Source organism: Copadichromis virginalis, linkage group LG20 (assembly GCF_057382275.1).
Source record: "Copadichromis virginalis isolate Kocher_CV1m ecotype Utaka linkage group LG20, C_Virginalis_male_GT1.1, whole genome shotgun sequence".
NCBI classification, from domain to species: domain Eukaryota; kingdom Metazoa; phylum Chordata; class Actinopteri; order Cichliformes; family Cichlidae; genus Copadichromis; species Copadichromis virginalis.
Window position 1 is genome coordinate 2,095,233 of NC_140637.1, and position 70,136 is coordinate 2,165,368.

The 70,136-nt window shown below is 42.0% G+C and overlaps 5 protein-coding genes across 8 annotated transcripts; 2 read left to right on the forward strand and 3 right to left on the reverse strand.

The window, feature by feature from the left end:
- The first annotated feature begins 555 nt into the window (after positions 1-555).
- nfe2 (nuclear factor, erythroid 2) lies at positions 556-6,371 on the forward strand. Of its 2 annotated transcripts, none has more exons than XM_085442876.1 (4): positions 556-732; positions 2,276-2,354; positions 2,474-2,611; positions 4,042-6,371. In XM_085442876.1, exons 2-4 carry the CDS (start codon positions 2,307-2,309, stop codon positions 5,320-5,322), a joined length of 1,467 nt encoding a protein of 488 aa, XP_085299002.1. In that variant the 5' UTR covers positions 556-732; positions 2,276-2,306; the 3' UTR covers positions 5,323-6,371. The 2 variants fall into 2 exon arrangements, with proteins under 2 accessions (XP_085299002.1, XP_085299003.1); XM_085442877.1 differs by lacking the exon at positions 556-732 and adding an exon at positions 2,082-2,186.
- hnrnpa1b (heterogeneous nuclear ribonucleoprotein A1b) lies at positions 5,434-13,961 on the reverse strand. 3 transcript variants are annotated; one of them, XR_014917047.1, is made up of 11 exons: positions 13,904-13,961; positions 8,350-8,466; positions 8,111-8,257; positions 7,822-8,032; positions 7,579-7,731; positions 7,451-7,504; positions 7,249-7,365; positions 7,031-7,165; positions 6,878-6,945; positions 5,683-5,749; positions 5,434-5,582 (listed from the first exon to the last, which is right to left on the reverse strand). XR_014917047.1 is itself a non-coding variant. In XM_085442878.1 (10 exons), exons 1-9 carry the CDS (start codon positions 13,949-13,951, stop codon positions 6,890-6,892), a joined length of 1,038 nt encoding a protein of 345 aa, XP_085299004.1. In that variant the 5' UTR covers positions 13,952-13,961; the 3' UTR covers positions 6,396-6,705; positions 6,878-6,889. The 3 variants fall into 3 exon arrangements, 2 of the variants coding, with proteins under 2 accessions (XP_085299004.1, XP_085299006.1); XM_085442878.1 differs by lacking the exons at positions 5,434-5,582; positions 5,683-5,749 and adding an exon at positions 6,396-6,705; XM_085442880.1 differs by lacking the exons at positions 5,434-5,582; positions 5,683-5,749; positions 13,904-13,961 and adding exons at positions 6,396-6,705; positions 8,992-9,102.
- cbx5 (chromobox homolog 5 (HP1 alpha homolog, Drosophila)) lies at positions 9,530-13,233 on the forward strand. The gene is made up of 5 exons (XM_085442881.1): positions 9,530-9,817; positions 10,351-10,527; positions 10,880-11,105; positions 11,319-11,419; positions 12,007-13,233. The coding sequence occupies exons 2-5, from the start codon at positions 10,397-10,399 to the stop codon at positions 12,146-12,148; spliced, it is 600 nt and encodes a 199-aa protein (XP_085299007.1). The 5' UTR covers positions 9,530-9,817; positions 10,351-10,396; the 3' UTR covers positions 12,149-13,233.
- A 33,761-nt stretch (positions 13,962-47,722) lies between the features above and the next one.
- hoxc1a (homeobox C1a) lies at positions 47,723-53,321 on the reverse strand. Its single transcript, XM_085444508.1, has 2 exons — positions 52,760-53,321; positions 47,723-49,180 (listed from the first exon to the last, which is right to left on the reverse strand). The coding sequence occupies exons 1-2, from the start codon at positions 53,274-53,276 to the stop codon at positions 48,810-48,812; spliced, it is 888 nt and encodes a 295-aa protein (XP_085300634.1). The 5' UTR covers positions 53,277-53,321; the 3' UTR covers positions 47,723-48,809.
- Positions 53,322-62,499: 9,178 nt separating this feature from the next.
- On the reverse strand, positions 62,500-65,302 carry LOC146683950 (uncharacterized). Its single transcript, XM_085442848.1, has 2 exons — positions 64,917-65,302; positions 62,500-63,660 (listed from the first exon to the last, which is right to left on the reverse strand). Exons 1-2 carry the CDS (start codon positions 65,251-65,253, stop codon positions 63,137-63,139), a joined length of 861 nt encoding a protein of 286 aa, XP_085298974.1. The 5' UTR covers positions 65,254-65,302; the 3' UTR covers positions 62,500-63,136.
- Between the last annotated feature and the right edge of the window lie 4,834 nt (positions 65,303-70,136).

The following is a 70,136-nucleotide window of genomic DNA, read 5'->3' on the forward strand; positions in this document are numbered from 1 at the left end:
GTTGGAGGGTGTGCATTCCATCTCTGCTAAACTAAGTCTCAATCCTGCCTTCAAGCCCACCCCTGCTTTAACAGGGCCCTCACTGCAATGCCGGCTCTGACTCCAGGTGCTCCACATCACACTCCTCATACCTTTCCTTTGGGAGGATTTGAAAGGACATTGTTCTTGTACGGTTTGGCCGGGACAGAGATAATCATACGGCTAGTTTTTCTCTCACATTTAGTTGTTTAATCGGATCCTTTTATGTGTATTGTCATTACACAATTAGAATCAGAATTGCTTACATTGTTTAGATATATATTTGTAAACATCTACCTACTCCACTGTGGACTGACAGAATGATTGCCGTGTTATGTGCCAGACTGTTGGTTTGTGGTTTGTCATGTGGGCAAAAGGGAAATTTGGAGGTTGGGGTGCAAGTGTGCTATTAAGGATACAAGAGTGCAAAAAATTGTGGTGTGGGTGCTTTACAGGAAGATTGCGTTTGTCTGCACTGAGCCATCCCATTTATGCCGGTGGCTGTATGTGTAGCTGAACAGAAAGAGAGACTCACAGTTGAATAAGAGATAGAGCGGGAGGCCTCATGTGTTTTACTTCTTGTGATCTGTTAAAAGTGAGTAACGCCGCGACAGCAGCACTCAGTACTTTTCTTGCCTGTAATTCCAGGATTCTTCTTCACATCTGATTTTTTTAAACTCATCACCAGCTGAAGTCGCAGAGAATGTTGCTCAGGTAAGTTCATTCATATCTTCCTTTTGTTGATTTTTTAGACTTTGCTTTTTTAAAGCTTTTTCAAAGCGACGTTTGGAGGCTATAATTTTCCTACTTATATTTTTTGCGATTTATAAAAAGCCTAACATAAAAAAGTGCTATGAGTGTATTGCATTAATGGTAAAACTAACATTCATTGAAGCAATAAAGAATACATTTACAGTAAAATAAAGGTTTTTCTTTATTAGATTTTATGTTTTTGACATTTTAGATAATATTTTTGCTTTTCATTTAGTTCTTAATCTTGAATTTAAACTCCTTCTGTACATGAAGGAGCCTTAAGCAACTCACCACCAACAGAGGACTGGATAAAGCAGAATACGATACTTATAATTCCATGTTGCAGGACATTTACGCAATTGCAAACAGACTTACTCAGACTCTCCAAACATTTTTTTTTTTTTTGCATGTTAAATGCATGTGGTTTGATTTTGAAGGTCAGAAACATTATATTAGATGTTTCATTCAAATAAAAAAAGGAAAATGAAGAAAAGTCCAGCAGATGAAGAAAACTATGAGATTATATCACATTTGGACTATCTAAGTAAAATTATTTAATGCAGGGAATTGCAGATCCTTTGAAGGCTATATCTAAAAGAAATAAACTGTGATCTGCGGAACCTCAGACACAGCCTAACTTTTTTCATTTTAAATTATTTAATTTTAATTAGTAGTATAATTTCCTGACCACTTTCTATAAGGATGTGAGGATGACAAATGGATCTCATGTCATTCTTTAATTGATGAAAAAACTGCTGCTTGCTCAAAAATACTTATTTTTATTCATAAAAATGACCTTTCAACCGCATGGATGAAATAAGATGATTATCATAATTTTCACCCACAAAAAAAGCCTTAAGTCATCAACCACAATGTCAAGGAATATTCCCACTATAATTTCAGTATTTGTGTTTTAAACAGGGTCAGCACAGATATAGATTGTTATATAAAAAGTCTCAGTCAACAGATAGAGACTATAGTGGTCTAACAGAAGTGATGTCCCATTCAGAACCCTAACTGGGTTTTGAATGACTGAGCAAACAGCTATGAAACATAAAAAATGACCACAATGCTGTCTATCCTAATTAAAAGAGTTGAGAGAACCATTACTGGAAGCATGTTAGCCCTGCACCAACATTTCCAAAGCTGCCACCAGGCCCCCGTTACTCTTATAGAGCACGCTGTTTTCCCGCAGATTGTCTTATCAGCAGTAGGCATAGCTGCACCCTGAGACAGCTGATGGGAGGAGTCATCTCAACTGAACTGAACCTTTTATGTAGCCCAACAGAACCTTTACAACACCCCAACAGTCGTCTGTTTAGCACATATGTGTAATGTGCTAAAGACTCATCAGGAATTTGTGTTTGAAGGAGTGGTGTGACTAAACGGTTCGCCTGTACACACGAGTCAATGGAGTAAATGCGTTGTTTGTAATTTTTTCTGAATTTCCTTCTTTTTCAGTGTAATATTTCTTTCATGACATGCTCTTGTCTTTCTCTGCCAGGTTGAATTTTTGCAACAAAAGCGTCTCCTGAATGTGTTCCACAGCCAACTATGTTCTCCCTCTGAGGAGACCCTGTGAGGTAGGTCTGTCTACAAGGCATGAAAACACAAACCTCAACATGTAAAATAGATAGGTCCATATAAATATAATTTTTTTTAAATCCACAAAACAAATCAGAAATTCTTATTTTTCTAAAAGGTAGCAGCCACATCAGGCAAGTTGTGTGGGGGAGTGCCCATGCCAACTAATTTCCCTGGAGTGAGATCTCATGGAGCTCCTCAAGACACAGAGATGGATGTGGCTTGGCAGGAGCTGATGGCCATCACAGAGCTGCAGGTAACTATAGCACCAAATACACTGGGAGCACTGCAAAAAACAATGCTAAATTTTACTTTACCCATTGCGGATGTAGATTTCATCATCACAACTCTTTATGTTACATTATCATAGAGTTTCGGGTTTAATTTTAATAAATCAGTCACTGAATAAATAAATAAATGAGAACATGATATAACAGAAACTCTCACATTATTTTGCTTTGATTATCTTCTCTTATTAATTGGTTGTTTAAAGTCAAAAGAACCTGATGAGATATCTGAACTCAAGAAAAGACCAAAATAGCTGAACAGTCAGGTTCACTTATTTGTTAAGCTGTAGCTGATACAAGCTCAAGCTGTAACCTTTAACAGTATGGGCTATTAAGTGTCTACAAGCAGATAGCTACAAAGATGTCAGAGGAAGTCAAGCCCACAGCTGTGTTTAGGGATTTACAGTAGCTGTGAAAGGTAGAGCAATAAAAAAGAAAGTGAAAACTTTCCGCTAGAACGCCTCTTCTATTGAGTACAAAATTCCCGTATGACTCTGAAGAGGGTGCAAGCTTAGCTGTTGCAGGAGTGGTGGTGCAGCATTACACTTACAGTGTTTAAAAAAGGGCCTTGGCAGAGTCATCAGGAAGGAAGCATTACCTGCAACCTCATCACAATGTCTCAACTCAGTGTCTATAATGTACAGAGCAACATCTGGAAAAGCCAGAGTTGTTCTTAAAACAAGTGCTGTGGAAAGATGAATTCAAATTGAGCTCGTTGGCCACAGTCGCCAAAGGTATATTTGGAGAAAGTGCTGCTTCAATGAAAAAAATCCTCTGCCAGCTGTTTAGCTCTGAGGAAGGAAAATATATTTTGTTGAGGCTGTGTTGTAGTCAGTGGCATAGCAAGCAATATAAGGATCCCACTGCAACTCCGTGGGTTAAGAAAATAAATAATAACCCTCTCACTACAGGAACAAGTGTGCATCTTTTCTCATTGTAACACACGGACGTTATTCTCTGTGTCTAGTTGAAAGTAGGACTAATGTGATTCATAGATGACAGAATATCTTTGTTTGAACAAATTTCATGTGACACTTGTTGAAAAACTAATATACATCCAGGTGAGATGGGCAACAATGGTCTATTTGAGTGATGGCAGGATAGGAGGATTGTGAAAGGGGGCATGCTGTGTATTGCTAGTGGCCGCCTGTACTGCACAATAGCCGTTCTGTTTCCAGGTGGAACCTGATCACATCTTTAAGAGCCCTTCATATTCTATGGGTGGTAGGTTGAAGTGGGGGCAAACTTTCTTGTATAGCAAACCAGATAAACTTTAAAAAAACAGACAATGATTGTCTCATGGGGTCTTATTTAAATTTAATTGGTTTTAGTCATTTCACTGTTGTGAGTGTGACATATCTTTGAACCTGTCAGTCATGAGTGGGTGTTTGTCTTACAGGAGTTCGAAGTCCCTACTGAAAACTCCTATGAGACAACACAGTACCAAACCATGGAGCCCATGGCTTCTGTGGGAGAGTATGGGATGGCTCAGCCCCACTCGGAGCCCCCTGCTGCTTGTGAGCTGAGAACCGCTGAGGCTTACAATGGATTTTATTCCGAAGAGGTGCCTACCTGTCATCGTCTAGGCACCTCCACAGAAACAATGTATGGAAACTCTGAACCTCAGCTCAATCAGAGAATACTCCCGATCTCCTCTCACCCACAGCAATCTTTTGTGCCCCTTAGGGAGCAAACAAATATGTCAGGTGTCAATCAAGGGCACAGGAGAACCAATGCGTGTCTCACTCAGGGACTACGTGGGCACATGCAGTGGACTGTACATGGACAAAATGCACACACTCGCTCCGGTGATGACCTGGAGTCCGACTCTGGTCTGTCACTGGGTTCCAGTCCACCTTTGGCCTCTCCAGATAATCCTGTTGGTGGCGCACCAGGTTACCAAAGCGTAGACATAGGAATGGCATATAGTGATGGCGAACCAGACAGCATGACTGAGCACACAAGAAGATCCCACCTCCATTACTCAGCGGATTACCAGAATCATACTCACTCATATTTACACTCAGGTGCACATCCATCTTATTTTTCAGCCCAACCCATTTTATCTCAGCCACAGCCGAGTACTCCAACTCCTCGATCAATGAAACACCAGGGTTCAGCTGCAGCCTTGAGTGACCTATACAATGATTCTGCAATGTCCAGCAGAGGAAGCTCACACCTTAACATGTACATAAAACCCCAAGGAAGCATCTCTACCCCTCCCCTGAGCAGAGATGAGCGGCGGGCCTTAGCTTTGAAGATCCCCTTCCCCATGGATAAGATTATCAATCTACCTGTCGATGACTTCAATGAGCTCCTGACACAGTATACTCTGACAGATGCTCAACTAGCACTGGTCAGGGACATTAGACGAAGGGGGAAGAACAAGGTCGCAGCTCAGAACTGCAGGAAGAGGAAGCTCGAAAGCATAATTCACCTTGAAAGAGAACTGAATCAGCTCCAGGCCCAAAGGGAACACCTGGCACAAGAAAGGCTCGAGTTCCAGCGCAGCTTGGCATTCGTTAAATGTCGTCTTACAGATCTTTACACCCAAGTATTTTCTCATTTGCGAGATGAAGATGGACAACCATACTCGATAGATGAATATTCTTTACAGCAGACACCAGATGGTAAAATTTATCTGGTACCTCACACAATGCAGAAGAGAGAGCCATGCTGAAGAATTGGGTAGTTTCCTTACTCTGGAGAACATTCGACCCGATTGTACCGACTTTGACCGAGTCACACAGGAAGTTGACATAAGAATGACGTTAAGCTTCACATAAATGTATTAATGGACACTGTTCATGTTCTTTTAATGAATGAAACCAGAGATTTGTTTTTATACAAACACTTTATTAAAAAAAAGGTTAAAAAAATAAAATCTGCACAGCAGCCTTCTTAAAATATTTTGAGCACCAGCATGAATTTTCAGCCAACCTGTGGGGAGAAGAGAAAACTACATTAATTCAAATGTATTATTTAAAAAAAAAAAAAAAAAAAAAAAAATAGATGTGTCTAGAAGTAGTAATGTTAGTACCTGGCAAAAACCATTGTCACAGAAATGAGGCCAGGTTTTGGGGTCCATGTCTCGTTACCTTACCTACCTACAAAATAGAAATACTGTAAGTAAAACAATACCCCAAAAATACAAAATATTTGCTCATTTCATAGCATGCAATATGTTTGGGCCTCAATGCACAATTGGAGGCCAAATTAAGTCAAATAGTAGAATGGTCATAAAACTTGATTAAATTATTACTGGGCTACATATCTCACTACCAGCTACATGACAAAATGCAAGATATACCATCAGTAGTTGAGAAGTCTGGTCTTACCTACAAACAGCACTTAAGCCTTTTGGTAGCTGCTGCCTGCTAGACTCAGGCCTCTGTTCTCACTCTCCCCTGCTTCAATGATCCTGGCGATGGTTTTGCTACTTCTCTCCCTCAGCTTGCTTCCATGGCTAGCCTCATAGACTTTGCATGTAAGCTAGCATTCTCCAGGTGATCTTTGCAGAAATCAGGGCAGAGCTTGTACCAAAGTGATGGGCTTTTTCTGATGATGGCATTTGCGCACCATTTCTTTGCCCGCCCTTTAACCAGTATTGCATATGCACTGACCTGAGCCAGCATGTAGGAGACACTGATATTGACTTTCCCCGGCCACCTTGTGATGTATATGGCTGAACCCATTTTCACCTAATAGTAAACCCTCCCTTTCCCAAAACCACTGAAAAGGCTAACGAGACTGTTAAAAAAACTGAAAGGTGTTTATTTCAGCTTGATTTGATGCAGTTACAAATAAAAACCAGACTTGAAGATCTACACAAAACCTCATTGGAATGCTTGCTTTCCATTAACACAATTGACGAAAAAAGAAAAACATAAGACAAAATGTTTAAATGAAGGCCCTCCATGATTTATCTACTGTACATCTCTTCTTGCAGCAGCTGTAACCTGCCACAACTCATAGGCTGAGCAGATTTAGGAGGTAAACCTGCAGTTGCCCTGTCACTTCGCTTGCTCTCCTCTCCTTGCTCTCCTCTCCTAAGTACTCAGTCCTGTTGAACAATACGGAACAACATTGTTAACTGTGCACTGACTTTGTGACCTGACATCCAGAGTGAATTTGTTTAAAGGTTATCTGCACTCAATGATTCCCTGCTCACCACAAGCTGTTGTTTTACATTAAAAAAAAAGAGAGACTCTTAAGGCATGCTCTCAAGCTCTTACCACTTTGTCATTTTAAAATCGTCCTGGACGTCCACCATAGCCGCTGTTGTTTGAGCCTCCGTATCCACCTGGAAGCAAAAAAAAAAAAACAAAGTCAAAACAAGAGGTCAGCATACATAAAAGCATCTACTTGTGAAGTCTGGGAACTCATACCAAAGTTCCTGCCGCCGCCGCCGCCACCACCAAAGTTGCCCTTCATGGGGCCAAAGTTAGAGGCCTGGGGGTCGTAGTGGCCCATGTTGTTGTAGTTATTGCCGCCACCGCCGCCTCCACCACCACCACAATTGCCTGTGATTACAGAGTTTGTAGGATTGGTCAACCTCAAGCAAGTTACAATTCTAGTAAAAGGCAGTGTAATGGCATTATCTTACCATAACCATTGCTGTCATAACCGTTTCCTCCATATCCACCACCCTGGTTGTAGCCCTGATTGTAACCACGGTTACCTCCATTATAGCCACCAGGACCACCAGGTCCACCTCCATAGCCTAAAAATATAAGACAGCCTTAAAATACACTGTGGAATTTAAGAAATGCAAAGAAAATAGGAAGACACGACAAAACCATGCTCACCACCATCACCCCCGTTGCAATTGTAAGGACCATCTCCATATCGCCCCCTGCCACCTAAATAAGATAATCATATGGTTTGCTATCGCACAGTATAACAATCACTCCACTATCAACAAAATAAGCCGTACCTTGATTGAAGCCCCGGTCGTAATCATAGGGCCTGCCACCAGTGTTGCGACCTCCTCTCATTCCCATACCCATTCCTGCACTCTGCATTTCCTGCTTTGTGAGGGCCTTCCTCACCTCACAGTTGTGAGAGTTGATAGTGTGGTATTTCTGGACTGTGGAGAGAATTTTTTGTAAACAAGCTAGCCAACAATCAAAAGTCTGACAAAACAGTCTGGGGGAAAAAAGTCAACTTCTGCACTTACTGACAATCCGATCAACTGAATCGTGGTCGTCAAACGTAACAAAGGCAAAGCCCCTCTTCTTCCCAGTGTTGCGGTCAGTCATGATATCAATGACCTCTATTTTGCCAAACTGCTGGAAATAATCCCTCAGGTGTGACTCCTCTGTGTCTTCTTTGATGCCTCCAACAAAGATCTTTTTCACAGTTATGTGGGCTCCTGGTCGGTTTGAGTCCTGGAATCAAAGACATTTGTTATTGTTATGCGCCTTTTGAATGCAAGAACAATTGCACCTCATCCAGTTGTTACACACCTCCCTGGAAACAGCTCGTTTCGGTTCTACCACTCTTCCATCGACCTTATGGGGACGGGCTGACATGGCAGCATCAACTTCCTGCACTGATGAATATGTTACAAAGCCAAAACCCCTGGATCTCTTGCTGTTGGGGTCCCTCATGACCTGAAAGACAAATGCTTTTGGATTAGCCAGTAACCAACGTGCTCTACATTATTGCAAAACCATGACCACATCTTTAATGAAACCCGACGTACCACGCAGTCTGTAAGAGTCCCCCATTGCTCAAAATGAGCACGCAGGCTTTCGTCTGTCGTCTCGAAGCTCAAGCCTCCGATGAACAGCTTGCGGAGCTGCTCTGGCTCACGTGGGACCTATACAATAGACAAAGCAATGCAATAACATCTGATTAGCTTCTCCAATGTCGGCTTTAATGTAATACAACCATAACTTTAATGTGATAGTAGTATTAATTAATGCTGTTCACCGTCTACATACATCCTTCCCTGCTCCCCTTATTTATATTCAGGGCGTGTGGAGGAGGGACACACCGCCGCCATTAACGTTAGCAAAGCCGCTGAAAGACCAGCGAATAGGGCAAATATTTTAAGTACTTATTTGTCAGAGTAAGCCGTGATTTAAATGAGTGTTGCATTTAAGCGTGATTTCCCATCGTAAATGTTGATTCAAAGTCCTAAATTTCCACTGCAGCTCACCCGCAGGAACAAAAGGCCACGAGGCCTGGCTGCTATAAAATGGCGGCGTTTCAATACAGCTACGACCCAAACCGGAGACTGTACTACGAATCAAAAGCATGCCGCAACTTCATATTTCCTACCTTCTCTAACATAAAACAACGCATGCAATAACAGAGCAGTAGTCCCGAGCCCAGTACTCACACTCTCTCTCGACATGTTGCAGATTTAGCCTTGAAGACGTGTTGTGTAACTTGCGAAGAGCCGAGATCTGCGTCAGACGAGCGTAGCCTGCTATTCAACAGTACAATAAATAGCAACGGTACCGCCCCTGTCGCACGGCAATTGGGCAGCTATTCCCGCTGCAGTTTGTCGTCCGCAGTGATTCAATTTTGATTGGGCCATATAGAATCAATCATTACCAACATCCAATCACCTGGTGTACAATGATGACAATGAAAAAATGGATTACGGTTGTTGTATGTGAAAAGGAAAATTTGAAGAAGGTATCGAGTCTGTCGTGTATAACGGCTTTAAGTCAGTAAGCATACAGTGGGCACAGCTCGCTAAGTTATGTTCCTGGAAAACACAAGGAAGATGGTCAGTTTTTTAGATTAAACATCATACGAACCGTAAATGATTCCTTTTTTGATTTGTGGGCGGAAGCACAGCAGCCTTGTACAGCAATAGCCCTACCTCCCACATTAACATACACACCTTCTTATCAAAGAAAAATATTTTCTATACAGAGTGCACACGTATTAAGATAAAAAAAAAATCCAAATTGTTACAGAATAAACTTAAAAACACGATAGAAGCACATTCAACCACTTTATATGAAGATCATCAGCTGACTGAGGGGCGGGTCAGTTATTGTGCGCTTTAACGCGCGCTTTTTTGCGCACAGCACCTTTGTGTGTATGTGTGTGTGTTGTGCTAGCTGCTAAAGTAGCTGAAAGGTTGGCCTCGCCGCTCCTCCACAAAGACAGGGTTTGACGGGTACAGATCGACGGTTGGGACCTCCAGAAGAGTAAGACACTATTTTTTGCAGTTTCATGCCACTGTAGATATGGGCGCATGGTTTGATAGCATAGTAGTTTAGCTCGATTTAGCGGTTGCTTGCAGGCTACCTGCTGTAGCAAGTTTTCATTTGCTTTGCTGCTAGCGCCATTCAGCTAGTAGCCGTCGTCCTTGCTATTTGTACGTTTTTGTAGTAACAGTGACCGACTTTTCACCGATTTAGCGAGTAGATTGCGATCTGGATATTTAGCTGCACTGTTTAGTTGGTCTTTTTAACGTTGCATGTTGCAATTAAACAAACTATAACGATATTAAGCCTCTCGTTGAAATATGATAACAATCTTGCTAGCTGTGGCTAATTAGCTAATGTTAAAGTGTTACCGATCTGTAATTTGTAGCTGCTTTGCGATTGGAGTGATGTGGCTGTGTAGCCATTATTCTTTTTAAAAATTGGTGCGGTTTTTTTTTATTAACTAGAGCTAGTGGGAGAGCGATCAAAACTCAAATATCTTTAACGCGAGCTTTTCCGTTCTTTCTAAACAGGGAAGTGTCACCTGCAACCGCGTTGTGTTAAGCACCAAACTTTACCATGGGCAAAAAGTCTCGCGGAGAAGAGTCTTCATCCTCTGATGAGGAAGAATATGTTGTGGAAAAAGTGCTGGACAGGAGGGTGGTGAAAGGAAGGGTTGAGTTCTTCCTAAAGTGGAAGGGATACTCGGAGTAAGTAATTAAATAAATGTACTAACAACGGTCATAGCTCCCATAGTCAAAAATCTTTTGAATCTCTATTAAAATTAAATGTTGTAAACAGTTGGTCACATTTTGGAGTAGGTAGGTTATTGGAGATTGCTATTCTAACACTCGGGTCCAAGATGCACCCAGTGCACAACAGAACAGCTCTCTTAGACACAGATGCTGTCATCTAAAGCACAGTAATGACCATGAAAGGAACATTAGATTATAGTGTTTTAAACATTGCAAGATATCAAATTTTTTAGCATATCTTGCAGTTTCCAATCCAAACTGGTGCATTAAGGCTGCACTGATTTTTCTGTTCTCTGCTCTTTCTCAGCAAGCACAACACATGGGAACCAGAGAAAAATTTGGATTGCCCTGAGCTTATTTCAGAATTCATGAAGACCTACAAGAAAAGCAGTGGCGGGACCTCCACACCCAGCAGTGGGGCCAGCAAATCAAACACGGCCGCCTCTGGACGCTCCAAAGATTCTAGCAGCTCAAAGAAGAGGAGCTCGGATGATGACGAGGAAGGTGGAAGTAAGCCCAAGAAGAAAAAAGAGGTAAGAACTATTTTTGGCTGCAGAAGCAGGATGTCTAGAACTTGAAATGTGCTGCATTTGGCTTCCTTTTTCACTTGACATTAAGTTAGCACAACACATTTATCTAAGGTGTGTGGAAACTGAGACTGTTTACATTTAAAGACAGCTGGTGTAAATTCAAGAGTTTAATACAAAATCCAGATTTCTAAAGTAATTTTGTTCGGGGTCTTTCAGGATGACATTCTAGTCGCACGCGGCTTTGAGAGAGGACTTGAGCCGGAGAAGATCATTGGAGCAACAGACTCGTGTGGAGACCTCATGTTTCTTATGAAGTGGTAGGTTCTGAAAGTCTTGATTTAATTTTGCCTTTAGTTTTTGTGTGAAATCGATCAATAAATGCACCTAGTGTTAGAAATCTTCTTATATGCACAACCATTCAGATGCAGGCAGTTCTTCTGCTGTATGCAGGCTGTACTGACATAATTCTTCTTACACTCTGATATTTCTATTTGTAAATTGCCTTTAGCAGCATTTATAGCTTAGCTGGCCTATGGTATGTAATTGCATATTATCTTGAGGGATAAGGGTAGTACACTGTTGTTCATCCTTGGTCAAGCCCCGTTTAAGGGTTAATGTCAGATAATAGTTGTAGTAGTTTAATAGTAGTTTAATTTATCACAGAAAGCTGTACAGTTCAAATTTCTTTTTCTTTTAATTTCTTGTAAGTTATTTTAAAAATCACTTGCAGCAGATGGAATTTAAATGCACTCCATGTAATTAATGTAATGTGTGAAATCTTATGCAACATTTTAACTAGTTGGACAAAATTTGCATGTTGCAAGTGTTTTGAAAACGGAGATATTATATCTTGGTTGTGCAAAGACACAAACCCAAGCGGTAATTTTAAACTTTCTCTTTCCAGGAAAGACTCTGATGAGGCTGATCTCGTGCTCGCAAAGGAGGCCAATCATAAGTGCCCACAGATTGTCATAGCCTTCTATGAGGAACGTCTCACCTGGCATGAAGACAGTGACAAGAAGGAGAAGGATGCAGTCAGTGCGTGAGTGTATCGCCTCAGGAGGAAACGGGACCTCTTCACTGCAGGGACAACCTTGAGTCGGACATTTTTCACATCCTAAACTCCCAACCTTCAATTTTTACCATGTCCAGCAATGACACACACAAATTTTGGACACTGTGTTATCTCCATCCAAGCCTCATTGGAGCACACGGGCCCAGACTACTAAAAAGGATCCATCATTCAGGAGGAGAAGCTGTAGTTGACATGGGTGATATGCTACTGGGGAGAGTTTATACTATTCTGTCTTTGTATTCTTTACTTTCTTCAAAAAAAAAAAAAAAAATTTAACACATTGTTTTAGTGCTTACAGGATACGATTATGTTAGTGTTGAAAATCAGAGTTGGTAAAGGCTGTGTTAACCCAGAGTGTGTTCCATTGTGGGTTCACAACTTTTAATTTGCTATAAACAGTGTACCTCTTCTTTTTAAGAACCCAGCTGACACCACAAAGATGGAAACATTTTTTATTTTTTAAAGTCAGGAAGCCGCCGCCGCACTTTCCTGACTGCATAATCGCTTCCTTTTAAAAGGAAAAACTTCGATATCATAGGTTTCTCATTTGTCTTGCTGTAAAGCCTGCCAGGATGGATTTACTCAGTTTTTTCATAATGTAATTCATAATGTAGTGGTGGGTTGTTTTTTGTCTTGTGTGTGGGTGGGTTTTTTTTTTTTTTAAATAACAAAGTTTTATTTTCACGTTCAAATATACCGGTCTATACAAATATACATTACCACATCAACAGCTAACCCAAAGGACAGTAAAACCAATTATGCACATTTTTTTTTTTCCCTTTTAAATAAGCGTTTTTGTTTTGTTTGTTTGTTTTGGGGTTTTTGTGTGTTCAAGTCTGACAATCTTCTATGTATCCAAGTGAAATGAAGCCAGGGTTGTGCCTGTCATTAGGGTCTGCCACCTTGTGGCCAAAAGATGTAAACCTTGAATGTGTGACCAATCCCTATGACAACCCTGTGGTTTTAATAGTTGTTGTTAGTCATCTTTTGATTTTTATGTTAAATGGTTATTGACATTGCCATAATTTCAAACATTAAAGCAAGCTTTGAACTGAATTGGTCACATCCTGGGTTCTCTTGTGTTGACTCTATTTGTTCTTAGATTAAGATTTCTTTTATTTTACTTACATTTTTTTTCTCTTTCTTTTCTGGGACCTGAAAAGCACCTCCAAGCTTTTATACACTAGATGGATGTCAGCTTTGCAGTTTGATCTGTTGTGCTCCAGCGTGGACTCTTGGGACCAAATGTTTCGTGTCTACCGAATAAAATCTGTTTTATTTTTGATTTAAATTTTTTTTTTTATCAATGTTTTTAGCTTTAATTGGCATTGTGAATGAAGGCTGTGCACCTCTCCCCTTTTCATATGTACCATACACAAATTATGTCCCTTGATATTAACTTAGATGATCCTTCTGGTGTCGATTCCTTTAATAACAAGTATTCGGTTCCTGAATTATTATTTTTTATTTTCTTTTATTTTTTTGCCAGTGCAGAATTTTTAAAATGTAGACTATTTCTTGTGTGAATGAAATGTTGTGAGTATGTGTACAGTAGCACCCTTTAATAAACATTTTCAGTGTTAAAGTTGCTGTCGGTTTCATTTTAGACTGAATATTCCATTCACAAAGCATTTAAGTCAGAAAATAATACTAGAAATTTCTTGAATATAATTCGTAAGAACTGTTATGGAGGCAAACTGTAACTTAATATCTGGAAGTTTCCTACCTGAGGGAAAATCACCATCTTGGCCGGATAACATATGATGGGTATCATTACATGGGCTTGTTTCTTTTCAAAGTGAAACGACTTTTTATCCGTTAAAGGTTTAAAGCGCAATGGCTGCTCTTCCCCAGCAGATGGTGCTGTTAATCAATAGCAATCCAAAAGTAAAGGTATTTTTATGCAAGTCATTCACAGTTCAAACTCTTAAAGTTGCTCACATGAACAAGTCATAAATGGGTGTTTATGGATTTTTATGCAGCTTTTTGAGGTCCAGGGATTCACAGTGTGTTTACCATTTCTGCTGAAGCCATCCATATCTCCCCAACTCATAGAGCTGATTAAAACATCTGTTAAATTAAATTAAGATACTTTATCTATATCTAAAGTGGCTCACGACACATAAAACAAAAATCCAATACAATTAGTCATTTTTGTTTTGGTGCTCATATTAATGTTCAAGAAAGACAGATGAAGGAATAGCACACAATAAAGGTTAGATAGAAACTTCAGTTATTATGGCTCATTCATGGTTGGTGCCTTAAACCCTTAGGCCACTGAAGCAATCCACTTCAATTTCATGATGCAGCCATAAAAACAAATATGCATCGCTGCAATATGTGGGTTTTTTTTCTTCTGCTTGCAACTCAAAGAAAAACACAAGCAGGGAGTTGAAGCTATGCTAAAACCAGACTCTAAGCACGTGAGAACAAATTATAATTCCCTTTATCTGGCAACCATAACAAATTATGAAATAACTAAGTGCATTACAATACGAGTTGTTAATTTTTATTAAAAAAAAAATATGGTATATAATATAAGGTAAGAATAATGTCGCTCCTATACGGACCAGCTGCAAGATTAGTCATAAACCGCAGTGAAGGTGTAGTCTTGTTCTTCTCGCACCACCATCTTTTTCTTTCTTGCTGCCCTTTATAGCAACTCTTTTTTACATGCACACACACACACACACACACACACACACACACACACACACACACACACACACACACACACACACACACACACACACACTGTGCTGCTTGGCTACGTCTAAAGTGATGGAATTTTCCTTGCAAAAAGGCTTTTACACTCCAAATGGAATGCAAAGGTCACTAGTAAATATCCAGCCCCTGGGACCATTAAGCTGGGCAAAGAGAGGGAGCAGCAGGCTGTTTTATGGAGCCTGGAGCTGTCTGCTCACAAACCCAGGCCAGTATGGGTTTGGTTGGGAAAGACACTGTGCATTAACAAGAGGCTCTGGTGACTATGTGTGGCAAATGCAGTACAAAGTAAAGGCGGCGTAGAGGGTATTTGATCAGAAGGATGTAAGTGTAAAGCTCCATCAAAGCTTGAAATGCTTAAAAAGTGTTGGCTTTTCAGGACACAGATTTTTGACGCTGCAAAGAAGTACAACTTGACATTTGTAATATATAAAATTTATAAAACCCTTAACGCTGTTTTTTGCCATGGGAATCATATTCTGGTGTAAATGTATTTATTTATTCGCAGCAGCCTCTCTGCACTTCAAACATACTTCCCCCCGCTAGTAACTTCTAGTGCAAATGAGTTCCACAGGGTACTGTCCACAGCAGAGGTGGGCTGTCTTGCTGCACACTGCACAAAATGAGCGTCGGGGGAGCTACTGTGCAGCTGTGGTGAGGAAAGGGACTGCAGCAGTGGGGCCTCATCAGAGTTACAGCTTGCTCAGGGATGCCACAAACAAATAAACATGCGCTCGTGGAGATAACGTGAGCACAAAAAGAGGAAAGATTCACCTTCCTCTGTCAGTCTCAGCAAAACTACGAAAAATTGTGGGAAAAAAGAAAAAGCGTCGTGAGTCACAAGTATCACACAGGCCGGTGTAATTTGATGTGGCCTTTACTTGTGCTGTGATCATGTAGACACAGCTGCGCCTCCTTGATCCAATCAGATAAAAATGTCTGCGGCGACGACTGCATCGGCGTCGTCTCGAAGCGCACTGATCTGTGTGAAGGTGATTGCGGCGTGATGCTCTAATTTGGGTGCCCATCACACTTAATGCGCAGTAAAGCACCACAGACAAAGCTTCTTCCTTCTAAATGCCCCCCCACCCATTTGCTGCTCCACAGCTCTCACCACCAACCTACTGCTGGCTGTGTTTCCCCTTCACCGCCACCACCACCCCTTCACATCCCCTCCCCAACACTCCTCCCTTCATCTCCTCTCCCCACCAGGGGGAAAGAGTTATAGCTGCCATAAAAGGCAGGTAATGCATTGTTAACTAATTCTGTCTGCTCAGAGCTGATATATCCTCTGCTCTAAATCTCTGTTCCTCCAATAAAATGCAAATGCTAATGCTTGCCCTCCATGAGCTGATATCATTTTTAACAGGCCAGAGGTAAATGCTGGAGAAGGGTGGGGTAAGCCAGAGGTAGTCGGTGACATGGCAGGGCTTTGAGCTTTCAGGGTACACGGCTTGTTATAAAGGAGACCTGCTCCGCATACCTCCGACCAGCAAGTATGCTGCACATGTGGCCACAGGTACCACTGTAAGACCGCAGCGGTGTGGTGCAGTGCATCGAGAGGCCGCGTGCACGCGTCTAAGCAGCAGCAGCAGCTAAGCTTCTAATAGTTTAAAGCTAGTGTTGCATCTTTGTTATTTAGAAGCTTATCAGTCAGTACTCACTCACCGTCAAATAGAAAGAGGAGCCAATTTGCCTGTGGATGTAATGCATCATATTTCCATGTTAATAGTAGTGTCATACTTCGTGTAACCTTGGGCTTCTAAATATTGATCCACTTCTAGATTTTCAATTATCCTGTGCCGTTTTTCTGCCATCTGGTAAGGACCAGTGATTTGTGTTCCTTCATATCTGGAGGCTTGTCCTGTAATCAGACCATAAATTAATTTGCAGAGAAGAGAGAGAGAAAGAGAGAGCACAAAAGATTGAAGGCATTAAGTGAGGCCTGGGTTGTTGGAGACAGAAAATCATAGGAAACCACAGCACAGTGTTTTATCCACTATAGAATAAGATTTTTTAATTTTTTTTTGGGGGGGGGGGGGGTTCAGGCATGTGTCACTTTTTTTTCTCAGCTTTTTAAAAACCATGCTGCTGCTAATGATTGCTTGTAAGTCACTCCTTCAGTAAACTGCTAGAGATCATCCACTGACATAATTATGCCTAATTGCTCGCAGTGCAATAGCAAAATAATAAGGAAAAATTGAGAGCATTACTGTCAAAATGGATGTGAAACTTTGAAGTGAAATCTGCTGTGAACCCATCAGTGGATTGAAAATGACCCCCTCTGAAGGCAGGCAACAGTTACGTGCTTCGAACTGAGTTCTTATTTACAGCACAGCTTAAGTGGAGCTCCTAAAAAAAAGAAAAAACTGTGCATTTTTACTGATTTTAAATTGGTAGTATAGGCTCTCCTGCAAGATTATCTCATTGTCCCCTGCTGCTAAATTACACATAGAGATTGTGGCTGTCGCTGCAGAGTGTTTGAGCAGTGCAACAGCAGCTCTCTTTGCCGTGCAGAAATTCACATTAGACAAGCCTAAGTTACTCGCTTGAAGCAATTAAGAGAAAAATTGCGTAACACAATGGGCTTCACTAGGGGTGCAAAGTGCTGAATCAGCAGGGTCTGAGTTTAAAACACTGTATGAAGACATAATCTTAAGCGGTTAAGGGTAATGTGACAGTAGGCTGTAGAATACTGCATTGCTGTACCTGCTCTACATGATACCTTGGGTGCTTTAAAGCAAGGCCACAGCTGCCGGCATGCTCTGATCATATCTTGCGGGGCTCCAGAGGCAAGGTCAGCCAACACAGAGCCCACCTGCTCCCCCATTCTCCATCACGGAGTCCCTCAGCCCTGGCCTCCCGGAGGGAACATGCCTGACTGCCGTGGTCGTACAGACAGCATGTGTCCCTGAATTTATGATGGCGACTTATTGGCGGCCTTTCACGTAAAAAGTCATCTTGAGTTTCCCAGTCTGTCTGTATGTGTGGTGAGCGTTAATCCATTAACATTCAGGGCAAACACGTACTGAGCCTGGCTTTCTGCCAGCTCAGAGCCCTGACAGTCTTTGACCCACCGCTGACCACAACATTCTCCCAGCCTTAGCCAGTCTTGACATAATACAGAGCCATAAACTATCTAATGTTACCATGTATATGAATGTGAAGCATTATATGCCTGAGGTAATAGAATGCAAGGCTTATAACCAAGTGAAAAGGGCCCAGCTGCAATAGGCTCATTTTCTTAGAGTAAGGAAAAAAATCACATTTGTCTACCGTAGAAGTTTACACATATTACAGTGAGCCAAATGATCATGAAGTTTCAGTCCTTTCTATTTCCATCAAGGATTAGAGTTCAGAGAGGCCATGAAATCCCCACAGTTTCCACAGTAGTATTTATTTCAGCAGGAGATGTGGAGGTTCATATTAACTGATCCACAAGGAACAGTTCTGGCAGAACTTAAAATGCTGCGAGGCTCAGCCGGGCCTTAGAATTGAGAGCTTTCAACAACACGGGCTGCTCTGCTGCTGGAGGTGGCTCCTGAACTGATTGTAATTTTAGTGGCTTATAAAGGCTCGATAAATACTTTATAAAGCTGCGTTCCATAACAAATCTAACATATAAAAGAAGGCATAGATGTTACTCCACACAGGATAAAGGGGCTCTTGACAGGTTCTTGAATAGGTTTTATAATTCAATATTACAACCACCATCCTTGTAAGGACCCTGTCATCTCCCAAGGCTCACAGAATATATAAGTTAAACACACATTCAAGTGCTCACGGTCCAGTCCATTACACTGATTAGCAGTAAACACATTTGTAATAAAACTAAGTGAAATAGAGGTGGACAGACTGCACACTGATTCATTGCAGAATCTTAGTGAAATATAATGTGTCCCGGATGTCGTACTTCTGAGGGCGCAGTGATACAGGGCTTTACTTGCGGGATCTGTAACGCGCACGGGACAATTTATCCTAACAGCTCATGTCTAAACATTGAGTCCTTCATCTCAACTGCTGGCCAGAAATAAACCCAGGCAGAGCAGCGTGACGGGGGTCCAGTCGATGTGAGAGATTCTAGAGTGCAGAGCAGACCAAACAGATGTCTCTCCACAGCATAGGCTGTTTGTTCTGTCTCCCTACTTTGTACTGTCTGTCCACCACTTTACCCCCCCCCCCCCCCCCACACACACACACACAAATTCATTGTGCTTGTGTTGCCTGGTTTGAAATCTGTTTGCCATACACTGAGCTACACATTACATAAGTGTTATTGGAAGGTTTAATGGTCTATTTTAGTGCAGATGGTTTTTCTTTCTTTCTTTCTTTCTTTCTTTCTTTCTTTCTTTCTTTCTTTCTTTCTTTCTTTCTTTCTTTCTTTCTTTCTTTCTTTCTTTCTTTCTTTCTTTCTTTCAACCAGGCAGCAATCATTAATGGAAGAAGAGCAGGAAAAAAGAAAGAAGAAAGAGTGGATCATGTGTTCCCACTTTTTGACCTCTCCACTGCAGCATGTGCACACCTGGTTCAGTTTAGATTGCTGTTTCTGTGGAATAGCTGCCGGCTAGTGGTTTCATCTGGGGAGCGGAGGTCTAAAAGTCTACAATATGCTTGCTCAGAGGTTATTTTGTGAAATGTTCAGTTGTCATGTCTGACACGACCTGAGGTGTAGGTGCAAAATCAAAGGTGTGTCAGTGCTAAGCCACGAAACCAGTGGTTAAGCGTCAAAGCTGAACTCTGAAAAGAATGGCTTCACCTTAGGTAATCTTCTTTTAAAAATGGTTTTGTTTGGATTTTAACATTCCATGAAAAATAACTTTTGATAATATTTGTTAATAAGGCTGCATTACTTAAAAACAGCATCTTTAACGGCATGTTTTAGCCCCAACTATGTGAAAATCTATGTCAGATGTGTTGCCTTGATTATGGGAAGGGCAAATCACGGCCACCTCAGACTCTGAGCAACTCATCTGTTTCCTATTGGAGGAAGTGATCCTGGCAGGAAGGTAGAGGCAGTAGATGAAGGCAGGCTGGGATAGAAAGACAGTAAAAAGAGAGCAAAGGGGTAAACAGGAAATGACAGTGTGACCCACAGGGCCCACTTACTACCTTGCCAGAACCCCCTGGCCACAGCTAGCCTACTGGGCCAGTGATTTCCATCACCTGCTGCTTTTGGTTCCTCCACATAAATCCAGGTGCTCCTAAATAAAGCTCTCTTTCTCCAGGAGCCACGGGGAGCCAGAGAGGAGGCTGAAGGCTGGAGGGGCTGTACCACTGAAACAATGAAGCCCTGCCTCCCTGTGAGAACATGGCATGGAAAATACTGCTCCATATAAGGCCAGGCAGAGAGAAGTAGGGAGCTGGGAATTTTTTTTTATCGGTCTCCTGCAAGTTAAAAGCTCCATTTCATTAAAGCTGTCTTCTAATTAAAAGAAGGGGGACCATTCAATACAAAGTTGCTACATTTTGTAATTTTTTATTTATTTATTTAAATACCTGCCCGATTATTAATATAAGCCTAGTCCAGTGGGAAGGAGAATCTCAGCACTTTCCAGCTCCTCACTGCCCCCTGGCAAGCTGAATGGACGCTGCAGCCACTGAACTGATAAACCTAGAAATCATTTCCGACTCCAGCCAGAGCTCTTTACAGTACCTTCAGCGCTCCCTGGTGATGGATTAATGCACTGTTGTTGTCATTTTATTGCCATTTTATTGCCCTGGTGCAATTTACCAGGCTTTATGCGCCTACGATGGCCGGAGAAGCAACGCGCAAGCGCAGGCGACCGACATTCCGAGACAAAAGGCCACCTCTCACCCGATATACGCGCATGCGCATTCTCCTCGCCATGGAACACACACGCGCGCGCGCGCGCGCGCACACACACACACACACACACGCACAATAAAAATAATAAATAAATAAAACACAGTTCATTTGTACCTCACATGTGTGCATCACTATGTGAATCATTTGCAGCTTCACATTCACTGCTGCTGTGTCCTACTCTCACCAGCTGGGGGCAATGTCACTCAACAGCTTCGACGTGAAGTAACAGCACCCCTCCGTCAAACAATACTATGCATTAAAATATAATAAGAATAAATGTTTCTGTGATTCAGAGCGTCTCTGTGCTTTCCATTGGTGCAGATTTAAGCGTCACTGCAAAAAATGCAAACAAAGCCTCAGTTAAGCAGCTCAGTTTATATGAAGGAAATTTTGACGTTTCAAAACTCTGCAGTGATTTTTTTAAGCTGTTAACATTTTCATCGGCCACCATTGTGAAACACAACAAAACACTTTTCACGTGTTATTGCTTCCCAGCTTTTTAAAGTAAACACGCTCGCCCACAGACGCACCGCACAGCAGCTGCTGATCGTAGGTCCTTGTTCAAACATGTGGAGAGAGGCTTTGTGAAGTCTCCTGCCAAACTATTCAATTATCTCTCACGCCCTGGAAACCAGCCACAGCCAGGTCGCTTGGATGGGAGAGGCTCGTGATTTGCATTCTGGCTCGTCTGTTGTTATTATTGGTGTAATTACATTGTTGTTGTTCCACTTCTAGCAACGGTCTTAAATCAGCACTAGATAGATTTTAATAGCTACAAATTGTTACATTTGTCACCTGGTTTGTTGCTATTGTCACCTATTGTTTGTTACAACAAACGGATCGAGTGTAAATCAAAATTTTTAAGAGCTACTTTTGAAAAAAAAAACCCAGAGTTGCACGTTGTTTCAGAGTAAACATTATTATGCGACCATGGCAGGTAGCGGCCACCAGAGGGAGCACTGATGCTGTCAAATTTAGGGGGGGGCTACCTGACAAATAAGAGCATGAAACTGCAAGAAAAGTAAATGCATACTATTACTCCTTTAAATCACTGTCAGGTGTTATAAAAATATTTCAGACACTTCCATTTCCCCCCCTTCTGTGTCAATCTCTGCCGTGAAAATTTACTCATGTTGCATGTTTGGTGTAAGGTTGTGTCTATGCCTCTCACATTTACAGCGTGGAGCACAATCTACACAAGGACCTGTAACCTCAGAGTCTCGAACGCCTTGAGAGCTACTGATCCATCACCCTTAATGGAAGAGGATAAGTTTCAGCCAGTGAAAGAGAGATCAGACAAAGGCAGGACGATTTATGAGAGACGCAGAAGTGGAACTCCTGACTGTGGGCCTTGATCTGAGCTGGGGTGGCTAGGCTAGTTTAGGCTACGCCCTAGGCCAGGGTCACACACACACACACACACACACACACACACACACACACACACACACACACACACACACACACACACACACACACACACACACACACACACATTAGTAGAGATCAAGAGAGCTTTAGTCTCCATACCGCATCCCCAAATCCAAACCTTTCTCCTCGGCTTTTGAAGTTCTCTTGCCCCCTTCTTCTGGACTCACTTTTGCATGTCCGTCTTTCCCAGTGAATGTCGAGCTCTGGGTGGTGAAATATGGAGTGGAGACCTGTTACATGTTAGCTTAGGAGATAGCCAGGGTATAAATTATGTGGGAGTCTCTAGTCAGCTTTATTTATGAGAGGCCTGTCAGGTGTTTAGGTGTTGGAGTGAGATGTGCGGCTTAAATCGTTTACTCCACTGTAAATCAGGTCACACAGGCCACATCTTTTTGGACAGTGTATGTTTACGTGTGTGCGCCTGTGTTTGAGTCCTTGTTTTTAGCCAGAAGACCAGGCTGCGTGAGGCCCGGTTGTGATAATGTCAAGGCATAGGTGTTAATGTGTCGTTGTGAACGTGAGAGTGTGCGCATGTGTTTTTAAGTCTGTTTTGTCTGGAGGCCATCGGGGCTATGGTACAGATGGTATGAAGCACTTGCTATTGTTCAAGTTATTAGGCTGTCAGACTAACAAAGATACCTTTTATAGATCCCCTCAGTACACACACCTGCTGTTGCCATTTTAAAATTGTGAGCAAATATGAAACCTATTCAACACGTTTCATGCTTCTTTTGTGATGTCCCCTGTTTGCTTTTATCCCAGACATATCATGTAGAGGTGGATAGACCATGTGAATGTAGCCCATCTGAGGACATCAGGTATCACTCAGCAGGTAGTTAGACCTGTCACCGGATGATGTATACAGGCTCTCAGACAGAAGAACTGCAGCAAACAGGTTGTATAGACAGTGTATTCATTACCATTATTCCCCCAAAAGGCGATGCATGGGCAATGCAAAGCGAGAGATTTGTGTACCCCTCTGGTTGAGCTATTGTCTGTCTCCTGAATCAGTCTCGTCTCAGCCCAACAATGGCGTTTGGGCTTGGCTGAAGGGTTTTGTTCATCCTAAGTGGGAAGAGATTCGCTTCTTAAAGTGAGACCAAAGGGGAAGGGAGTGTAGAAAGTAGAGTGGAGGGGAGATGAACTGAGTTGAGGTTGAAAGGGGTTAAGAACATGAGACAGGGAACTCTGGAGAGAGATCGAGAGGATAAAAAGAAGGGGTGGAGAGGAGTAGAATGAAGGAGAGGAAGAGGGACAGAGGATGATGTGCTGGAGGCAGGTACATCTGCATTCTCTCCAAACACAGCATAGGCCTGTCTTAGGTGTCTCTATCCCAGCAGTGCTCACTGGCAGATTTATGGCATCCCCTTGTGTGTGTGTGTGTTGTGTGTGTGTGTGTGTGTGTGTGTGTCTAGCATGTGTGTGTGTTTGTGTGTAGGAGAAAGAGAGATAGGCTGTGTGAGCAGAGGCGAAGGGCGGCAAGCAAAATTTCAGCAATGTTGCATTCCATCGATATCGCAGTCCCGGTTTCTGCCGTATTTCATCCTTCCTCTCTCCCTTTATCCTTCCCTTCTTTCCCTCTCCCTCTCTGTTTCATCACCCTGGTCTCCACTCACTGCTCTTGGACCCTTCCATAGCTCTGCTGGGTCCCAGGCATTATAGCCTTCTCAGGGGGAAGGGTGTAAATCTGTCTCCCTGTCTCTGGAGATTTCCTGGGGCTCAGCAGACTCAACAAAGCCGAGCCAGTGTGGAGGACTAAATGTTACACAAACACACACACACATACGCACAAACGCTCGCACTTCCATCTTTTCTCGTTGACATAAATGCATTCTGTATCCCCTTACCCTAACCTTAACCTAAATGTAATTCTATCCTAAATCCTATCACCTCAGACAACACTTTGAAGGTGTGTCGCACAGGCAGGACCAGCCTAAAATATCCACACAAAGGCCTCACTCCCACTATTTCAAACTCAGATTGGTCCTCACTGAGACATGCACATACACAAACGGGCAGAAAATGTGATATTTGCTCGGACAGGCTTGGCCTTGTTTGGAGGCTCCCTTGATAACAAACAGGCATGGCTCTTTCTTGTCTAGCTGAGCGCCTGGGAAATCAACCCATTTGTTTGCAGGCGCTGTCCAGACGAGCTTGTTGTCTCTGCATTTTGTTTTTCTCCCACCCCCCTTTAGTTCCCACTTCCCTCCCTGCTTTATTGCACTTGATTCTAAGCGCGTCCATTCCTGAGATGGCTCAGATAGCAGCTGAAGCTAAATTGCCCATCATAAAGCATCTGCAATAGCAATGGAGCTCTCGGGGAGGGACCACTGCAAAGGGGGTACGAGGCGGTTAGGGCTCACTATGAAAATACAAGGTCCTCTTTTTAATCTTTAAATGTGGAATATGAACTCTGTTTCAACATCCACAAATCATAAGGCCCTTCCTTAAACATTAAACGATTCTGTTGCATGATCGATTTCCTGAGTGCCTCCTAAATCAGTTTTATGCATATAATTTTCAGGAACATTTGGCCATTTGAGTGTGTGGGTTTTGGAGAAAAGTGACTGAAAATCAAAAGGAAAATGATCTAATGGTATTTCGGGACGCCAAAATGCTTCTGCATGATACTACTAATTACTCATACAAGACAAGCTAGTTAGAGTGAGATGCAGTGATTTATGGGGGAGCCATATATTTGGCTGTACTGTGTTCCTGTCAGATGGTTGACAGATAGATGACTGCTGAGCCGTAATTGGCCTTCCTGTTTGTATCTTTTCTCATGTAACAACAAAGGCACTTCCCGGCCTTGACTGTAGAGGGTGCACATGTGAAAGTGCAGCCCTGTGTCAGTGTGACAACAGCAGATTTTTTTTTTCACAGGAAGAAGAAACAAAAGAGACAGGAAGGATGAGGAAATCGCGTTTAGGTGGGGAAGACACAAGGTTATTGGAGTTCTTTTTCTCCCTTGCCTTCCCTGCAAGCAGTGTGTGTGTACAAGCAAGTCAGATCAGCTATGTTCCTGCAGGCCTTTGTATTGAGTCATATCTGATACAGAGCATCTGTGTGTGGCATTTGTAGTGAGAAATGTCTCACCACCGAGCCAAAAATAATAATCTCTAGAGATGCCAGATTGATATTAACAAAGACTTTAATTTTGCAATTAACACAGCCCCGTGGCCAAAAGATGAAGCGATAAACACGGAGAGTTGCACTGTAGGCATATCGAAGTGGGAAAATCCCTTTCTTCCGCATAATGCCTTGTATTCTATCACAGCTGTACTATTATTGCTTCGTGAATGACAAGAATTCCGTGGGACCACACGAGCAAGACAGGGCCAGCAGCCTGCCTGGCATGAGCTCCGGTGTGATCATCATCTATGGGCGGAGTGCCGCCCCTCACTCCTGCCTCCCAGCTAGCCCTGCCCTGTGACAGATGAGCCCAATGACAGCAGGACGCAACAACCTGCAATTGAACATTCCCCTGCGATCTGTCAATGTCCATGGTGGTGTTTCACTCTCAGGAAAGCACACACGCACTTTCACACACGCCCTGGCATTAAGTCATGCCGCAAGTATTAGAAGAATCAGCGCCAGAAACGCCTCCTGAACGGTTGTGAAATGTTTGAGATACCTGTTGCAGGTGTCTTTTGAGGTCTGGGTAGTGGCGTGCACGCCTTATTTTGCTGATCTACATTAGATTCTTTTGCTCTGTCTGAATTTTCCGATCTGTTTCTGCAGGACGGAACTGCCCGGGCTGCACATTATATCAGCTGACCTTCGTTTAAAAAACAAATCTCAGTTGAACTGGTGTTGCAGTTTCCAAGTTTGACCACAAGGTGGCACATTGCTCACAAAGAGCACTGTAGCTTCAAGCCTGATGGAGGGTTTATTTTCCGCTTTGGTGGCAGTGCCGTGGTGTATCACGGCAAAATGAAATAGGAAAAATGAAAATAGGACATAAATGTGTTTGCCGCATACAGAGCTTAATGAAGTCAGCCGTGCCAGTACATTAGGAACAAAGGCAGCAAAGAGAAAGGCACTGAAGGACAACTCACAAACAGGTCCAAAATAAAAAGGGAGATAAAGTATGAATGGTGAGTCTCCTCAATGAATAGTAGCTTAGTGCTTGTCAGAAGTGGAGATTTATTTTCCAAGCAACTGGCTTTTTATGGTCAAGCTCCTCCATACTGGCGAACAGCAGTGCGTTGTAATATGGCATGTAAAGAATGGTATTCAATAGAGGCAGTCATACATTTGTCATATTTAAGGGCATAGAATAATGACCATTGGCTGCTTTGTGCTTGAATCGCTCAAGTTGGCTTATTTTGTGTGTAAAATGGCGGATGAAGACAGATGGACTTTATACATGACAGTCTGAGTTATCATATTATGTATAACTTAAACCAATAGCCGGTAGCTTATCATTATCCTAAGCCTGGAGCAGTAGCTGGTTCTTTGCAGTGTTTCTGTGGAAATTATGAAACACTCCAGCTGTCCTCACTTGCTTGTTGCAAACTAATGATCACTTGGCTTCTCAGCCATAAAAGCACTGTGCAAAATTAATTGTTTCAATCAATCAATTGGTCAATTTCATAGCCATCAAGCTTTGCCCAAGATCATGTGCATTCTCTACCCTTCTCCTTCAGGATGGGCCTGGAGAATGCCAGATAATTTATGGCCTCTGCGTGTGCTGCATACATATATGAGTACTATACACACACACACACCGACAAACGTACACGCTCGAGAGGCAAACACACAGAAACGGATGCACCCACGCACACATGCCACATGTGCACATAAACATACATGTTAGCACGTACATACACACATTCCAAGAAGATGACTCACAGCAGGGGGTGGATCGTGTGAGGAAGCACAGAGGATGAACACAGAGGGAACTCTTCACTGTATGCTAAGTATGCTGCTGACACATACAGCTAAACATAGCACATGGAAGACAATCAGCAATATGAGAGAACGCTCTTCAACGTATCATTGCATGTGGCTCACATGTGTGAAGCAACAAGCTAACAAATATACTAAAGCGACACATCCCTCTGTCGTAAGGCAGACAACTATGCATGCCACCTGATGTTTCTGCATACATGCATGAAGTTTGCACATGTATGCAGATGGCTGCATGTGTACAAAAACACGCTCATGCATGCATGCACATATATGCATGCACAGAGCCGAGTGCAGAGGCTTGTTGTTAGCGTGTTGTTCCTGTGCTGTGGCTTGTGGGCCTGTCTGCAGGGCTGATCGATGGTCTTTTACTGCTTCCCCAGGATTATCGGTCGAGTTCACCGGGAGGGGAAGGCAATTCATCAGAACACAGCGGAGAGAGAGAGAGAGAGAGAGAGAGAGAGAGGAGAGCAAAAGAGAGAGGGGACAAAAAGAAAGGGAGAGAGGGACAGAGGTAGAGGTGCGGAGGGGGTGTCAGTATGAAAATGGAAAGAAAGATAAGGGAAGACAGAGGTAAAGGTGTGAGGAAAAACATAAGGAGGGGGAAAGAGAGAAAGAGGCTGAGAGAATAAGGAGAGCACGATGAAGACAGGAGAAAGGGAGGAGATGCACAGATGTGATACTGCATCATCTGGAAATGTATGAAAAAGATAGAGCGGCAGACATAGATGAATATCACAACACAGAACGATGGAGTCGCGGGGCAACCTCAGATTGAACCCTCCTTTTACTGTATATTCAACATCAAGCAAATATTTGACAGCACACTGTCTGCAGCTATAAGAACCAGTCGCACAAGTAAAAATGTGAGAGCTGTTGTGCTTTTATTGGAGTCGGATGCTGTGTTTTGCCTCTCGATTTATTTATTTCACAGTGGAAGAAAAATGGTCATTTGAAACCGCAGTAGCTTTTCGTAGAGTTATTGTTCTTCTGGTTCTTGAAAGATTGTGGAAATAATAATAGACTATGTAATAGTCTTACATCACGTGTATCAAACCCTAAATTAAACAATCAACCTATAGCTGGCACGACATGCTGTCATTTAAGTTCACATTTAAAGCACTACTGGAATCACCCTGTGGAAGAAATATCACACAGATCAGCCCTGTGCAGAATCTTGTTTTGCTTGATTAACAAGGTTTCTAAGAGGGAATAATCTTGCCACACTGGATGACCTGCAGGAAAAAAAATGTGTAGCCTTCTGATCCAGTTCACTTCATCACAGAACTGCATTACTACTAATCACATTACTAACCGATAACAACAGTAGGGAGCATGTATATACGCATCAGTAACACTGCATAGAGAGTACCATTTATTCCTATATGAACCTCAACATGTGCTTGAGCCGCCTACGTGCATGTGCTGTCTAAGACAGGTTTTTAATATTCTTCTCTTTGTGCCTGTCTAATGCCTCTTTCCCCTTTGGTTTAAGAGGTTCATGTTTGCAAGTGACGACCCATGCCAATTTTTCTCCTTCTCCTTGCGTCTCTATCTCATCTCTTCGCAGATAGACTGCCATTTCTCTCTCTTTCCCTCTCTCTCCCTCTCCCCATTGATGGATGGACAGATCATGTATATCCAATCTAGCAGTGCTCCTGATGCGGTTAGGGGCTGTGACAAGTCTCCGGGCGGGGGAACCGAGTAGAGCGGAGCAAAGGAACGGGGTGACGAAGAGGACACGACATCTGGAGAAAACGCAGAAGAAAAAGAATGCAGCAGAGAGGGGGACTGCATGAAGTGTCTGCATAGCGCTGTGAGTGTGCGGAAAAGCAAACATACCCTGCCTTCTAGGCAACAGTGTAAGTCTCTCATTGACAGTACTAAAAAGGCTCATGTGCTTCATGGTACCCAAAGATAATGATGGACAAAAAATGAAACAGGCCGCTTGCTCCTGATAGCATTGACATATTGCATCTATCCGATGGAATAGGCAGAGTGTTAGATCCTCTGCTCCATAGCTACTGTACGGACCACAAAGTGTTATGGATGGAGATTGATTGTGCTGGTGTCTGTTGACATTCACTCATGAGTTTCAAAGTGCAGTTGCAAACATTTGCCACTGGGGGGTAATGTTATCCTCACAGTATTCAAAGGAACCACTCAGCTCTCCAGTGAAACCATGGCACTTATCTGAGGCAGAAGTGATTTCCTGGTTCATATTGGCAGCAGTGTTGATGAAAATGTATTACCACAGGTGGCAATATTGCAGCATATGGTGATGTGCGCCTGGGCGGTGGTGGGTGGAGTGGTCATCTCCTCTGGTCCTCTGTTCAGTGTGCACTGTACTGTAACAGCATGCCAAATCTGAAAAGTTTCTTTAAAAAGAATTCCTCCACATTCAAACTTAGGTCAACATAAATAAGTGTAAGTCAAGGGAAGTTTTCCGGTTCAGTGTAAAATGGTTAAATGATGTCAGCAGATTTTTTCACACTGTTGAGCAATGTAAAACAACTGCCCCTAGGTATGAAAGGACACAACTCATCAAGGTGAGGAAGTGGTGCTCTGAGCTAACCTGTCTGACCTCTCAAAGGCAAAAAGGCCAGGGGTCAACTCACTTGACCTCCCCAAACCATATCAACCCCTTTGACTACATACTACACAGAGGACTCCTTTCCCGCATATCTTTACTCTCCCCACGCGGGTTGTGCACAGTCAAGGAGAGAAACACTTTCTCCTGTGACCCCAACACACCCACAGAATCAATAAACAAAAAAAAGTGGAAGCATGTCAGACTTTCACCTCCCTTCCCCTCCCTCGCCTCTCTCTGTGTCCCCCAGCCCCTGTAGCCCCATCACCTCAGAGCACACTAATAAGAAAAACCCACAATAAACAAATGCTGTATATTTCAGAGCAAGAAAATTCAACGTCATTTGTATTCCAACTCCATTTCAAAGACACTGGGCAAAAACAGCAGTCATTTTCTAAAATGTGGAATCGCCACCCCACCCACCCCACCTCTTGATACTAATCAAATTTGGTCTCATCTTTTCATTTTCTCATCTCTCATCCCCATCTGTGTGGTGTAACTCCTCTCATTCTCATTCTCTCCCTCATCATCCCTCACTGTCACTCTGCAGCTCTGAGCCATTGACCTTCGACCCCTAGGCAGGTTCACCAGCGGGTCAGGAGCCAGGCGGGGGGAGACAGGGAGAGAGGAGGGGGCAGGAGGTCTGTTAGTGGGGGATGCCAGCTTCCTCCTTTGGCCATGGATACAGCCTTCACTGCTGCTGCCATAGCAACGGGACGAGACGGCAGAGAGAGCAGACTGCAGAGAGCCGCTGGGATGGAGCTCTCGCTTCTGTGATCTGGCTGTAACCTCCATGGGCACTTGCTCATGTTCACACACACACACACACATAGACACTCTCATATTTTTCTAGACATTATGACAAACTGGCATGCGTACACAATCCCATACGTGCCTGCAAAATTTAATCAAATTTCTTATTTGGACTGCCAGGCTGTGCTGCTGGAAAAGACTTTTTCAAGTTGGAAGATTGATGGGCTTTCTATGTTGGCTGCAATTAATTGCTGCATAATTAGACTTACAAGTTATTTATTGAAGCAATTTGGAGAATACAAGAGCCTGGGGATATATAAAAACCATTTGATCACGAGCCGCATAAACTTTAAAGATGTCCTCTTACAAGCATTATTTGGATAGAAATTAGCGATTGGATCTCCCCAAAAATGTTTCCCATGTTAATAAAAAGATAAATGGTAATAAATCTGGAGCGAAGTGAATGGCACGCCCGAAGTCTCAGCAGGTCAAATAAAGGTGAAAGGCGAGCGATGCAGATAATAAAAGTAGTGCGATGGAAGAAGAAAACAGCATTTTTCTGCACATTTTTGGTATAGGCAGTTGTGTCAAGCTGTGAACCAACATGCTAAGCTTGGAGAGCCTCGGGGGCTACAGGGCCTCGGTCCAGGTGGTGTCCCACTACAAACAGAGGTGTTAAGAATCTCTGTTGCTGCTTGCTATTAATTTTCCCTCGTTTGGCACGACTACTTTTTACACATCCACACCCTCTCTTCTTCTCATCTGCCTGTCGCTTATATTTGTACACTCGTCTGTCTTTAATGTCTGTATTTCACTCTGTTTATTTTCTATATTTTCATTCCATTAAAGATTAATTTACTTTGCCTAACTTTTTCTCACAGCCTCCTCTCTCTCTCTGGTGTCTTGCTTCTCTCTTTCCTTGCTCAAACAAATATGATAAATGAGGCTATCGGTGTCTCTTTCAAGAATGAGCTGTGATCAGAGAGCCTTTGATGTTTGACAGCTTAAATGATGTATCTTGATGAATCGATATACAGTAATTTTCACATCATGTGACACACTGTTTTGCTATTGAGCACATTCTTGTTCGGGGGCTGTGAGTGAATCTCATTTGCCTGTGAGTGTGCGTGTTTTTTCACCATTTTTCTTGACTTCCATTCCTGCGCCTTGCATGTTTGGTGACAATGTCAGCGCACTTAAGCCAGCAAGCTTATCTCAAGTGCTTCAAGAGGCTCTTATCAGTTTTCTTTGTAATAACTGGATGAATTACTTTCAGCGGCGCGCGCACACTCACTAACATACAAGCTGGCTGTGTACATACACACACTCACTTGCTCAACAGCATACCTCTAGCTTTATGCAAATCATTGTAAGTGAATGTTGGCATTTTCTCACACGTATCTAAATGCATGTTAAGACATAGCATGAGAAAAAAAAATTATGAGATACGTCCATTTAAATCTTTCCCGTTTGACACATGACAAAAATGAAAAGCATTTGGATAATTGTATCAGCAATTTCCATGAATACCGTGCTACCTTTCACCTGCACAGAAGAGCGTACGGCATTAATGGGAATTGGTGTGTGGTTCAACTGTGGTCTGCTTTGTTAAATGTTGTTTGATCTGGCCCAGAGGCTTGATCCCAAACAAAATGTGAGTCATGGAAGTTATGTTTGTTCTGCTCGCTTATGTGTTATGCGCTGACTTCCCCAATAGGTGGGGCTATATACAAGAAACAGATGAGGTTGCTCTGGTCAGAGGCCCTCAAGCAGCAGGAAGAGCTAATCAAATTGCCAGTGTGTCTGTGTCAATTACAGGAGGTCAACTTCATAAGAGGAACAGGCCAAAATCATATTTGCACCTGTATTCTCCGAGCAGTTCCCGAACCAGAAGCAGAATAGAGACAGAGAGGCCAGACAAGCCTCTTAGTATGGCAGTCAGATGCTCTGGTTGGTAATGATATGGAAATGCTGGGTTTCATAAGCACACATTCTTATGAGATATTAGCCATTTTTAAAATTCTTTAGATAAAGATTCTGTGCAGCTGCCTTGAGGGATGAGCTTTGCCATTTGTAGATCTTGGTGAGATGAATAGCGGAGTGAGGCTGATACTCTTACAGTGCCAAGCCACTATCTTATCACTTCCTTTTATCGGACTGATAAAGTAAATGACTTTGCTATAGGTGTGCAACTCTTCAAATTCATTATGAGCCTGCTCAGCCAGGCGACTATCGACATGGCTGGGACTGTGTGATGAATGCGCGACTGTGAAATGTGTGTGTAGGCCGCGGTAGTGACACACTCCAAAAAGAGAGACTGATAGGAGATAAAGATATTTCTAGGGGTGTGAAGTGGAATAGGCAGTGGTGGCTGGAGATTCCTTGAGCCCCCTCAAATTGAATGAAAATGCAAATTTTAAAGACTTGTTGAGGTTAATATAATGCTCAGGGAAGCTGGGATGTTAAACCAGTCATTTACATGTTTTTAATCAAGGAACTTGGAGGGAAACGTGCATAAATGAGCAACAGGATTTATTTGTGGAGCATCTCAGGAGGGAAAACATCACTTGCTTTTTAGTTAGAGGGAGAACAGTTTGGGGGGGCAGATTGGTTCCAGGCTTTCTAATTCAGTACCAATACTTAGTAGCACCCATGAGGGTGTTTTGCAGGTACCAAGGGAGTGAGAGCTGTAGTCACCGTTTGGCACAAAAACGCACATGAAAACACTGACGTTGCCCCTCTTTGAAAGCGCACACACTCACCTCAGTGTTGTTTTCAAAGGTAGTTAGATCAGCAAAACAGCTTAGTCAAAGAACAAGGTTTGGAGATGTCCCAGGAGAAGCATCCATCTCCATGGTGAGTGGCAGGTCTGTCAATGATCAGCAGGGCAGTAATGCACTGGTATTTGGAGCCCGGGAATGTGTAAGTGTGTGCATCTTCACCATGCAGACATTTGGCTCTTTAAACTGAGGGATGCTGTTATGGAGGATGTTGTTAAGTATAGCTGAATGAGACTGTGTTGCACCCCAATTAGAGCTCTGTCTCCTGTATTAACATTATGTGGAGCCTGATTGCACTTGCCTTCCCTGCCTCTCCACTTTCCCTGCTCTGCAACTTGTAGAGAAGGTATCTCTGTCTCTGTCTCCACTCTGCTGATAATGGTCCATAATCCCTGCTGAGCCGACCTGGCGGTATTGCCGAATTTACAGTAATAATGAGGACTAATAGAAGCAATATCCATCCATTTGACCACTAAATCAGAAATGTAGCTGAAGCAGGTGATTAATGTTGTGTCCCCCCCCCAATTTTCTGAAGCATAGATGATGGAATAAGTCTCTCAGATCCAGATTAAGCTCCAGTATGAGCTTGAAATTCATGTCCACGTGGAATCCTTTTTGAAATACAGTCTTGAATCTTTCAGTTTGCCTCACATCTTTTGCATTTTGCTGACTCCTGCCATCACTAAGAGTAAAAAAAAAGCAATAATGATTATAAAAACTGAATATTTGACAATTTATTTTTGCTTGGATTGTAGCAATCTCAGAGGTGGCAGGGATTCAGTGCTTTGCACAAGAACATACCAGAGGATGTTTATTAACACAAAACCTTAGGTTCAACGTGTCTTTGTGCATTTGGTAAAGTACAGTAAACGTGTTTTTTGGAACACTTCAATATTCACAAAACTATAAGCAGAAAAAATGATTAATTATATACTTTTTAGGCATTTATATTTATACTAATACCCAGAGTAAAACTAGACATTTAAAACAGTAGACAGATGCTTGGTATTATTTAGTCAGTCATGAATTTTAATCTTCAAGTTTAGTGATAAAATATACAGTAACTTTGTTCAACTTCATAAAGCCTATGGAAGAAGGCCTCTTCAACAGAGCGCTTTGCTGTTGGTGCTGAAACATTTAGTTGAGTAGAAAATTCTGAAGTCAGGCCTTTTCTTATCTTCTTCTTCTTTTTCAGGCTCTACTTTAGAGATTATCACAGTGGATCATCTGTCTTCATCTAAGCCTATCCTCTCCATCCTCTTCTGTCACAACAACCCTCTGAATGTCCTTTTTTATTACATCCATGAAGCTTCTCGGTGGTCCTGCCTGGCAGCTCCAGCTTTCTCCTATCCTTTGTCCACTATATCCACTATTATATTCAAACCATCTCAGCCTTGCTTCAGTAACCCATTTCTGTTTTTGCCCAGTCTGCTCTGCCATCTCCAAGTCCACTTTGTGTCCTGTTTCCCATCTCCGTCTCACCACCATCTTGTGACACAGATCTTTTGTTGCAATGAAGCATCTTTTACAAGGAAGAATTTGTAATTATAGATGAGTGAAGGAATGAACCCCTGCTAAGCTCTTGGCACTCATTATTACATCTAACTGCCCAAAATGAGGGTCAACAAGTCCTAATTCACATGAAAACTGCATTCCATAATGGATGCATGGTACACTTTTGTAAACCTCTGCAGGAAAGTCTCTCTTGCTGATTATTTTCTTGGCTAGCACTCAGACAGCAGAAGTGCCGTGCCTGCAGCAGAATGTGCCCTGCAGCGTAGAAATCCCAGCCAGCCTTCTGCATTAGTGGTGCCCCTCTGCCCTGTGGCTCCACTAAGGGTTAGGGAGGAGACAAACATGGCCATGGGTTTTGCACGGCTGTCTGCAGGCCGCAGCCACATGGTCGCACTGTAGACGCTGATACTTCCCAATGAGTGAGTGAATAGGAGACATTAGTGTAGAGGCAGACACATAAGTGGCACCAAGATGAAATCAATTAGACTGAGAGGAAGGTCATTAGGCTCCTATATGGCTAGTGGTCCAAGTGCGATGCTTGAATGCTGTGTTGTGTCAACTGTCAGTGTGCCAGTGTGTGCATTTGTCTTTACTGTGGCTCTAAGAGCAAATGCACATGTAAACCCCAATGATATACAGTCACTCAGCACATCCTGAAGTGAGTGTAAACTTGGCAGGGTCAAACCTGCTGTAATACCTTGTTGTGTTTGAGTCCCCGGCGCTGTGACGGTGGTGGTGAGTAATCACGCCGTGTCTGTGCATGCGTTGCCATTGATTTTGTCTCGGCTCCTAGCTCCCCCAATTACCTCCTACTCCAGGCTGCCAGTCCCTTTGCTGTCAGGGGGGAGGCTGGAGACTGGGGCCTCAGCGAGCTGTTTGTTTACACTGCTAATTGCTCCTGTTGTTTCCTTTCATTAGCCCAGGCTGAGCTATTGGGCTGCCTCACACAACCAAGTGCTCTTAGCCTTCTGGTCCCCATGTCTATAGTAAATATTGGTGATGTATACAGCGCCTCCTAACATATGGCTGTAAACTGGAAATGATAGGCTCTCCTGGTGCAGTAGAGTGTTTGAAACAAAACCCCCATGAAGCACTGTGCTGCTCCACTTGTGTCTGACTTACAGCGTGGTCTAACTGGAGAGCAGAGTTGTCTTTATTGATGTAAAAAGAGGCAGGGAAATCCTGCTTCACCATACTCTGGATGACCCTTAAAGAAATTCCACAGAGTATACCTGCAGGAAATTATGGGACACATTTGGTGTACATGCATTTATAATCACACTGTATGCGTGTTTGCATATGTGCTTGTGGGTCTGGTATAATGATGTGTCTTCCTATTTGCTTGGCCTCTGTGAATTATGAATCAAAGGGTTGCACGCAGGAGTCAGTCCCTGTGTCTGCAGTGCCCCCTCTCTACATCAACCCGCCCTTCTATCTGCACGCATTCACCCCCCGAGTGCACACACACACACACACACACACACACACACACACACACACACACACACACACACACACACACACACACAAACAACCGTGCAGAAGCCCACAGCATCTTAGCACACACAGCCATGGCTCCTTAATGACTGCCATCCCTCTCTGTGCCACATTATTAATTAGCTCAATGATCCTTGCCGATGGGACCTGCACCGCAGATTAGAGCCCTCAGCATCCGCACCCCTGGCTGCTGCTGCTGCCTCTCCAGGAAAGGTGAAGAAGGGCTGGGGTGGGTTGGGAAATCTGTGCATACATGTATGTACGTGTTTCACAGTAAATCTAAAATTCTTTTGTTTGTCCCTTTGTAATATTTGCACATCTGTGTACACAGGAAGGATCAGGAAAAATAATAGGAATTGTGAGAGAGCGGGGATTAATCATGTGACCATGGAGCAGGAAGAAGGGTGGGTGCCACCTGGCCCAGCTCTGTGTGCAGCATGTTCAGCTCCCCAGTGCACCACAACTCCCAGCACCACCATACTCAGCAGCATCACAAGATTCATGGACTGGCGTAGGTTCCCAGTACCAGTGATCTTGGCTATATCCTGACTTGCTCTATGTAATCTATCTAAAAACAGTAGACTCCATTGCAGTCCTTATTCTTCTTGCCATGTGTAATTGCAGAGGAGTTTTTCCTCTGTGTGTTCCCAAAAATCCAACTGTTCATCAAGGGCTTAGTCACTGTGGCATGCAAATGTGTATTAATATTTTTGTCAGGACAGAAAAAAAGGAAAGAGGTGAGAGAGGAGGGGAAAAAAGGGATACAGCCTCTCCAGATGCTTCACAATTGCACAGAGCAAATGAACATAAATGTCACTGTCAAGCTGAAATGAAGAAAAAATGTGTCACGGCGGCAAACTGTGCTGGAGTTGGAGGACAGCAGGACATGTTTTGCATATGAAGAGGTGAATGCCCAAGGAGAGACAAGGAGGCTCTGCACCTGTAACAAATGACTGCCCACAATTACCCCCCGCCACCACACCCAAAAAGCCCATCCCCTTCAAAAAAAAAAAAAGAAAAAAGTGGTGGGAGCAAAGAGTAGATATGATCTTCTGTATGTCAGACTTTTACAGAGTAAGAATAAGAATACTTTTGGATTTGGGGATGGTCCAAACTCACTTATTACCCAACTCATTTAAACAGCAGGTTCTTTGGGTCCACACTCTTCACCAGTGGAGCAGAATCACCTCTTCCTCTACCTTGCATGTTTCTTACACTACTGCTTTACCTCTGGCCACAACTTCTACCTTAGCGACTGTGCACAGTGCTGGTTACGAGGCAGTAAAGTCAACGAGCAGTTTGGGCATACATGAGAATAGATATGCAGGGCATGTAGTCGCTCCAAGGTGACAGTGAGGTGTGTTGTGATTATTGACTGTGTGACCTCACACTGACCCTGGCTGTGAGCGAGTAAAGGGCAGGGAGTTAGTGTGTGCCGCACTGCCTGTCATGCCTGTCAATACGCTGATGAATGGAGCTGGCGGTTATTAAAGCAGAATTAGAACGGGGAGGGGGGAGCGGGATAAATGATGGCGCAAATGGTTGTGCAGTGGAGACTGTGGAGCCGGATGGCACAGCATCAGTGTCATCAGTCTTTATTACCCTCCAGGGAACAGAGGGGGAGAGAGACAGGGAGCGGTCAGCGCCACGCACCCCCAGCCTCCACAACACCTAGGCAGCACTTGCACATCACTGTGCTCACCAAACATCACTAGTCTTTAGCCTTATAACTGGATAAATACCTGCATGCTGACTCCAGGCCTGAACAGACTTAGTTAACCTTCATTCTTTCCAACAAGAACACATTTTACACACCTAATGAATATTTATATATATAGGCCCACATATGTACATACATGCGTACACAAATAGTGCTTCTGTTTCACTTTACCCATCACTGGCTCTCTCCAGGCTTCTTTGCTTTCTCCTGTTTTCGCTCCTCCATTTTCACTCTCACCAAGGGAGTGGAGGACCCCCACCACAATCAATCATGGTGAAGTCACAGAGCACAGCAGCACACTCAGGGCACTGTGCAGATAAGCTGGTTAAAGAGAAGAGAAGAGAAGAGAAGAGAAGAGAAGAGAAGAGAAGAGAAGAGAAGAGAAGAGAAGAGAAGAGAAGAGAAGAGAAGAGAAGAGAAGAGAAGAGAAGAGAAGAGAAGAGAAGAGAAGAGAAGAGAATGTGGAAACACTGGAGCACCTGGAGGAAGCCTTGGAAGGAGGGGAGGTTGCACACTGGGTTCACTGCACAGTCAAAGAGTGGGCACGCTCTACACCAGGGCAAGATGGGAATGGATGGGTGAGCCAGTGCCATTGGTGAAGCCCCTGTGAGGCCCAGCCCCTCGTCAGAGAGCTGTGCCTGCATACAGATGTGAACGTCCCATTGATATTCTCCCCCCGTGCTGCTGCTCCTGCTTCGCTCTGCTTCTTTTTTCCTAATTAGAGGTTTATTTATTGATACCCCAGTTAATGTCTCTCCTAATTTTGTGATAGTTTTGTCTCCATTACCCAGGAGATTCATTTGCCGCAGTGTTCAGAGCAGTGCCTTCCCTAGTTGTGGGCACCTCCAAGCTAACCTTTCTCCAAAATCTGGGCCGTGCCCCATGTCATCCTTTGGGCGACTACCTCCTACATTAGTGCAGCACATGGAAGGCAGCAAATCTGTGGCCCGAGGTTGTGTGGAAATTGTAAATACAAGGAGCTTAAGTCATTAGATGGCTGCCTCCTATGTAGTAACTTCAAATTAAATGGGAGTAAAGATATTTGAATGTGTAGTTTGAATTCTGCTTTGCCTTTTAGCACTAAAAGGTTTCTGTGGTTTTTGACTGCATGTGCATGAGTTTGCATGCCCCTGTGTGTCTTTGGTAAGCTTTAAAAGCTCAGAAGTACAAATTTTAGTCAAGCCATTGCCCATTTTCTTGCAGAATGCATGATGAGAACATAATAATACTGACAGCAGACTGAAGCTTTGCATGTCAGCTTCATTGTTTTGTTCAAGCTTTTCAGAGTACCCCAGCAATGCTCGCTGAAGCAAATATTGACAAATGAGGTCCAGTGTGAGCGGTAGATGACAGTGATGCTTTTCCAAACACGCTGGATGTAATGCATTTAAGTACATACAACATTTTATCAAATGGGCTTATTGTATTACTTACCCAGAGTCAGACAAACTCATCTGTAATAATCCCATCTCTTTGGCTTCTGTAGAAAAATAGCTGTTGTGGTGCCGATAACTCCCTAGCATATTAAGAGGGGAGCTACACTGAGAGCAGCTTCATCCCTGTAGTGAGGAAATGGTCCTTCCAGCAACTTCAAGGTTGGATGGTCGGTCATTAATTTGCTTTACATAGCCTTACATGTTATGCATAAATTATGAGTTCATTATTTTCTCTTGAATAGTGATTCCTAGAGTGTAGGCTACCTTGTTGTTTTGCTGTTTTTGTTTCGTATGAGGTGTGGATGAAACACAGATCTCTGCTTGATTTTGTGCATTTTACAGCTTGTTTTGGGAAGCAATAAAAGTCCTACAGTTTGGGGATAAACAGGTTTTTCTTATGTGATGTTTACTCCTTTGGGTTTGGAGAATGACTCAGCTTGCTTAAGTTGCTGTGTGAGGCCCTAAAGTTCTAACTGAAATTTGACCTGCATTATCTGGCAAATCAATCATTGGCTCAAAGTGGCAGTCCTTTGAGTCTGCATTCTGAGGTGTTTATGTCCCACAAGGTTTAGTTTGAGGTAAACCTAACTATGGCTTGAGAAAAAGCTCCTTTGTTATCACTTGCCAGTGTCATGTTGTCTGAATAGTTTCTTTTTCTTCCTTTTATGTATTTTAATTCATAGCTATGATCCCGTACTACACTGTCAAAGAGCAGAAAATAAGGAGTGGAAGTCAAATGTCTCTTTTATTGTGGAAATAAGTTCCCAGTAAGCTGAATCCCGCTTTTCAGCCATCTTTATTTACACAAACACAGTGAGGCTGTAGACAGAGCTGCACACTGTGCCAGAAAGACACAAGACCTCTTTGTACTATTTATCTCAACTTCTTTCAATTCTGGAAAATTCCAGAAGAAGATGCCATTATTAGACTACACCATAACATCAATATTTCCCAGTGTCCTTAACTTGCACACACTTCTCAAACCATGAAAACACAGTCATACACATAATTCAATTATAAAACACACTGAAATAAATATAAATAAAGCAAGTGAGATCACAACACTTGTTTGTTTTCAGATTTGATTTATTCTCGACTTGTTTGCTTTCATGGAGTCTTGAAGCTTAACTGCATATGAATGTGTCTGAAAGGTATAGTTTATATGAATAAAGATTTGGAAAGCTGCCTTTAATATTTAAAAGATAAGCTGTGAAAAAGAAATCTACATAACTATTCCTTCCATAAAATTCACATTCCTGGTTTGAAGGGTTACATTTGTATTTTCTAATGCTGGCTACAACCCTTGCTTGTAAAAAAGCTGTCTAAAAATTTAAACCACCAACTACACCTCACCAAGCATGTCAATATGAGCTGATGGTATCATCCCTCTCAGTTTGAACCCACCCTGTGTCTCTGTACGCTGCTACTCCAAGCCCAGGTGCTGCTACACTGACTAGCTCATGGATCACAATCAGCCCCCTCGTTCAACCTAGGAACATCCCTGTCAGTCTCTTCTGTCTCCCCAGGGCTCAGTCTGATCCCATTTTAGTCATAACACTGGCTACAGCTGCCTCTGGCGCCGCACTGGAATTGGATGGTCTGATGACTAGTGCGAATGGTCGATAAATGTCCGTGCAAAGTGCACACAAGACAATGAAACGTACAACCGTGGATGTAATTTTGTGGCAGGGGCATATGGTTGGTTTTCCAAATTTGCCAATAGATTAGGAAAAGATGCTAACAAGATACAAAAACACTTCACCAGGTCTCTTTATCACAATGGTCTAATGCCCTTCAAATAGGGAGGATGAGCTTTTTGTGCACCAGGCATCGACACCAATGGGTTAACTAATGATGGCATTAGAGTGTGTGTTGGTGTGTGAATGACTGTGCCGATGTGCACATGTGGCTTTGTGCATTAGTGTCTGCGTGCTGTCATTTGTGTGTATATGTGTGCATGTGCCTTTCACAGGTGATCAGTCAAGGCTATCCACTCAGCCTTTCTCTTGCAGCCCCCTCATTACAGCCCACTATCTCCTCTAAACACCTGCAGCCCCACAGCCCACCTTCAGCTCCCGGGCCCACACGTTGCCTCTTTTTTGTCCCAGTGCAGAAAGAGCCTGCCCATCACATCAATCTACTGCACTGTTTATATTTATGTACAAGAGAGAGGCTAAAAAAGGCCCCTCTTACTGTGGGCTTTATTGACTAAGCATTAAGCGGACATTATCAGGCGATAGCCTCGTTATTTATGAGGCGGTGATAAAGGCTGCAGGACTGAGTTATGTGAGAACCAGGAGCAGGATGAAAGCTGCTCATACAGAAGCACAGATACCCGACACTTGCCTCTCTCAGTCTGGGTAGAGAGGCACTGCAAATGCGCCAAACAGAGCTGAAACTCTCAGGGATTTATGGGTGGTAAATTTATGCTCTCCATAGGTCAAACGAGGGGCTGTTTATCTGAGTTTCATTGTCACTGTCCTCGTGGCACTGCGCCGCAGGTACTGAAATTTTCATATTTGCTTTAGGCATGTAGCCAAACAAGAAATGGGAGGGAAAGGGAGGGCAGGGGGGGACCTCTAGGTGCAATATTCCACTGACCTTCTGAACTTAGCTTTAATTTTTCACCTTTGAGATGTTGTCATAAATTATGCATGACAGAACATACTCCTCGGTGACTGTGCATGCCAAACGTGTGTGTATTTTAGTGTTGCATGCGGTAACCTTGCACAGGAGGTCTGTGGCTGTCTTTGGAGTTCTGTGCAAAGGTTGTAGATCTGTTGTTGACATTTTGTGGCTAAATACCGTTCCACTTTTATTTTGTGTTAAGAAGTGCATTTGTGGTACAAAACCAGTCTAAAGTGACTTTGTATCCTGCCACATTTGTATCTCCTCCTGCTCACAACTGAGGTACACGTCCTCTCTCTCCTGGCTTACATAAATCTCTACCATGCAATGACACCAAAAAATTTTGACATACATATTATTGTCACCTCTGTATACTGTACATAGCACCATCTTACCCAGCCAAAGCCATCTTTTTCCTCAATAAACCAGGTCAACAAACAAAAAGCAATTACGTTGGGCAGCTGCCGCCTGGGAGTGGGTAATTACAGTGCGGTGTGGACAGCTTCATTCTAAACAGGTACTAAAAGCATCATTAATCATCCTCCCTCTGACGCCTCACACTGGTCATGTGACACAGGCTGCCGAAGAGCTGGGGAGGGGGATCCGCCTTAGGGGGGAAGGAGCAAGATCCGATTGGCTCCTTCCAGAAGTCCTTTTAGAGGTCAGCCAGTCAGCAGAGATGACCTGCCAATGACCTTGTATCACTTGACCCCTGAGGGCCCAAGGGTCACTCTCTCGTATCAGTTGGAGAGCAGGCAGCAGAGGGGCAGAATGGAAGACGAATGACACAGAGAGGGAAGAGGAAGAGAAGAATGGTGTGAGGGTAGAGGGAAGGCACACAGAAGGTTTGTGCAGAGAAGCACTGGGAGGGGTGAAGATGAAAAATAAAACAGTGGGCGTGAGGTTTGATTGAGCACCTGGTCTTTCCCTTTTGCATAAAATGTCTGATGAAAAAATATGTTTTTACAGCACCAAGGCCAGCCCTGATGGCCGCTGCAAACCTACACCCCTTTCCTTTCACTCTCTCTTTTTTAGTTCCCTTTCTTCTCCCTTTCCTTGTCCATTGTCAAGCTGTCCTCAGGTTAGCCGAAAACATCATCCAAATCTAATTAGTGAGATGCAAAAACATCTGTATGTTTGTCTCCCTAATGCTCATTAGTCATTAGCATAAGGAACAAAACGACAAGAGACTGCAATATGCGGACACAAATTTGCAAGTCAATTTAATAATGCACATTTTGCTGCCTCCACACGTAGCCTATCATGTTTTCTTTCTTTCTTCTTTTTTTTTTTTTGGGGGGGGGGGGGGGGGGGGGTGAAGATGCTTGAAAATCAATCCCGCCCCCTGTGAAATACAGCCAAGATGGCGTCTGGCAGAGTAAAAGTTCATGAACTGCTCCCTCGCCGAGCACAAACTGCCACGGATGGCTGATTGACAGATGAAACACAAAGACATCTGAAAGACAGAGCGCCAGCGTCCTCAAACTGGTACCCATCCCCTTCTCCTCTGTCTTCTCTCCACCTCACCCCTTCAGCCCCACCCCTTCAGCCAAGCTCCTCTTCTCCTCTCTCTCCATATGTCTATGAATCTGTCACTATGGCAACCTCACCCCAAGGGCAGAAGAGGAGGGTGTGGTGGGGGGTTACTTTCGCTCAGGCAAATAAGCATGGCAGGGCTCATTTATGATGGTTTGTTTAGGGATTATAATACACTGATGAGAGGTCAAAATGTGTCTTCTCGCATGCACAAGTAAAAGTGTATTCTTGTGTGTGTGTGTTTGAGCTAATTGTGTGCAGCATATTGACGAGCATATGCGGTAAAGCTGCACTGTAAATATTTTGGAATGGATGAAAAGGGCACAAAATATTTATTTAAGTGCAAAATAATACTGTCATTTTCATGAGCGATCTCGAGAACTTACGTTTAGTGATCTTTTGAAATAAATATAAAATGCTACTTTTCTATAGAAGGCAAACAAAAGAGAGCACGGGTAGCATACTGCCACAGGACCAGCACCTTTAAATCAATGCATTATATCGGTGGCATCATTAGCAGAACTGGTCCCATGTTGTAGCTGATGTCTTAGATGCAATATCAGCAATATTTGCGGCGACTTACTACATTGTTTCCCCCCTTTTTCCCTCCATTTTATGCTTGTCTGCAACTTTTCAAAGGGCAATCCAAACTAGTGAGCAGACAGAGCTGCACTGGAGAGGTCATGTAGACACAATCAGATATGTAGCTTGATTTTCCTGATGATGTCACACAGGGGTACTAAGTATACCAGCCAGGATGCTGCCCTGCACTGCTTCGACACACAGCAGCACATGTCTCGGGAAATTGGGGGGACTTTCCTATGCAAGCCACTTGTAACCTTGACACAGTTTCACCTCTGCGTGTACCCTCCTTCTCACTCTTTTTGCCCCTCTCCACCCATCCTCATGATACCTTACAGTGACTCAAAGGCCACCCCTCCCCCCACTTCAAGAGCACATTTCCCATTGCAGCCAGAAGTGCTGAGTGCTGCTGTTTGCTTTGTACACAGAAATTCGCTGAGGCTGTAAGCTGTCCCCAAACATCTGCTCCCTGGAGTGGAGCACGAGAGGAGAGGCAAGGACTGGACTGGTGTGCATGTTGTTCAGCGCCGCTCTGTCAGAATGTATAGATTTGTATGTGCGCGTGTGTACGCATGCGAGTGAACAATTATTCAAATAGGTGCTTTGTATCTTTTTTGAGCGCATTATTAGCAGCACCTAGGAAACCAAACACATATTTGTGTAATTGTACACAGAACATCCAAACATGCATTGGCACGCGCTCGTGCACACACAGGTGCGCTTCATTTCTACTTTTCTTGATGTACAAATTGTTTGGTAGTCAAATATGTGAATAACGCCGATCAAAAAGACTAATAGTGCATGAAAGTCTTTGCAAATAAAGAAAAACAGTAAAATCAGACAAGCAGAAAAAAAAACTAAAGGGAGGAGAGCATTCAAATGGCCTATAATTAAAACAACAACCAAGCTATCTGTTCTGTAAGTGCTTCACATAAAGTTAGAAAAAGCTTAACGTGATCAATTGATTTTATTCCCTCGAGCTTGGTGAAAATATTACATGCATATTATGCATTAAGTTAATTTCAGGTTAACTTAGCATTAATTAGTGCAAGCTCAGAAAGAACCCACTTATATATGTTCATTTTAAAAAAGTAGTGTAAGGTATTCTGTAAGGCACACATTGCTCACGCCTCAGTGTTCCTCGGGAGGATTGTAACAGCTGCCCACACCAGCCAGCTTACAATAGAGAAGAGAAGAAACGAGAGACTGCCAATAGCCTCATTCATTATACACTAATACATCAGTGGATTTGCTTTATTCTCAGCTGTGTGTTTTCTGTTCAGGAATACTTTAGCAAAACAAGTGGAACTATTCATTAAACAAATGATTATACTTATTTTAAATATGAATAGCTTTCTTGCTGAATTAATGAGAAGAATAAAACTGATTTTAGATTGATTTTCATCATGAGAAATAACCACTGTATTTAAAGAGGAAAAAAATGAAGGTGAGGAAAGCTTGCTCCAAGATGATGATGATGATGCTGGTGCTACCTGTGGCAGCAATATATCTGGATTTGAGTAATTTTGGCTTTAACTTTCTTCCCACTTGCCACGTGTTTACGTGTGTCTAAGCACAGCACAGCTGTCAGTCTTCCGAACCAACCGTACATCTTCAGGAAGGAATTACAGGAGAGTACAAATTCATCAGAGCAGTCACGCTCAAATGCTTTCGAACTAAATGTCAGGTCTGAACAAACAATGCAGTTCTGCTTTCATCAATTGAGACGCAAACACTGAAGCTGCCACACAATGAAATGAAGGTGATGGTTCAAACAAAATAAAGCAGCTCTTTTTTCTACATTTACCTCTTCTTTCTAATTTACATTAGGTTTTTCCCTCTTTTCTTTCCCCTCTCCTTATTACTGAGCCTGTGTTTTAGGTGTATCTATTATGCAGAAGAACATGTGATTAAGTAAGTTTGGATTTTAAAAAAAAAGTCAGAGTGCACACGTGCTGCAAGGGTCTGCTGTGCACATTACAACCTGCTACATGGAGCCCTGTCACTACATGATAAGATGATAAGAGTTCCTAAAAAGGTCAACATAAACAACACATTGCTGTAATAACAGTGGACATTTTTATAGTTGATGGCTTTAAACTGACATGATCCCAACATCGCTGTGCCCATCATTATCCCTGTGACCTTCACGTGCGCGCACTTTGCATTAACGAGACAAACACATTTGATGGTTTTGTTAAACATTCCAATTTGTGCTATTTTGTTTAGAGAAAGGCAGCCTTAATGGTGTGTGTTTTGTTTAAATGCAAATTCTAGATAAATTGGGCTCAACATATTTTGGCCCTGCTTGCATGTAAAATCATTCATATCAATTCCGAGAAAAGAAAAGAAAAAGAAAACTTTTAAATGTTTGTAAAGTTGGCCCCTCTTCTTTAACTTTAAACTTCTTTTCTTTTCTGGCTTTCACTAATGAGATGCACATTAAAAACATATTGTTTGGGGGTTGGAGAAAAATAGGTGTGTGTAGGGGTTTTTTGTAATTCTTCAAGCAAATATGCATAAAATATATAAACTGCAAACTTCTAATGAATAGTTGTTCCAAATATTGTTTATGCTGGCTCTGACATGGAATCATATTAACTGTTGAGCATGCTCAAGTAACTCTAATATTTCAACTTTGCTATTAAAAATAGGTCTGTAGTTTATATCCAAAAACTTATTGGGTGAAAAGACTCTTTCATCCGGTTTATAAACTGAGCCAGTAGCATATTTTTTTGGCTTATTAAAATAAGAGACGGGGCAAAAATTAGGTTACCTCTAGGTGTAGGAGAAAAAAATCCATTATCTGGCCTGGTATGGAATTATAATATGAACAATTATCATATGGCCTACTCGCCCTTCTATTCAGCTCCATGAAATATTGTTGTGTGGACACACACACCCCACACCAGAACAAAAGCATTTGGAGTTGCTTGTTGAAAAAAAGAAGAAGAGAAAACGAAAGAAAGGAAGAGAAAAGCTCAGACTTCGAGGTCACCCAAATTAATGGTGCATCTTGCTCTCTCAGAGCCGCTGACCGGGTCATCGTTGTTCCGAGGCAAGGCAAAGGTCAGGAGGTGAGAGGTGAACTCTGGTGTAACTGCATATATTAGCTTGGCCTTGCAGCCTCCATGTCTACTCTTGTGCCCTACAAAGGCGCAATTGTATTACTTTAAATGAGTATTACCAGTAGCATTTTACTTACATGATACAAATACAAATTCAAACGAGAACGCTCGTCAGAGGTTTGAAACCGACCCAATTTCTTCCTCCTCCTCCTCCTCTTCTTCTTCATCTTTTTTTTTTATCCTAGCACTTTATTTCTAATCTCCAACACTCAAGTTTAATTCCTTTGTTATGATTAATATCCGTTTTGGATCCAGTAACCTTCATATCCAGTGCAAACACGCTAATTGAAAGCTAAACAAAAATATTCCCTTACACAAAATTAATGTGCCTGATGGCCCATATCTTGATATTAAAGTAGACATTAACATGATAGAAACGCAGTGTGATACCGGAAACATAACAGTGTTTAAGGGCCGTGTTTACCATCATTTACTTTATATGAGATGAGATGTGAATCTGGAAGGAATATTTAGCTGCTCGAACTGCTGGGGCCACACAGTTTATTGGTTGATCTGCAAAACAGCACAGGCACCGTTTTATTGTCTCTTCTCCCGCATGAGTCTTTCAGCTAAATTATCATTTTCTGATGCATATATAGAAGCAATAAAAGACGCAACAGCTCCCGATCGCGACGTTTCTACATTCCATTAACATGCAGTTACACATGCATGCAAATGCTCACATATTTGTGCCTCAAATGGATGGATCACCACGGATCAATACTCCAATACGAGCCCGTCAATAAATCTCTCCATCAATCATGGCATTTTAATCGTTCCGTGGATAAAGGAAACAGTGGGAGTGGATAAAACACACGACACGAAGGCAGGATTCAAAGCGAAGCTAAATTAGCTTGATAAATATTTGGTAACATAACGCGTGGGCTCTGCCTACAACAGGTGTATCTCCTCCTGTCCTCAAATGTGAGCCGTCAGAAGCAAACAGCTTAAACAGAAACAATTCCACATAATTGTGGACTTTAATTTGTCTGAGACGGCAGCTATGGCATAATGTGAATAAATGCTGTAAAAATATCAGAATAAATAATAATCATAAATAGATCTTCAATAAATAGAAATAATACATTTTACATAGAAACTGGGAAGCACGAGTTAAAATGTGTTCAAGTTTGCCGAATAAATTGTCCAAAAAAAAAAGTAAAAAACAAAAACAAAAAAAAGAAACACAAAAAACACAAAAAGAAAATACGCAAATGGACTTCCACAGTTTCTATGGGCAATTAATATGAGTTTGTATCTTCGTTTACATTGTGTAGATAGGAGCGCAATGGGATGAGTTGAATTTTAATATTCAAATCAGAGCACCAGTCTGAAGCCGGAGAGAATGACAAATCGTCTGGGCCCGTTCTTGCATGAAGAAACTTGCCTTTGCGCTTCTTGCGTTAAGCATCCGTCGTTGTAAGCAAATAAAGGTGAAGCCTGATTGAAAACGATGCAAACGCCAATCAAAACATTTGCAGACTTGCCGTGTAACGCACGATGCAGTTCAGGAGTTCAGGGGCAGGTGTTTGTTTGTTTGTTTTGATTTTTTTTTTTTTTTTTTTTTTTTTTGGCTAGGTCGGTCCGTGGAAGGGGCAGGTGTCCAAAGTGTCGGCGTGTGAGTGCGGAGCCGCGGGCCTTGGGTCGGAGAGTAGCCCGTCTCTCTGTAATTTCTTCTCCTTCATGCGTCTGTTCTGAAACCAAACTTTCACCTGGGTCTCGCTAAGCTGCAGGGCGCCGGCGACCTCCACCCGCCTGGCCCGCGTCAGGTACTTGTTGAAGTGAAACTCCTTCTCCAGCTCGGTCAGCTGCTTGGTGCTGTAACTGATCCTCGGGGCTCCGTTCATCGTGGGATGGCCGTCCGCGCAGATGCTGCGATTTCCAGCCTCCACCACACCGAGGCCCGAGTCAACAATACTGAACCCACAGGTCATGCGCGTCCTGACTGGGGAGAGAGAGAGGACATGAAAACCTTCTTTAGCAAGATCAATGAGGCTACTAACAAAAGAAGCACAAAACCTTTCTGAATTAAATTATCCACGCCCATATCCTCGATTTAAGCTGAACCCCAAAGCTGAAAACGTGAAAGGTTCAGTTTGTTCGGCTATACGTGAAGTCATAACTTTGTTTCCAGAAAAAAATAAATTCAGTGTTTACTGAATAAATGATATGCAGTCCAATCTCAGTGATAATGGAGAATAAATAAATAATCGTTATTATATTTTTTTACTTAAAGAGTAGTTCAGTATTGAAGCATTCACCGGGGATAAAATGATATAAAACTCATTTACAGGAATTGGCTCTGTGCCAGTCTAATGATTTAAAGTGTCCCCTGTATAATGAAGATGTTTCATCAGAAGTATCAGCTTTACCAAAAAGCCTATAGGCAGGGTGCAAAATCCTGAACTGCTGTAAAGCAGAGAGGCTTGAAATGTTGTGCTATCTACATGGGACATAACAACAGAAAGACCTGTGCAGCACATTGCAGTCCACAAGCTCACAGCTTGGAAATCAGATTTAAAGTGAAACTTCTGAGTGTGAGTTTGGATGTTTTGCAGTATTACTGGGCAGTATTATATTTTAAAAGCGTGTTCATCAAAACATTCAGCGAGTTCATTAAAAACCGTATAGAAAATAATATATGCCGTATATTCTGATATAAAGCAGTCAGATGTTTGGCGATTCAACACAACTTTGTAGCATTTACAGTCCATTAACTGTATTCATCGGAATCATTAATTATTTGCCTTCGGGTCTTTCTGTGTCAATGACAGTTTAACAGTTTACAAATCCTTTCGAACGCTGCATTAATGACAAATGTCTCCATTTTTGTCCTCTGAGGTTTCTGGGTTACACATTAAAGTATCATCTGTGCTACTTATGTGCAATGAATGACAGGAAGTGCAGCTATATCTGGATTTTTCATTGCTGACATTGTGGGTAGTCGTCAGTGTGTCTTTGCCTCTGAGAAAATGGGCTGCTGCTTCTGCATAATGGAGTCAGTGTGCCAGGTGTAGAGCAATGCCTCCCACCACAATTCATAGAGAGGAAGGTTAACAGGCCTCCAGCCACTTGGAAAAGCATAGCAGATGGAAAGGTCAGTTATAGGATAAATGTCAACATCTGTGTTTTAAGAAAATGAATGCGAAGGTGACCAAGCCTGAGAATTTGAGGCCAGTGAATATGAAGAACCAATGCAGAGAAACTGTACGTAATTAAGAACTTGAGCTTTGTGGAGTGCAAATCACATGCACATTCTGATTAATGGCTCCAAAGATAATAGAATTGATGCCGGCCAGAGGGCATAAAAGAATCAAACTAAATATTTGAGGAATGACTTGCATGCTTAAAAATAGCCAGCCAGCAAAGGGAATGGAAGGGCCTTCCAAGCCAAGGAGAGGGAAGAAGAAAAGGGATAGATCAATACACATTGCCTCAGTCATCTGGGCATCCAGCCCACAGTAATTCAGGTGCTGTCAAAGCATAATTGAAGAATGACGCACTGGGAGTATATACACTGAGCCAGGAGATCAGGTTACAGCAGGTCTATGGAGGCCTTTCAACATGGAAGAATACGCAATACTTTTTTTTTTTTTTTGGGGGGGGGGGGGGGGGGGGGGGGTTGCAAAACCAATACAACCTCCAGAGGAAAGCATACTTTCACTAATGACTCTTTTACAAGTTACACAGTAGTCCTAATGAGTTACTCCTACAGATGATCTCCTTCAGAGAGAAACAGAAAGAGGTTACAGAGATACAAACAATACTGGCAGGAAATGTCTTTTTGCGTGGGTGGGTGTGAGCAAATGGTTTTCCCAAGCACATGGATTTGGATCATGTGAGTGTGTCTCTAATGTGTTTGATGGATAAAATGACTTTGAGATCAATCAGCAGTGTGCCTGCCACCTTCTACCTTCCTCGCTTTGGCAATATATCCGGTCTAAAGAACATGAACTGTAGGTTTTTCTATTTGTTTGTTGGTTTGTTTGTTTCTTACACCATTTCATTTTTTATAATAAATCAGCTGTGTTTATGCCACATTTCTGTTTCTGTCACAGCGACATCTTTAAAAGAATCTGCAAATGCAGATCAGTAGCTAAGCCACTAATGTAACCAAGGATTTTTTTATTGTATTTTTTTTAAATGTATTTGTTATTTCATTAGTTTAAGCTTGACCCATTGCCACACAGTTTTTTATTCTGCGACCGTCCGGTGGACTAATCTGAATATTGAGCAAACAGTTGGGTTCTACAGATTTTACGTTTGTTGAGTCACAAAATGATCAAAATTAAAATCAAATGTGATGTCTCTCCTTTTTTGAGAGCATACAAAGGTAGCAGAAAGATTATGACATCATTTTATGTTCAGATTGTTTGTTGCGTCCCTTAAAAGACAAGCTGGGCCCTTCTACCACAAATAGTTTTTTTGTTTGTTTCAGATTTGGTCACTGGATATTTGGGTCAGCAGCATTCTTACTGCAGACACAGACTATTAAAAAGAAAAGAAAGAAAAAACAATACTGGACCACCGCTGTTGTAAATCTTCCTCCATGTAAAATTTATGAAACCCAGCCCAAGTACAGTGGCCAGTCAATCAAGTGACATTATTGATCAAATGAAGGATCTACATAAGATACTATAACTCACATAAAATTGAGGATTGATGGGCATTTTTCACATTAGTATGCTCCTGATATATATTTTTTAAAGTCTGGGATATGTATTCTTCTGTGGGCTCTCTGCCCAGAACTCATCAGTCAGTGAAATGGTGATCTGTGACAGCAATTATGTTAAAAAGGTGGACACATGTAAAGGTGCTGCAAACTGAAATCAATACACAAGGGCTTTCATTACAAACAGACAACTAATCAATACTCAGGGAGCACTTCAGCTTACAGGAGTAAGTTTTACTCAACTTCCTGTGAGCCTCGACAGGCAGTGGTCTGTTGCATTATTCAAAGTCTGCTGGTTAGTAAGGGCAAGGGTAAATAATTGATTGTTTTCTGGGTTGAATATACACTGAGGCTAAACAGGCTTCTCACTGTACTTCACCTTCTCCCTCTGTGCACAGTCTAAACCCGGCTTGCAACAGTAGGTGGAGCAAAAAATGTTAAATAACCTAACAGACATATTAACATGAAACCGTTAAGAAAATTGCACCCGACTCCTCATGAGCATATTCAAATGTGGCGTCGAGTAGGAACAGCTATAGCTGCCTTCGAAGCGTTTTGATTTGCTTTTTAAGGTGGGAGCATTTATCTTTGAAATTCATCTTTTGTTTGTTGGTGACGGAGGAAATCGTTCACTGTGACGCATCACACACGTCAGCCCCCCCCCCCTCCTTTTTTTTCTTTTCCTGCTCGAATAGAAAACTTCGATCAAACTTTCTCAACTATAAAGGGAAGTTATTTAAAAGCTAAAAACCGAACAAAACAAATTTACAAATTATCCCAAATTAAATTCGCGGTCATTTCACCCCTCCCTCTCTCGCTCAGTGTCCCTGAACACACACATAAAAAACTTACCCGCCCGGTGCTGACTCCTCTTTACTCTCATCCACTCAAAAGTTTTACTCCTTTCATCCGTATCAGCTCCTTTACAGTCCGGGCTCGTGGAGCTTCCCACGGTGATGTGAATCTCGGGGATATTGTGAGGGTAAATTTGAATTTCCTCCGTAAGGGACCCAAAGCGCTGTGGCTTCTCTTTATTTGACGCGCAGTATCCACGTCCTGGAGAGCCCTGCCCCTGCACCCTGCACCGCCAGGGGACACGGGACGAGTGGGGGCAGGCCAGTGTCGAGAATCCCTCCAGAGCCTCAAACCCTGGAGGAGGAGGGCTGTCCGAAGAGGTGCACAAAGTCAGACGCGGAGAATAAAATCCCGAGGCAACTTCCACCTCCACTTTCCCCTCCTCATCACGACCACCGAGTTCAGGATGAGACCTGCTGCCCAGGTCCTGGTTTATAACCTCTTTTGCTCGGCAGCAGCCCGTTAACAGAGGGCTATTCTCCCCTTCGGCCGTTAACTCTTGATAGGAAGTCATTATCACCTTTCCCCTGCATAATCATTGGACGGGCTTGCACTTCATGCCCGGCCTCTCATGCATGGTCAGGCGGCTGGACGACCGTGGGGACATTCCTCAGAGGAGAAACAGCAGTCCCTGATTGATGGAGATGACGTGCCCTCCCCTTCTCGGCCAATAGCTGGACATCTCTGTCATCAGGCTGGACAAAACTGATTAAGCCGAGCAAGCAAGTTGCGAGACTCGCTTAAGGTCAACATTTTTAATGGTGTCCGAGCACAACAAGCAGGCCCACAGAACAAAACTACAAACATCCTTAGAAAGCAGCAGGAAAGTCAATCATCATCACACTGAGGACCTCTGTGGGCCTCTCACCTTCAGACAGGTAGGACACGACGCCAAAAAACACAGTTTTTGTCCATTTAGACAAAGTCATATTCTTCCTCACTGGTTATTTTTCAAGATAACAATAAAAAAACTTTTTGTCCAAAGTCGAATTAGCATAATATAAGTCTACACTGATGTAGTTAATGGATTATGTAAATTTTTCAAGGCTTCTTGAAAAACCCAGGGCCCTCTTTAGCAAAGGGCTTAGGTCATGTGAAAGACACACTTGACGGGTTCAGAGGTCGTGACAGCTGGTATTTAGAAGTTCAGTGGCAGCAGATTTGTAATTAGTCTCGAACAAATACAAAAAATGGCTCCGCGTGAAGATCAAGAAGCTGTAAGTGGGAGAGAGGACGTGTCCAGCTCAAGTTTGACGTGCTCCTCAGCTGGGTTAGCAGCTGCTTTTACGACTGTACTTTTCTCGTGTTTAACCGGAAATGAACTGCTGTGGGACAATTTTCGCGCATGTGTAAACAGGGTTACATGGCTGAAAGTTGAAAGAGTGACAGAAAATATATTTAGATATTAAGAAGCGCAAAAAGCTGCTGGGTCTGCACCGCCCTAAAAGGCATTTGGTGCAAAAGCAGATCTACAGGCGCACAGCTACAGCAGCTCACAGATCAAGGAGCTCCACAGTGCAGCTGTTTGGGTTTTTTTTGTTTTCATTTATATATTTATTTATGCATTTATTTCTGGTGACCTACTTTCAAATTCACGCATCACTGTGACACTCAGCTTGGCCGCATACATTTAAAACCATGGGAATTAATAGAGCTGATAATGCCCTGATGCGCCAGTGCTAACGTCTAATATTCATTTGAAAACCACATTTATTTTCGCTTTCACTTTGATCCCACTTCACAGCTTCTATATATCCAATATTTTGCGAGGGTTGAAAAAAAGAATGACAAACATTAAATAGCTAGCTTGTTATTTTTAAGTTTCAACGATCATGTGATCGTTTTATTTTTTATCTCTGTAAAAAAAAAATGCTGTGATCCTGCAAATAAGTTGAAGACGTGTAAAGAAATTTAATAATTTTAACTTATTTACACCTGTATTTTTGTTTCCCACGGACTCTTAGTTTAATTAGTTAAAAAACCAACCTATTAATTAGTAAATTAAATTTTTATATATGCATTTTATTACTACTTAAATATAGTAACTACACGGTTATATTACCTTTTTATTATTATCATCGCTAGTGGTAGTAGTAGCAGCATAACTGTCATTAACATTATTAATATTAGTATTATGTGCTATCTAACAGGTAACATTTAATTAAAACCCTAACCTATAAAATATCTGCCTCCGTTCTTATCGCGTTATTTTAACTATATTTTCTATGTCTTTTAAGTCTGCAGTAATTACAAAATAATTCAGCGTAATGAACAACTTCTAACTGCATTCTTACAACACAGAAATATGGTCCCAGCTGTGGGAGTTAATGGGATTCTACAGGCAGCGATGTGCTGAATGACTGAGTGCAATATATCCCTTCTCTCCATGCATTTGCATGGTGCACTGATCCATCTTCATGTCAGCTCGGAGGTTACTCAGGGTTCACGCGCTAGCTTGTTTCTCTCCTCCACACTCTAAATAAATCTCTGCAGCTTTCTGTTTACCGCCTGAATATAAATTTGTTTGCAGTCGATCGAAGACCTGTGCGGAGGTATTAGAAATTGTATTTCTGTAATGGCTTTCAGCAGAGGGAGGCGGGGGACGGGAAAGGGTTGCAGAGAGGGGAAAAGAAGAGGAAGAGGGGAAAAAAACAGGTGCGGGCAATCTCGGTTTTTACATTTGCAAATGATTTTTTTCCTTCCCCTTGTTTTTGCTGCAGCCACAGACTATTGCAGCCTTTGGATGCATTCAAATTGCATTCAAAATCAAGTAACCTTTTTTTTAATCTCATAGAACAACAACAACAACAACTACCCATGTTTTATTCCTAGAAGTGCCATATGCTTGATTAGCATATATGAGGTGTTGTTCCACATCACTGCCCGGTGGAACAGAAGTTGCATGATTTTGTTTAGCTCAGACTCCTTCCTCTGGACAGCTTGTGTCCCCTTAACCACAAATTTTGCACAAGATTTAGAAAGAGTATAATCTCTCTGTTTAAATGAAATGGATCCTGCAAATACAATTCTGAATTTGAATCCCCCTCAAACCAAACTCTGCAGTCTTACACACATACCAGGAATGGGAATATTCTGCCCATAAACACCTGAAATACCCTCTTAAACCTGAGTGCAGACATTTTCTTCCTTTCCATCATTATCCCCGTAGTCTCTATTGTTTTGACTGGAGGTGAGGTAAACATGGCAACACTTAGGTGGCTATGTCAGGAGCCAGGAGGAGGTGGGGGGAGAATATTGACCGATGTTAATTTGTTTTGCGTCCATGTTCTGATGTGTGTCAATAGGCAGTCAAGGCCCTGGGATCAGTGCGGCCGTGCTCGGATTACCTCCTTGGTTTTGAAGTGAACTCTCATCCTGCTGCTGCTGACATAATGCTGCAACCGCAGTTGACACCAGACCCTTGTGTAGCCCTGCAACACTGTCAAGTCTCATTATGTGTCAGCTCTTGAACCTCACAAGGCTGAGAATGTTAATGCAGTTCCAAGACGGGAAGATGGCAGCTATCTATGCCATGTTCATGGTGGGAAGGTTCATCAGACATCACGATAGAGCTGTAATATGGCAGAGGGACAAAGAGAAATAATTCAAGGTACAGAGAAAGGACTGAAGAAGAAGCACACACAGAAAGCGTGGCACACTGACCAGTTGAAAGATGGCTATCTGAGTGATTGATGGTGCCTGTCGGCTTTTCCCCCCCCAAATATTGACAATTTTGAAAAATCCTTAGGTCAGAAGTAAGGTTTATCTTAGAGTATACCCAGACCACACACACAATCCAGGGAATACCAGCTGAAAACAAAATAACCCATCCGCTCAGTGTGAAATTCTAATAATTGTTCTTGCTTCATTGTTGAATAGCAGAAATCTGTCTTGGCACATGAGCCATAATCATAAATCCAGTGCAACTACTTTGCAAATGGCCAGGGACATTACAGATAACTGCATTCTGCACAGGCTCAACAGTGTGACAATGAAGCAATACCTTACTAATACCAGGACTTTTCAACTATAGCCTGTAGTATGTGCTGCAGCGCTTCACAGCTTCAGTGAGCCAGGAGGCTTCGAGTCGGCAGAATCCCAAACATCATGACAACAAGCCATCAGTCATCTTCCCCCCAAGCTGCTGTGCACACTTGTGTGTTTCCGGAGTTCTTACTGTGGGAAATGAGCAGGGTTAAACATGAAACAGGAGGAAATGTTCATCATTGCAGCACACTCTGTAATATTCTCCCTCATACAGCATTGTTTTAGCTGCAGGGAAAGAGGAGTTGCTTTTATTTATTTATTTATTTTTTACTTAAACATCCCCTGCTTGTTCACAGCACAAATCAGTAGTCTGCTGTGCATGCTAAGCATGGTTAATAGCAAAATGTTGATAGAACAGCGATGCCATATTAATAAAACACTAATCCTCTGTTTAAGTTAAAGATAGATTATTCTTTTAGTCTTAAGTAGGAAAATGTCAGCAATGGAAAAAACGTAAAGCTTTGAAAGAATGCTGGGTTTTTAGAATATTCATATATTCATTATATGTCTTTTGTGTCTTATTAAGTAGTTTTAAAGTAGTGAAAACAATTTGTGTCGCCATGTCTGCCAGTCTGTCAGCTTATTCGTGCATTTAAGAAGATTTAGGTATTCAGACCTAAATCATATTTTCGTGGCTCCAGTTTTGGATTTTCATGGATCATGTTAAACAAATTTCCTTAACAGTAACCATGAAATATGTGAAAAGTTTAATTTAAAGTTCTGTTATGAAAATTACATCAGCAACATTATTACACTGCAAAATTAATACTGCAGTGAAAATGAATGTCTGTCTTTTTGAAGTATCGAATGTTTCATTAAAATTACTTTCTGATGGTTTCATTGTCCCACAGTGCTGACGTAAAAATAATATGTTTGCAAAACTAAACAAGCTACATGTCTACTCAATTTTCCTTATCACAAGTCAGGAAATAGCCATTAAATTGGGACACCTGAAAGCCACTTTATTAGGTATTCCAAGTGAAACCCAGTTGAAATAATACAAGATAAATGAAGCTGAAAAAACCTTTGGCTCAAACTGTTTTAGAAACCTGCTGTTTGTGCTGCAGTTAATAATATTTTACTGTTTACAGGACTGTGTTATTACACTATTTTAATGTATTTGCTAATGAGAGTCCAGTGAAATGGAGCTGTAAAACGTCTGGAATATCTGTTGCTATCCAGGTACTTCAGCTGAACAACCTAAAAATGAACTTTACCTTAACTTGTGTATGTCCGTATTAGGCATTATGTAATTGGGATATAGCAGCATAAAATCCCACTGTGGACACCACCTACAGATGTAGCTGATATCTGAGAATCCGAGCCGAGTCTCTCCAATCTGAAACTCCTTTCTGTGTGTGTCAAAGGTCTAAAACATTACGTCAGTTTGCAAACTGTGTGTGCAGGCTGATAGGTAACACTATAAAGTATTAAGGAAAATCAATTATGTTTATTTTCTTGTGCTGTTACAGATGGTCTCCTGTCTCCAGGGGAGACTAGACACAAAGCAGTGGGATTTGAAGCTTACATACAGTTCACATTTCCAGCAGCCTGATATCACTATTCTGATAACACTGCAAATCCTTTTATGCTGTGAATATTAAAATGCTTTTTTATGTGTGAACAAAAAAAAAAAAAAGGCAATTGATTAGACCCTGATGAAGTCATTGGGTATTGAATAAGTCTTGGATGATCAATAATGGTCAACATGTGACATTTAGCAGGGTGACTGTTGTGATTACAAGTTCATTCAGTTAGGCAGATCTCGTCTGGGGCTGCAGTAGGTGACTCCCTCACTGCGCTGAGTGCAGCTCACCACAGCAGAGACAGTTTCATCACCAACTTACCTTTTTATTGTCACCGATCATCCTTAACTGGGAAGCATTTAAAATGCCATTGATCTTGATAATGCTGTGCCATAATATGACAGTAACAGTTGTATGAGATTCAGGAAGTCAAATTTCCAAGATTGATGAGTCGTAGCAGTTGAGTTATAATCCATCTACCTGAGTGATGCTCAGGCACTGTTCCACAAGAAGGAGCAGACAAATAAATAAAACCCATAAAGGTGACACAGGAAATTGATACTTAACAATCATCTTGAGCAACAAGCACCTGGAGAGACTGGTGGGCAGCACTTACTACTGTGGAGGGAGAAAGCTAAGAAGGTTAGCGGGTCATAAAAAGAACAAAACCTCCTAAAGGCCAATCATAAAAGTTCCATGTTATACACCAGAACTGAGCAAAGTTGTGTTTGTGACATTCACAAGTTTTTATTTTACTGATTTACTTTAAAAATTAAAAGGAAGATTTCCCAGTTTGGTCATAAACCCTACCATTATGCTTATACAAATTATTTTATAAAAGTAGATATTAGAGTCTGACCATAAGGCTGTGAGAAAACTAGGAGAACATGCAATGCGTGCCAGAAATTTTAAAGATTTTATTTAATGAAGCAGTAATTCACAGAAACCAGTCTGTAGAACATATCCCCACCAAAGCGGAAATGACTTCTAGGCCTCTGTTGGCTTTTCTCCTGCATGCAGCAGTTTTTACGTCTCTGCTTTTTTCACCAAAACCTTTCCAATAACATCTTTGTTGCTGAGTGGCATTTTCTTACACTTAACTGTTATTCTTGAGTCTTTTATATGTTGTTAAATATGTGTCAGTTATAACACACTTCCACATTATCGACACCGAAATCTACGAAAGACATAAATGACAAAAATAAGCCTTTTGATGATATTTCATGTCTTTAAATAGTACAGCCATCCATCTGAACTCATTTATGTAAGGAGCAAAAGCAAATTCACACAAATTCCAAAGGCGTTGTTTTGTTGTCCAATGAAAAGTGTTTTAACATGAATTTTATTTCTGCAGGATGGACATCGATGCATACACGCTTTTGCACAAACTTGGTTTCATGTTTATATTGTAAAGTTTTCTGTCAGAATAAACAGCATCAAGAACAGGACTTTGGCACATGTATTCATGTTGTTTAAGAGGCACACATACTTGTGTTGTTGTTTTCTTTTCTTTTTTCATTCTTTATTCCTTGCTCGAGCTCGCCTTATGATCTGAACTCATCGGTGATTGAATAAGGCCATAAATTCAGTACATATTGAGGGTATATGCCTACTTAGAAACTGTGCCTACAGAAATATTTTCCTAAGATACTGTGTGATAATTTCAAAAGGGGATTTGAACATTTTTGTTTAATGACTTTTAAATGTAAATAATGTCCATTGTTACTACCCCTGGAGATGTTTTTTTAATCGCTATATAATGAGGAGGTTACCTTTCTTTGTGTTCTCTGATAAAGCATTGTTTGCCAAAGCAAAAACCTCATAAATAAATCAGTGCTAAATAAATGGAGGTCATTGTACTGAAAAGACATCGTGCTTTTCGGTGGACACCAAGCCCAGCTTATGAAATTTTAAAGCAGGTTAGTCATTGGCATTAATTACTGATGTAAATAACCGCATGCATGGATCGTGGCCAAGGATGGGAAAACAAATTAGCAAATGAAGAATAAACTGAGGGGAAAACCTCCTAAATGGAGCTTAGAGGATTTTTAGTTACTTTCAGGCTTTAGGAATCTCTCTTAGGCTGCAGGCCAATCAGAAAATAAACTGTTTATGGAAATATATACTAATAAACGAAAGGGTTGACTCATAAGCATTAATTATTATCATCATCATTTATTTGCTTTGATAGAGCCCCATATAATGAATGGAATTATCACTTCTCCAATGGACAGCAGCAGCTTATGGGATGGTAAAATAAGAAGCAGCTGGCATTTGTTGATTATAGTGAAAGATACTTAAAGCAGCACATCTTTGTTAAACTTAGAGCAGTTTTGTTTTCACTGCAGCTTAAGAAAAGTCTGGATGCAGGGAGCATTTTTCAAATCTAAACCCCAAATCAGTTACACAACAGCTGCAAATTGGACAGTTGCACATCAGTCACTGTAAAGGACATAATGCAAAATTTTGAAATTAATGATGGACCGTAACCAAAGCTGGTTTCACGGTACCACGGCTGGGATCATTTGTCACTTCAAAGATCTACTTAAGGCAAAGCCCAGAATCTAGAAAAACATGTAAGGATTTTTTGGCTTTCCTGATCCTCGCCCCCTAAAAACACATCTGATCAAACGGGGCAAAGAAGTCAAGTGAGTGAAAAGGAAATAATGACTTTATGCTGCTAACTAGGAGTGACCCAGCGTGTGAACAACTGGCTAACTTAATGTTGAAATGGAAGCAGTCTGTTCGCCCTTGCACTGGGGCCCTTGGGGGAGGCTTTCTTTGACCCTTGGGGACCCCCCCTCCTCCTTGACCTCATCCACAGAATTACTGCACTTCAGTGTGTGGATCCTCCAGCTTTCAGTGGCTGGAAAAAGATCATGTAGAGGAACCAGAGGTAAAAGTCCCATTGAACCTCAGCACTGTTAAAATCATAAATCACCCAGCATATGGAAGAATTTCAGGAATCCAGCGCTGTCTGCTTCTTCTTCCTTACACTCCCCTCCCCTCTTCCTGCCTCTTTGTAAATGAACATATTTTTTCGAGGAGAACTTTTCTTGCCATGTGTCTTTCTCTCTTTTGCCCTTTATTATATTTCTCCTAAATTACCCAGCTGTCACCACCTCTTCTCTACAGATGTGGTGTGGACGTGGCTTTATTTAGATCGAAATGTTCATAGACTTATAGGTGCTATATAACTCCCCTGACACCTACTGAGGCGTGCTGCAAATGGTGTCAAATATTTACCAAATGCCAGCTGATGAAGCGATGAATTAGGAGCAGGAAGGCATTCCATCCAGAACAACTAGGGGATCAACTTCCTTGTTACCCCCCCATTTCATAGCTGTCAGTGGTCATCTGTGATAGCTCATTTACAGCAACACAACTCTTATACATCATATAGCATGCTTATAACTCGTGCGCAGTATCGACACCAGGCCTCACGTTATCAAGAATAAGACAGGAATTGCTCCTTTGGAAGTTGCAATCTATCTGATAAACTCTGGAGATTCAGGAGAACATGTGACCCACTTCTATCAAATGCGTGCATAACGCCCTCCCCCCCAATTTTAAAATCAAAAATAGATGATTAAAAATAACCCTTCCATGACTCTGTTTACATTTCAGAATCCACATGTCACAGTGACACAGTCAACGCCATTTAAAAAAGAAGTCTTCTCATTGTTCTTTAAGATAATATGTTGTCATAAGTGACTGAATGCCACTGGTCTCTGGTGCAGCCCTATAGGATGTTGGAAGGGCTTCTACGCTACACAACTAACATGCCCCCTGAGTGGGAGGCCAGCCCCAACTTGCAGCACTACAATTTGGCTATTGAAAAGGCAAAGGCTGGGAAGGAGGAGGCAAGAGATCTTGTCATGGTGCCCAATGGGTTCAGAGCTTGTGGTTGGAGTGCTGGAAAGACTGCCTTGTCTCAGTGATTAATGGTGGGGAACTCATAGGCAGAAGTGAGGGAGAGGCTTATGTGGCGGGACTGTGCAACATGAATGCACAATACTACGGAGTTTTCAGTGAATCTAAAGCACGCCTTAATTTGATTACATTTGGGATCTAATCCAGGAATCTTTAATCATAAAAATACTGCTGGAGAAAAAAAAATGTAAGTCTAATCAGCGATGAATAGGGTAAACATTGCACAAGAGCTACAGTTTTCCCACATTCATTTATTAAGCCTGTACAGTAGGTGACATCTCAATTAATCAATAGAAGTATCAAAGACTTGCCGTATCATTTAATAGTTTTAACAAAAATATAACATCATTCAAAACGAACATTAATTTGCCCATTTAACACTTACTAATATTTCACACAACCTGCTATTTAGATGAAAACAAAAATCCTAATGTAACACTTAGAAAATGACAACCACTTAGCAATTGTCTGACAACAGGAAGGCAATGGAAAACTCACTCAAAAGTCTACATCATGCATGCATTAACCATGCGCAATACACGCGTAAGATTACAGAACAAAAACATGTAATTATTACTTCATGTCTTGTGTATGCTGTGTGTATGTACAAAAAGCACAGCAAGTTTGAGGCCCTGCAGTCTTCAGTCACTGTGTTTGAGAAACACAAAAGATATCGCTGTAGGTTTCCTTTAATTAAGATGTGTTCATATGGTTTAATTAAAATGTTCCATGAATGCTGAAAGGGTGTGTTGAGGGAACTTCAACCCTGCTGATCAGACTCATCCTCCAGTCTTTCATAAGTAAGTGAAAGTAGATGTATCATATTGAGATTTTGATGAGCACAGGAGGAGTTGGCCATTATGGGGCCCTAGGGCCACTTTGAAATGCCAGCATGGTGATGACTATCTATGCCCGTAAAGGAGGCCGATGGACCATTTGCAACAGATGGAAGTATGCAGTTCAAATGGGCCAGGTCTGATGGCTGAATATACTGACCACTATTGCTGTTGCTGAAAGAGCCAAATAGAGAGGCGTGCAAGTCTGAGGAGGAGGAAGTTCTAACAATGTTTGCATCTGGAAAATTCAGGTGGTCTGCAAAGGAGGTTGAGCTGGGGGACAGGTTGCAGGTGGCCAACTGAGATAAACTTGTCATCTTTCCATACTTCTGCTCCTTCTTGTACCTCATCCTGCGGTTTTGAAACCAGATCTTAACCTGACGATCAGTGAGCTGGAGCCCAGCAGCCATCTCCAGCCTCCTAGGACGACACAGGTAAGGGCTGAAGTGGAACTCCTTCTCCAGCTCCAGCAGCTGGTTGTTGGTAAAGGCTGTCCTCTCCCTCTTCACACTTTGCCTTCCTCTACCTGATAGACCAGCTGCCATGCCACTGCTGACTGATGATGGAGGAAGCACATAAAGAAGAGAGGGTGTTAAAAGGAAAACATCTAACAGTTCTATCCTGAAATGTATAACCTGCACATGGAAGACTTCAAGTGCCAGGGAGGCCCGTGTTAATCCTCAGACAATCAACCTGTGACCAAGTAAGAGCCCTCAGCTCTTCCTGCACATTCAGTCATGGTTGAGACGCTATACAAGACTGGCTGTCTACTGTGTCATGTGTTCAGGGAAAGTTACCTCCCGAAGAAGCAGTCTGGGGGAAACATCTGACGCCACTACGGCTGCCTGACAGAACACATTAATCAGAGCTACACACGGAAGCAGACCTGTCAAATCCTCATCTCAGTCACTTAAAAGGTACCTTGGGACCACCACTGAAAATAACCACCATTAGGGATTCAATTTGACATGTATATGAGCAGCACCAGGCTCTGTTGATAATAATGTAACAAAGCCAGGGTTAATGGATACTTAATAAGACCTATAGTGAAAACTATATAACAATAATCTGCCGCACTGGAGGACTGCTTCCTTGTTATATGTCAGCATGTCGACACAGCAAAGTTTAACTATTTCAAAGATTTAAAAAGAAAGAAAAAAACCCAGCATGATTACAACATTAAATTAAAAAAAATCAAAAAGTTTTTCTCTCTCTCTTTTTTTTTTTTAAATATATGGAGATTTTGCTCTCAAAATAAACACACTCGCCTCTATAGTCGTGATGTGATAGAATTAATGAACTGATACAATCCATTTTGAGACCGTGTCAAGAGATGACAGATCGCAGAGTGCTGATTTTTTCTTTTTTTTTTTTGGATTAAAAGAAGTGTTTGTGCAGCATTTGTGCTGCAGCTTGTCTGTTTGGAACATCACTTTGCCTGCAGGACTGGAAAAACAGCCCCGTATGCTGTGAGCATGACAGTGGCATTTGGTTAACTGTTCAGTAACACCAGCACTCATTCATTGACAAAGCAGAAAGAGCGCTCACATTAGAACAAAGTTCTCTTAAGTGTGATCAAGCAGATGACTTTGACCACTCTTGAAAAGTTACTTTGCTGTAGCTGTTCTGCTTCCAAAGAAAGGTAACAAAGACAGTGAGTGTTTGAGTTACATATCAGTCGAAAAAAAGAAACATTTAAAAAGAGGGAAAAACGTGTTTGTAAAGAGCCTAATGAAGCTTCTTGTGTCACAAATATTTTGAACACTCAGTGTCAGCTTTAAAAAGGCACAGATAATGAACAAAACCAGTTACCAGACTGTTCAGAGCCAGTGGTCCGTGGATTCATCCAGGGAAAAATTACTTCTGAGCGGCAGATGGTGAGTAGACTGCAGCTCCTGCTCTTGATGTCCAGCTTGCCCTTGCCATGGCAGTGAACCACGGGCTCCAGTGGGCACTCAGATTGTTCATCTGGGTTCAACCTGGAACTGACACGAGAAGAGGAGGTCATGTTTTGCTGATTAAGTTCTGCTTCTTGGCCTCCTCCTCCTCCTTCATTGTATCCCGCGCTTAATTTTGGCACCTGTCCAGAGCTCATAGCAAAACTGTTGCCATGCAGCTGCAGTGGGAGGGCAAACTGTTGGGGGTCCATGGACCCAGCTCATCAAACTGTTTCAAATAAAACCAGGAGTCCCTCAACAGCAGTAAAAGGCGAGGACGTGTGTCTATCTAATATTCGATCACAATTAACCTGAATGTAAAAAGGCACGCGGGAAAGTGCACTTTGAGTAACCATTTGGAACAATTGAATAATATTTACCAGAAGGGCGCCGTGGTCACGTGTGGCAGTCCTCCAATGACGGAGCTTTGGAGTTGGAAAGTAATCCGCCGGCAACTTGCAACCCAGAGGAAGCTTCTGCCATATTTCTTCAGACATTTCTATGAGCAGCCTGCATTTCTTTACCTAGGATATTAAAAATATATATAATGGAATATGAAAAGACGCCAAACGACTGTGTAATCAGTGTAAGAGAAAGAGGGAGATGTGTTTAAACGGAGAAACAAACATTAGGAGAAAGGGGGGGAGACAGACAAAGCTTACACGCGCGGTGAGGAGCATTTCATTAGAAACTGGGCGCAGATTTCTTGTAATATTGTTACTCTTTTGACAGGACTCATTTTCTCGTTTTATTTTTGAAGGAACCGCCGCTCGCAGCCACACATCCTGAACTTTTTGGTGGTAGGTTTGAACAAATACGATGCGAGGATTTTTTTCCTCTGCGCTACAATACGCGTCTGTGAGGTGGAATAAGAGATGGTTAATAACTGGTTATAGATCACAGCTCATTATTCTGCTGAAGCTTTTCTAGGTGTAAAATTATTAAAAAAGAAATTGCGCTCCTTGTTTGCTTGTTTGTTTGTTTGTTTTTTCCCCAGTCAAACGCTATTATAAATAATGGTGCTTATTCGCGTATTTTCATTCTACTAGGGGCACTAACTGGAGTAAATCTGTTTCAAGTCTGTAAAACGAAATCATTACGCTTATTTTGGATAACTTAGTCTGAAACGCATTTAAATACCTATTATAAATCGGCGGGTTTTATAAACACACAGAGCGTGTGTTTATAACAGTGTAGCTTTGGCTTAATGGGATTCACTGGGAGTGGTCAAACAAAGACATGACAGTCATTGCCACACAAAGACAAAGGAGGCAATCGTCAAAGATGTTTTTTTTCTACAGGACAATTCAACGCATTTGCATTAATCAGGCATCACTGTACAGCATCGAGTCCACTGACGGTGGCTCCAGGAGGCAACACTCAAACACTATGGACATCTTTTGGAGGAATTAAATTCCTCCTTCTGCACGAAGGCGTGAACCCAAACATGAGATGCTCAGTTAAAGGCTCTTGCGCGCCTATTTGCAGCCACAGTGTCAAACATCCAAGACAACTGGGACTTAGCTATGAAGGCGTAAAACACCTAAATAAAATATGAATTTTTCAACTTCATTTTAAAACCCATAATAAATATTTTTTTCTAGGAGAAGTTATTTGGTATAAAAGCTACATCAATTGTGGCCTAACTGAGTTATACTGTAGGGAAAAAGAACTCATAAAACGTGTTTGTTTAATTCCAGCAATGCGCAATTTTATGCAAAACGGCCACATAACGAGAATAATGAATCTATCACAAAATTATAAATAGTGCTCCCTAAAACATGTTCTAAATGAGAAGGTTTGGGAGACTATACTGAATATTCCAAGCCAGTATTAATCTTAGCTGAACCATGTTTTGGATGTAAGCTCCTTCTGGTGTTTCAGTACAAAGCTGCAAAGCTGTCGAGAAAACCCTCTTTAGATGTCTCAGAGGTGATGGATTATGCACTCAGGGTTTGCGTGGAAAGAGAGGAGCCTTCCTCCTTCTCCGTTTCACCCCTGCTGCCACTATCACCGATGTTTTACCTGAACCTTTAGAGTGGTGTCACATCCTGAGATTTTTTATTTTTATTTTATTTTATTAGTTGAATTTATTTTTACGTAATGAAATATTTTATATGAAATCAAGGACACGAAACAACTGCTGCCATAGCACAATGCTTACAACATTAATATAATTTCAATTTGACTGCTGAGGCATTAAAAATGTTTGTTGACACTAAAAACTACAGTGTTGATATTTCTTTTCCGCCCTTTTGAATTGTAGCCAGTTAAATAAAGTCTGTGGAAAGGTTTAGTACTTAAATTTAAATTGGCTAAAGGTTAAATTTGTCATTTCCACTGTGAGGTAAATGTGGGCCAGCAAAACTAAATAAACTGATAAAACCCTGACATATGTTTGTGTTTTCGTCTCACGCATAAATAAATCTATTATTAGTAGTAAAAGCAGCATTAGTGTTATTATCAGCTGAATAAGGCAGTGTACATCAGGACTGACTGAAAGTGGGGAAAGTAATTAAATTCGTTTTGTTTTCCTTACCTCACACCCTTGAACATACTCTCTGAATTGGAGATAGAATCTATGATATACTAGCTCAGCAAGACCATAATTTAGCTCCTCCGCGCCTCCACCACAATTCTCCGTGAACTCTGTTTGAACCGCCTCAGTGGCAATAAATCATTTTTCTCTCTCACACAAAAGCGCGCCGGTCGCTCTGGGTGTCAACCCTTTTACAATTCCTCCTTACCTTCTCCGCTCTCTCGCCTGCTGACACAAACAACCAAGGAAATTGTCTATAAACTTTTATTTTTCACAACAATAACGCAGACAGAAAATGGTACTGCAGAATATCCGCAGCTGCGCACAAACGGTGAAATCCGGCAGATGCAACACAATTACGTTTTTCTTTTCTGTCTTTCCCCATATATATGGGCACGCGGGAAAGTGCACACACACACACACACACACACACACACACACACACACACACACACACACACACACACACACAAATATATATATATATATATATATATATATATATATATATATATATATATATATATATATATATATATATATATATATATATATATCTTCCATATAAGAAAAAAAATCTATAAATAGCTCACAAAGCACAAAGGAAGCACGGATCAGTTAATGTATTTCCAGGGGACAGAGCTCCGCAGATAAAGGGAGACTGAGAGAGAGCTGGGGAGAAGACGTTAATGGGCAGAGGATGCTGTCGGTTAAAACGGTGCATACAAATGGCGCTGTCTTGGCAGAGCAAGGAGAAGATTTATGGGCCCGGTGCCCTATATTGCTGTAAACAATGCAGAGTGAAATGAAAAGACTAGAGTTTGCAGACTGCACTTCATAAGTGAGTAAAAGACAGACAATGACAATTTCCCAAACTAGTCCCGACTTTCCTATAAGCATGTGCATTAACATGAAGTATTAATTTGGGCCTAACTCTGATGTAAATCGTGGCCAGTCTGGAGAATAGAGACAAACCTCAGTACCGTACTGAAAAGGTGCAATTTAAAAGTGCAATAATTAAAATAACACTCAAAATATTTTTGCTTGTTTTTGAGTGTTTAGGCCTATCTATCTATCTATCTATCTATCTATCTATCTATCTATCTATCTATCTATCTATCTATCTATCTATCTATCTATCTATCTATCTATCTATCTATCTATCTATCTATCTATCTATCTATCTATCTATCTATCTATCTATCTATCTATCTATCTATCTATCTATCTATCTAAACCTATATACAGAACAACCTAAAGGGGAAAACCTGAACGTTAACCCCTCCAGTAAGAAGATCAGGTGGCTTCAAGCTGTGGGGTAAATTTTACTGACATTGTTTGGATCCAGTTGTTAGCTTAGAAGGAAGTGTGCAAAAGTTGTCCTAAGTAATCATCTTTATCCTTTGATTAACAATTTCTACCCAAATGGGGTCTCTTCCAACAAGATCACTCACCCATCCACTGGGCACAAGGTCACTGAATGGTTTAGTGGGTATGAGAATGGTCTGACTCAAACTTTATCATATCAGAGCTCAAATCATCTGAAGACCTATGGGAGATTTTAGTGACCTCCACCGCACCATCATCCTCAAATCAAAAACTGGGCTTATCTTTCCAGCAGAGTTCAGGAGAATTGAAGGATCGATGCCAAGTTGCATAGAATCTGTTCCGGCGACTAGTACCTTACTAAGACATTTTATGTTGTTTTTTCCTTTAATTGATAAATATACATGCTTTACGCGGTATTTATTTGTTTACTTATTGTATAGTTTATTTTAAAGTCCTGCATCTTAGATAACAGAGGTCATATGACCCTTCGCGTTAACATCCAATCAAATACAGTACACACAAAGTTAAACTGCAGCAGCAGCAGCAGCTGTCAAAGTGCTCAAAGTTCTGCATGATATGCAACTGGTGGTCACGCAAATACACCGGATAATCGTTTTCAGAGAACAAATCAAATAAAAACCGCATTTCGCTAAACTTCTGCATAATCATGGATCTATAGTCTCAGGATCGCATATTCAGAACACTTTTGCTAATGAAAAGCGAATAACATAATCATAACTCAATCTAGTGACTGTCTGGGCACCTTGTGACACCTCTAACGGAAGAAAATGACTGTAATTTCGAAGGTCCTCAACGATGCAGCAAATGGGCTAATTAAATATTTCTCAGCGAGGCGTTATGATGACAGAAAGTATACTCGTAAGTTTATCCAGGCCATCATTTCCTGTGCGATGTCAACTCTACAGTGGGACACCAGTCCAAGCTGCTTCGTCGTCTCCTGCTTGAAATGTTTTCCAGCGCCGACACTAAATCATTTTTAACATTTCTGATGGCTTTTTAAAATCTAGTTTTATGTAAATTAATCAAACTCTACCTCCACCACGCATGCGCGCACACACCAGGCCGACGCATTTGCTCCCTTGAGTGAACGGATAGGAGAGAGATTTACGGATTTATGACACACCCACTGCTGGTCAATGTGAGACAGCCTCTCTATCCCTGGAAAATAGCAGCATGACCCCTGTTTCAACTCTCAGCCTTTATGCA

Bases quoted from the DNA above. Each gene is read 5' to 3' on its own strand.
- nfe2 (XM_085442876.1), top strand. From the start codon at position 2,307: ATGTGTTCCACAGCCAACTATGTTCTCCCTCTGAGGAGACCCTGTGAG. The intron at 2,355-2,473 runs GTAGGTCTGTCT...TTTTTCTAAAAG, and splicing joins CTCTGAGGAGACCCTGTGAG to GTAGCAGCCACATCAGGCAA. The intron at 2,612-4,041 runs GTAACTATAGCA...TTTGTCTTACAG, and splicing joins TGGCCATCACAGAGCTGCAG to GAGTTCGAAGTCCCTACTGA.
- cbx5 (XM_085442881.1), top strand. From the start codon at position 10,397: ATGGGCAAAAAGTCTCGCGGAGAAGAGTCTTCATCCTCTGATGAGGAA. The intron at 10,528-10,879 runs GTAAGTAATTAA...GCTCTTTCTCAG, and splicing joins AAGTGGAAGGGATACTCGGA to CAAGCACAACACATGGGAAC. The intron at 11,420-12,006 runs GTAGGTTCTGAA...TTCTCTTTCCAG, and splicing joins CTCATGTTTCTTATGAAGTG to GAAAGACTCTGATGAGGCTG.
- hnrnpa1b (XM_085442878.1), bottom strand. From the start codon at position 13,951: ATGATACCCATCATATGTTATCCGGCCAAGATGGTGATTTTCCCTCAG. The intron at 8,467-13,903 runs GTAGGAAACTTC...TCTATTGTATAG, and splicing joins AGATGGTGATTTTCCCTCAG to GTCCCACGTGAGCCAGAGCA. The intron at 7,166-7,248 runs GTAAGATAATGC...CTGTAATCACAG, and splicing joins TTATGACAGCAATGGTTATG to GCAATTGTGGTGGTGGTGGA.
- hoxc1a (XM_085444508.1), bottom strand. From the start codon at position 53,276: ATGACTTCCTATCAAGAGTTAACGGCCGAAGGGGAGAATAGCCCTCTG. The intron at 49,181-52,759 runs GTAAGTTTTTTA...CTCTCTCCCCAG, and splicing joins GAGGAGTCAGCACCGGGCGG to TCAGGACGCGCATGACCTGT.
- LOC146683950 (XM_085442848.1), bottom strand. From the start codon at position 65,253: ATGGACCCCCAACAGTTTGCCCTCCCACTGCAGCTGCATGGCAACAGT. The intron at 63,661-64,916 runs GTAACTGGTTTT...CTCCATCATCAG, and splicing joins CACTGGCTCTGAACAGTCTG to TCAGCAGTGGCATGGCAGCT.